Source organism: Lichenostomus cassidix, chromosome 5, assembly GCF_008360975.1.
Source record: "Lichenostomus cassidix isolate B80296 chromosome 5, HeHo_3.0, whole genome shotgun sequence".
NCBI lineage: Eukaryota > Metazoa > Chordata > Aves > Passeriformes > Meliphagidae > Lichenostomus > Lichenostomus cassidix.
In genome coordinates this window covers 22,903,736-22,974,606 of record NC_139486.1, presented here as the reverse complement: position 1 = coordinate 22,974,606, position 70,871 = coordinate 22,903,736, and the positions used below count along the sequence as shown (strand labels likewise).

Here is a 70,871-nt window from a genome sequence, read left to right as displayed (position 1 = left end):
TACTGAGTGTAAATCATGGGAAATCCCAGACACTCCTGTTTTCCTCAGAAATGTTCTTCTCATCTTTGTAACACCACTGTTGTGAGACACACGTGGAAACAATAAGTCAGGATAGCTGCCTCCCCTGTGTACAATGTATTTAGAATGTCATCTAAGAACCGTATTATATGAATGACGAAGTTCGATTTTGGAAACACAACAGTTCAGGTCAGAGCTGGTGAAGACTTTACTAAGAGACTCTGCAGAACATTTTATCATCACTCTGAACCACTACTAGTAGCCTTTTGATGCAAGAGCTTTATGCATGCAGCTCAGGAACATCTGACTTGACAGCTTATCTTGCTGAATGGCTCTGTGCCAGAAAAACAGTAGATGAAGACTCAGCAGCTTTATGTTCTGCTCCCAAATCTAGTCAAGGTAGACAGTCTCTTTCCAGGTCTCAAGTTCCAATGTAAAATAGGGACGGAGATGCATCAGCAGATTTCCTGCTTTCATAGGCTATGAATCTATTTACAGAATCACAGAATTTTTCAGGTTGAAGAAGACATCTAAGATCATCGATTCTAACCTTTGACTGATCCCTACCTTGTCAAATAGACCATGGCACCAAGTGCCACATCCAGTAATTTCTTGAACACTTCCAAGGACTCCACAACCTCGCTTTCCAATGTTTAACAACTTCTTCCATGAAGAAATTGTTCACGATGTTCAATCTGAACTTTCTTTGGTGCGGCTTGATTTAATTTACCCTAGACATTTCTCAGGGCTTGATTTACTCTGTGGTGAGTTCTTTAAAAATTTATCAGTTGAAGTTGCCTAAACTACTTAAGAAACTGGTCAGATCTTGCTGCCTGCAGAGAAGGGATACAGCACTCCACATAATAACACAGGACCTAGTTTGATTTTTTTTTTCCTTTTTCCCATCTCAAGCTGCCTGCTGGCATCTGCCTTCAAACAGAGGGACTAACCATTTTTAGCATGGTTGCCCTAGCACACTTCGGTTTGGATTTCTTTAGGCACTGAGCAGAAGAAAAAGGATGGAGGAAGCACTCGGCTTAAGTAAAATGACTCATACACTCACCGACTCCAGCAGAGAGTGACGGCTGACCTTCAGTGTGACCTTTGAATGAGGTCTTTTCATATGCACCTGACGCAGCTCTCGCTGAAAGAAGTTCACTTTGTCTTGGAAGGTTTCGGAGCCTCCTGAGAAGAGTGATAATTTGGGTGAGGCCTGAGCTGTCAACACCTCAAACACCTAAAGAGCATTCCTAAGATTAACTGCACAGGTCAGCTTCACAGCCCAAAAGTGCATTTATTACAACAAGGTTTGGAGACAGAACTCTCAAGGTAGTTTTGCAAGTAGTCTTGCTAGTATTGATACTCACAGGTGCACTTTCAAAGAGCCTGACAGAGAAGCCAAGCTGAAAAGGAACAGCTGCTGTGATGAAGTACATTCACTGGAAGCATCAACAGGAATAGAGCATGAGACTCCAGGAACCAGAGTTCTCATCAGAAGTCATTCAGTGATGGCAATCTTTATTCCCCAGGGAAACTAGCAGAATCAAGTGCTAACTTCCTGACTACTGTACCCACCTCACTGTCCCTTTACCTATATTTTTATGCAGAGAGCGAATGAAAGTGGCTGCCAAGATGTTCCTCTCCTTGCAGCTGAGCTCCACAGGGGGTTGGATCCCATCATCCACCACCAGTGTCAGTAATTTGTGCACAGGATCAGGACCAAGGTATGAAAACTAGCAGCAAAAAGATGCAAGAAAAGGTAAAGCCATCATGCAGAAGGCACAGTATGTTCAGTAGACAGAGCAACACCACCTGTGCTCTTAAGACTTTCTCTGCTTACCCATGTGTATGCAGTTAACAGGAAAACTATTTCAAGCAACCAGACTCCAGTTAGGAGGCTGCTTTAAACTTCACACACAAGTCTAAGGGCTTCAATGGGCACAATCACAGCATTTTAGCAAGGTTATGAGGAAAATAAACAAGAAAAATGCACAGGAATCAAGATTTTTGCCTAGCATTGGGACAAAAGACAAGAAAGAGTGATAAGACTAGCTCTTAGTCACAAATATTAGCAAAACTTAGGCATTGAGAGGGAATTCCAGAGTTGATATTTATGCCACACAATGTTGTTCTGTGGGTGGAAGCCCTTCTCTCCAAAAGGAAAAAACAGACTGTGATTCACAAGGACGACAAGCTAACAACGTGGAGGTGTAGTGACAGGTACGTGGGAAGAGGCTCACCTTTGTGCCAGGACACACTCTAAAGGTGAAAAGGCGCCATGGAATGATCTTCAGGTAAAATTCTTTCACTGAGAATTGCTGAGTAACCACAAGGAAAAGAAAATGTTAAATGTCACAGATCTGTTTAGGGTTGTCCCTGCAACACATGAGGCAGAGGACAGATACATAAGGCTAGACCTTCCTTCAATCCCAGGAACAGGTTTCTGCAGTATTTGGCACAATACATGAGAACCTTTAAAGCTCCACAGAACTGTAAGCAACTTGTCAGTAAGACTTCACTGTGTGCATTTATGACGCATGTGGGATGCCAGCATGACACAGATTTTACAGGAGTAAGCTATTGTGTTCAGTAGAACATCACCAGTCTAATTGGAAAGTAATCTTAAGTACACTTGAGAAGCTGAACTCAGGGCAAGATTGTAATGCACTGACAATAAGGTTTTGGTAAAAGTCACACCAACAGACTGCTGTGATTACTCCCTAATTTTCACATCCATTTCAAATATCTTTTATAAAGCACTTGCAACTGCTAAATCCATGTGATTTGCAGAAATTTATTCTCACTGTATTTCTGCCAGAACCAATAACTAACTGTGCAACTGCTCTGGAGAGCAAGTTAAGACAAAATTTTAACACCTTTAGACAAAAGAAAACCATTTCCTGCACAAACCTTTTCTAGCTGCAATGACTGGAAAAACTGACAAGCAGCATTTGTCTAGAAACAAGCCAAATACAAACAGCAGCTCCTTAAAAGAAATAGCAGCACAGTAACAGTTTTCTACTGTTTCTATTTCTATAAATAGAGGCATCCAGGGATACAATTATGCAAGCATAAGTATCACACTAACAACTTCGGCACCTAAAGAGAGCTTCTAACAGTACCCACTTCTGGTGATCTGATTGCATTTACCAGGTAATGCAATAGAAAAGAGTATGGAAGTCCAAAATGATACACCAAGGATGAAAGGATGCTGAGCTCCTGAGGACACAGCACTCACAGTCAGTTCTTAAAAGCTACATGCAGCACAGATTTAGAAATCTCTAGCAGCTCCCTCCATCCTGTAACTGTTTCACAGCCCTCTTTCTCCCTTTGGCAGGCAAGCAATTCCTGGATTAGTCTTCCACTTTGATATTTATCACTGCATTTTTCAGAATGCATTTGAATAGACAGATAAACAAAATTAATTGAAATTCATGAGTAGATTTAGAGGAATTTTATTTCTAGTTGCTGAATGCTTTTAGGCAATAATAACGGGAAACAGTTACTGTTAACATATTCTTATTGTAAGAGAATTCTCAGTTTCTCCTGTTTCTTCTACTTACAAATTTACCCTTTGTTCTCTGATCATTTTTATCCTTTTCTTTTCAGCAAAACATTCCAGACACAGGACAAAGAAAAAATCTGAGAAAAGTGAGATTCTCTTAAGTTCAAATTTACAGGTATCAGAAACTGAGAATAGGAACTGCAGGTCTGACCTGACCAGAGCAAAGGAAAGGCAAACACAGTATCTACTAAACAGTCAGCAAAAAAATTTCCAGTAGACTTTGGATCAGACCTAGAAAGACACAATCCTAAAACTTCAAGTTCTGAAACACAGTCCTAAAACTTTCAAGGCTCATTTTAACGTTATTCTAGGTCATGAGCTCCACGTTTGCTATAAGCAAACCTTTTTTTAACCAAATCTGAGGCACCTGAATCTGGGGCTAAGATATAAAGCACAAGGAAGCTCTTCAGTTTCAGCATACTTTAAACGTGCACTCAAAGTGTGGTAACTTTATGATATCTACCTTAGGTGACACATAACAGTACACTTTTTTAGGCTTCTTCACTTTCTCGGGGGTCTGGCTGTCAGAAGGAGAATCTTCATCTTCATCCTCAATTGCAGTAGAAGGACGGCGCTGGGAGGAGCTCAGGTGCATTGGTGGGAGTTGCCACTGAGTGTTGGTATAACTAGGAGCATCGTAAAGGTAAGCTTCAAAATAAATACTGACACCTGAGGTGGACACATTGCGCTCTACAATGTTCTTTTCATTCTCTGAGGGAAACAGATATAAAAGAGTTGAGTAAATCCTAATGGAGACAAGAATGAAAAAGAATGCATGGGCCACCACCAAATCAGTGACTACGATTTTAAAGAAAAGGTTATCCATCCAAAGGAAAACCTGGTCAAGTGAAACTTTGATAAAGAGAACCCAGGAATGGCATGAAAAGATTTCAAGATGGCAGTTTGTCTGTTAGTGACTGGTTGAAAAAAAAAAAAGCATACAGAATCTCTCTCTCAGAGCACCAGTCTAAAGGCATGGCCACTTGACAGCCACACTGAAGTCTGGGAAGCTCCTGAAGAAACCAGGAATTGCAGCATTGTAAAAAGAAAAACCCACACAGATTACATGCAGTGTTCTTCATCCATATAACTTAACATACAATACACGACTGGTTCAGATGCCAACTACTAGCAAGCAATAAAAATTGCCTGATTTCAGAGGTAAACGTCCTGAAACAGGGGAAAAACACTTGTTTCTATCTGCTGATGGATCAGAGAGTATCAGCCCTCAGAGTTCTCCCTTGTCAGAAGCAAATTCATTTACCTTGCATTTTGAAATGAATAGGCTTTCATTTAGCAATTAAGCATGGCCAGCCTGCAGGGAAGCCACAAATAGCTCTGCCACCTGAGTGTGCAAAGCACATTGTAAGAGGACACTTGGAGAATGAATACTGAGTAGGTCTTGACTCACCACTTAGAACAATGATGTCAAAATCACCATTGCTTATGGGCTGGTTCTGGTAGGAGATGCAGGCATGGAAACACCCCCTAGAGTGCAAGGTGAGTCGGAAGAACACCTCACAAGTCTGCCGATTGGACACCACAGACTTCTCAAACACCACATCAGAGCTCTCCTCTTCTTGAGGACCCAGCTAAACAGAAAACAAATTAATAAAAGGAGCTCTCCAGCTCACCTTAAGTCAAGCAGCAGGCATAAGGTTGCACTCACCTCATGGATGGAGAGGCTGTAATTGTGCTCATCTATAAGGGACACAGAATTGCTGGTAGGATTGTCATACTCATCTCTGGGAGCTATCTGCAAAGTGTGCTGCTGCCCACAGGTCAGCACCAGAGTGGAGAAATGGCAGACGATTTTTGTTTTGGAGGGAACTACCATTCCTGAAGCAGACAACAGTAATTTAGTGTCAAACAAATTTCAAGGTGTAGCTACAAAAAGCAAAAGAAAAACAACTAGGGGCACAATACCTTGTAAATGGATCAAATCTAAACACATTTTATGCCTCTACATTAAAAAAGCAAAGCAAAGTATGCCTTGGATCAGAGACTTAATATTAATAAAGCAAACCCAGTTACTAGTCCTCTAAAGAATGCTTTTTCGCCATTCTAACTTTCCGCTCAGGAACTTGCTCCCACTGTACATACAAAATATAAGCTAGATGACACCTGAGAAAATCTGCAAATGCAGTTTACCAAACAAACTTTATTTGGGTTAAATCTGAGCTGCTTCTTTCCGAAAGGATATTTTAACAAGCTTTGTATCTATCTATTCACAATGCAATGAATAGGGGTCCTTTCAGTGACAGGTGAAACATAAAAGACGCCAATTGGGGTCAAAAAAACAAAAGTAGAAGAAAACAAATTTTAGATGGATAAAAAGGAAATGTTTTTACAGAATTGTGTAATCAAAGGTATCAACCACTCCAGGAGCTTAAGACAGAGTAGGGTATTCAGAAGAAGAGGCAAATTATGACAGCATTTCCAATTCAGATACAAATAAGTCAATACTGTCACAAAAGGCACTCTCTGACTACAGGATGGATTATGAAGAAGTTACTACAAGATGGAGAACATGACGCAAGCAGACAGGGATCTTAAGCAGCACAGTTGACTTAATCTGTAAAGCAGTTTCTGTTTTGTTATGTACTGGTAGTCACAAGTACGTTTCATTCATGGGTCTGCTGCTGGGATCTACACATGGCAGGAGGAAAACGGTGAAGGGTAACCCCTTCCCTGTCACCTAATTGTTTTATATATAATTATAATTACCTAAGGGCCACCAAATCTACTTTGAATCATTACAGGACCACTTAGACCTTACCTGGCTGGAACACCTTGTAGTAGGGGCTGTAGGCCACATTCAAGCCACCAAGTTTTACAGTGATCTCATATCTCCCAGCCCTGCGCACAGTGAAAGCCACTTTCACCACATTGGAATTGGGCTCTTGAAGAACTTCCTGGGTTACAGGAATATCAATTGCTAACTCCACATGGCAGATGTGAACTCGCAGCCCCACAGGCCGGTGAGCAGGGAAGGGCTGCCCATTTTTATAGAATAACTGCATGGGAAACAGAGAAATCCAGGTCAGCAAAAACATACAGCGCACAGAGGAAGAGAAAACAAGTTGCCTTAGGGCAGTGCAAGTACCTCAGCTCAGCAGAGGAAAAATAATCAAAAGACAGCTCTATCACACAGGCTGTGTTCCCCAAAACGAACAGGGCACAAGTAGATATTGAACAGCCCCATTCTCTATTGTGCTAGGGGTCAAATGCATGTCCTGAAAAGAACATGCCTCTAGGCATTTCCCATCTGCACTTATAGTGCAATATCAGAGATCATGAGAACCCACTACCAAAAGGAAAAAAATAAAGCCATATCCTTTTAGAGAAATAAGCAGATCTTGATCGTTTGTACAGCTAAGCTCTAAAAAGACTCTTACCAATTTGTTACAGAAAACTGTGATGAAGATGCCGACCTAAGGAGCTGATCCAGTCTTTGCTGCTAAGCATCATCCATATGAAAAAACCACGCTAGATAAAATCACAGGCAGATCAATCACAGAAGTGATCTCCCGGACAATTTCAGAAGGTAACACACCTCGACCACTACTTTCTTACAAGGAAAGAATTACACATTGAAACTCTATATGCATGGCTCTTCAAGAGCCAGCAGCTTGTTGGCCAAAGCCTGTCTGCCATCTGCAATCAGCCTGCAGTCAGAAAAATGTTGCTATTATTCCCTCTTTCTAAGTAAGGGAGGGTGGGGGGCCTGAAGTAGTTTGCATCTTGACTGACATCAAGAGAAACTAGTGTATGCAAAGCTACTGTTGATGAATAAAGGACTAAGCAAATGGGACACAAGCATGAAGTGGAAGGGCACATTGCTGGAGCTGTGTGAGTGTCAGTACGGTGAAGGAAATAAATTTAAATAGTAGGAATAGAACAAGTCCCTTCCCTTCAGCTTTTTTCACTGCCTGCCCTGCAGTTAGAATTCCTCACTCACCATCAGGCCAAAGGGTTTTCCTCACCTTCCCAAGAGGGATGGGTATGGCAACCTAGCTGAACCTTTCTTCTTATTTTGATACCCTCCTGGATGAGAAGGTGGGATAGAAAGATGGGCACATAAGCCCAGCAAAACCTGTTAAAACTTTCTCCGCATAGCTCCCAACTCTCTGTGCTCATCCATCTTATTTGTATTTTTGTCCCTTTTCCCTTGACTTGGCCTTTTGGGATTAGAGGGGAACAAGAGTCCTTGGCAGGCTTTTCCAGGTCTGACAGAATAACAATCTGTTCTGGAGTAACAGGGAGTGGCCATGAAGCTTTATAGCTCTTGGGTGAGAAAAATGCCCATTCCCACATCTTCAACTTCAGCTGCACAACCAAAAGATAGCACCAAGTTTGTTGAAGGCACGGCTCAGACCACTCACTTCCCAGTAAAAGGAGCAGTAGCCAGAACAAGCCAAATCTCCCCTGGCTCTTCAGAGGATTCTAAAAGAGGGAGATTAGATTTTAAGAAGTGCAAACCTCAAATATGCACTTACAGAGCTCTGCAACACAGTAACAGAGCAGAAGGCATAAACAGATAGCTTTCCTGCGCCTCAGTTATATCTGGCTTAGCTCCAACAAAAAAATATTTGAAGAGCCTGTCCCTAACTCAGACCTCTGTTCCTGCCCACAAAGCTGCATGGAAACAGAAATATTGCCTTACATGCACTCGGAAGGCCATGCTATGGCCCACCTCATAGGGGTCCTTCCAATCCCAGGAGATTTTGCAGGACCGGGGATCCAGGTAGTTGCCTCGCACGTAGTCATAAATAGTTCGCTCCCCTCGGCGTTCCCGGTCCTCATGCTGAAGGAAGCTGACTATACGTGCGGCAAGCTCAAAAAGGAACTTAATGGTGAAGAAGAAAGCTACAACAGATACTGTGATCCCACCTGCAGCAAGGAGAGAACAAAGGGTGGTTGCAGCAGCCAAGGTGGCTGAGTCAGGCTCTAAAATCCCCTCTGTATCAGCCCAAGATGCCTTTTTGTTAATGATACTCTACTCAAACGCAAATTAAGTATTTAAGGCAGATGCTATTGTGTGAACATTTATGGTTTGTGTTATGATACAAGTAATGTTAGAGAACATCAAGTCTCTTAAAACTCCGCAAATGACTGCAAACAAAGGAAATAGTTAAAGGTGGTACAGGGTCTCAGGTAAGGCTTGCGGACATCTCAACAGAAACATGGGATTCCCTTCAAGTTGCAAATTAGAACTACAGAGATTTCTTCAAGGGAAACAAATCACACAACTCCTGCACATCACATTAAGGCTGGATTAAGAAGCATCACAGAGGAAACAACCCTCCACTAGTTCTCAAAAGAAAAAGTAAGGAAACGGCTTAGGAATTAGGTCAATTAAAGGACTTTAGGAACAAGAAGAATAGTGGAGAGGTAGGTCTGCCAGGTGGAGGGCACAGTCTGACAGTACCTTCATGTTTGTTAGGTAAACTCTGAACTAAAATTAAATCTAAATATTTGGATTAACCTTTCTAAAGCTTATGGAGCGGTCAACAAATACAGTGGCAGCCTTTCCTTCACTTACCAATAATGTAAAACATCAGGTCCCTTCGGTGAGACACACAGCCGAGGATCACAGCTGCATCTAGAACACAAAATAGGCCAAGTCCAGTCCAGTGACTCTTCCTCACACACACTGGCCTAAATTTAATCTATGATTCCTCCGAAAAAATGCCTATAGATCATTTTTCTTCCTCTCCAAGGACATCCCTAATGCATTAATCTGTAAGATTGAAATATGTGAAGAGCACAACATGCTACAATTAACAGTTCTCCCTCCGTCACAGATTCCCATTCAGATTCAGGGATCTATAAGAAGGACAACATAGCATCCCTCTGAAAACAGTAAGAGCAGGCTCTGAGTACTGCAGGAAGGAGCTACTTTTTGCAGGATCACCAGCTTCAACAGCAGTGGCCAAAAGCAACTCATCCAAACTCTCATACCCACTTGCAAGTCATAAAGCTAACTTCTACTCTGATATGAAAGCACATCAGAGAGCCACCACCAAAATGGACAGAAACTGATCCTTTAACCAGCAACCTTAGAAGAAAAAGCTATGGAATAAAAGAATTGCAGACAAGACCATCCCCATTTGTTCAGAACAAACAAAATCCTTCTAGAGCAGAGGTGAATCTATTTTTGCCCTGTAAGTCTACTACAGAATATATGAATGCAACTGGAAAACAGTCCATTTGTATTTTCCTACTCATTTCTGCAAAGTGGACCCTCTCTGCTGAAATTCTCACCGATCAACACAAAAACTAAAACCTTCTGTTTGTACACCACTAAGTTTACGGCGATTTCTAGAGTGACCAATCTACACTCAAGTTTTCACTGAGGGGACTGCTAAACAAACATATAGTAAAAATACCACACCCAGAACAAGAACATGCTGTTTGGTAGATAAGACATAGCTGACAGATGGAACAAGAGCAGCAGCAAGGAACGTTTGTGACAATTAGACAAAGGATTTGGCATACAGTAATGCATAAAATATAGCTCACCATGTCACCATTCAGTTAGTGAGAAGCTACATTGTGCATTCAAGCTGCTTTTTTTTCTTTTTAAACAAACACAAAAGGGGAGTTATTCATCAGTCATCTCAGCAGCAGCAACAATGCACATCAGCATGCAGAAAGCTTCAATGAGGTATTTCCCCCCAACAATTGCCATGACTTTCTAGCCCAGCAAATACCCTTTCCTGGCCTCTGCACATAGTCCATCCCTCCAACCAAAGAACAATCACACACCTTTACACAAGTGCCCATGCTCTAAAAGCCAAAAAGAGGGTACCCATTCTTCAGCATCCTTCCGCTTTGTGCCCAAATCTGGGACAAACATCAGCAAGAAGAGGCCATAGAGAAGATTATCACAGAAAGAGTAACTCTTGGAACTTGCATCACAAAATCACTGCTGAAAGATAAGGACTTCAGCACATCAGTTTCTTCCTCCTTGTGGAAAAAGGGTTGTCCTGCAGTGCTGCTTCCTTTAGCCTGTTGTTTGCTAGCTTTCCTGCAAAAGTGAAAAAAGAAAAGAGACAAGTTAGATCTCTCCATTGTGGGTAAGTCTAGCAAGCAGAAACGCATGAGAGGCACATGATACAAGAGCATCACTAGACATCAAATCCATGAGAGGTGCTACAAAGGCATCACTGTTGATGAGGTGCAAGGCTTCACCATATCCTCAGCCTCTATCTGTCACAATCTCATTTCATTTTATGACCCCCTGAAACTAGCACATTCAAGATGGAACAAAACACATCCTTGCCTCCATAGGTTCCATGGAGCAGCTAAGAACCTGCATGCTGTTCATAAAGGAGCAATAAGGATGGAAGCAAGGACAGATAGCCTAGGAGGAATACAGAGAGATTGTCTCAGCAGCCAGGGATCAGGTTAGAAAAGCTAAAGCCCTGATAGAACTAAACCTGGCAAGGGATATCCAGGGCATCATGAAAACCTTCTATAGGTACATTGGTGATAAAGAAAGACTAGGGAAAACATGTGCCTTCTCCAGAAGGAAAGAGGAGACCTGGTTACCTGGGACAATGAAAAGGCTGAGGTACTCAACAACTTTTTCCCCTCAGTCTTCACCAGAAACTGCTCCAGCCACACCAACCAAGTCACAGAAGACAAAGGCAGGGACTGAGAGAATGAACTGCCCACTGTGCTAGATGATCAGGTCAAAGGCAGGGACTGAGAGAATGAAGAACTGTCCACTGTACTAGAAGATCAGGTTCAATAATATCTAAAGAACCTGAAGGTGCATAACTCCACAGGACCTGATGAGATTCAGCTGCAAATCCAGAGGGAACAGGTGGATGAAGTTGCTAAGCCACTACCCATCATATTTGAGAAGTCATGGCAGATTGGCAAATACTGACTGAAAAAGGAGAAATATAACCCCTCCAAACAGGGAAAAAGAAAGACCCTGGGGACTACAGGCTGATCATTCTCACCTCGGTACCTGGTAAGATCACGGAACCTGGAAACTATGCTAACTATATGGAATATAAGGAGGTGACTGGTGACAGCCAACACAGCAGCACTAAAGCTAAATCACACCTGACAAATTTGGTGGCCTTCTGTGACAGGGAAACAGTGATGGTGGACGAGAGAAGAGCAACTGACATCACCTACATGGTCTTGCATTTGACACTATCCTGCACAAAATCCTTGTCTCTAAACTGGAGAGATGTGGATGTGATAGGTGGACCACTCAGTGCATAAGGAATTGGATGGATTGTTGCACTCAAAGAGTTGCGGTCAATGGCTCCAGGTCCAAGTGGAGACCAGTGATAGATCGCTTTTCTCAGATGTTGGTATTGGGACCAGGACTGTCTAACATCTTTGTCAGAAACATAGACAGTGGCATTGAGTGCACCCTCAACAAGTCTGTTGATGACATCAAGGTGTGTGATGCAGTGAACACACTGAAGGAAAGAGATGCCATCCAGACGAACCTTTACAGGCTTTATAGGTGGGCCTGTGCGAACCTCAGGAAGTTCAGCAGGGCCAAGTGTAAGATCCTGTACATGGGTCTGGGCAATCCCGAACACAAATACAGCTTGGGCAGAGAATGGATTGAGAGCAGACAAGAGGAAAGAACTTGGGGGTTTTGGCTGATGAGAAGCTCAGTGTGACCTAGCACTGGGTGATCACCAGCCACAGGAAGTTTAAGAAAGATTCTGCACCTGGGACACAGCAGCCCTGAATGTACGTACCGACTGAAGAACGAGACACTGGAGAGCAACGCTGTGGAAGGGTAGCTGTGGGTCCTGGTAATGGCAAGTTGAATCAGGGTTGGCAGCCAGGAGGGCCAGCCCTGCCTGGGGGTGTATCAGGCACAGCATCGCCAGCCAGGCAAGGGAGGGGATTGTCCTGCTCTGCTCTGCACTGGGGTGGCCTCACCTCAAGTCCTGTGTACAGCTTTGGGCACCACAATATAAGATATAAAGCTATTAGAGAGTGTACAAAGGAGGGCAATGAAGATGATGAAGGGCCTGGAGGAGAAGCCATACAAGGAGTGGCTGAGGTTGCTTGGTCTGTTCTGGCTGGAGAAGAGGAGACTGAGGGAAGACCTCATTACAGTCTACAACTTCCTTGTGAGGGGCAGAGGAGGGACAGGCACTGATCTCTTCTCCCTGGTGAGCAGTGGCAGGATCTGAGGCAATGGCATGAAGCTGAGCCAGTGGAGGTTTCGGTTAAATATTAGAAAAAGGTTTCTCATCCAGAGGGTGGTTGGGCACTGGAACAGGCTTCCCAGGGAAGTGGTCACAGCACCAAGCCAGACAAAGTTCAAGAAGGGTTTGGACAATGCTGTCATGTACATGATGTGATTCTTGGGGCTGTCCTATGCAGGGCAGCCTGCTGGGGTTGGACTTCGATGATCCTTGCAGGTCCCTTCTTACTCAGGATATTCTATGATTCTATGACCTGACAGTGTGCTTGCTGCCTGAAAAGTCAACCATGTCCTGGGCTGCATCAAAAGAATTATGACCAGCAGGTTGAGGGAGGTGATTCTACTCTCTACTCTGCTCTCATAAGACCTCACCTGGAGTATTACGCCCAGCTCTGGTGTTCTCAGTACAAGGAAGACATGGACCCGTTGTAGCAGGTCCAGAGGAAGGCCATGAAGGTGATCAGAGGGCTGAAGCACCTCTCCTGTGAAGACAAGCTGAGAGAGTTGAGATTGTCAGTCTGGAGAAGAGAAGACCCGAGGGAGAGCTTATAGCACCTTCCAGTACCTAAATGCAGCCTACAAGAGAGCTGGAGAGGGACTTTTTACAAGGGCATGTAGTGATATGACAAAGGGGAAGAACTTCAAACTGAAAGAGGGTAGGTTTAGATTAGACATAAGGAAGAAATTCTTCACTATGACTGGTGAGGAACTAGATCAGGTTGCCCAGAGAAGTTGTGGCTGCCCCATCCTTGGAATTGTTAACAACTTAATTGCATGGGGCTTTGAACAACCTAGTCTAGTGAAAGGCACCCCTGCCCATGTCAGGGGAGTTGGAATTAGATGATCTTTAAGGTTGCTTCCAAGCCAAACCTGATCATTCTATGATCAGGTAGCCCTTCAAGTCTTCACACCCTGCAAAATGCTATATACTATTTTCAAACTGATTTTGCCCAGATTTAAAGGGCTATTTATAATCAAGATTAAAAAAAAAAAAAGGAGTTTTTCAAAGTTCTTGGACCACACAAAGCAAACTAGATTTTGGTTTTGGTGCTGTTGTTTTAGGTATTCAGGAAACTGATTTCCTCATAAGGGATTTCAGTTTCAGCAGCACTATCCACTAAATTACAGTTTACTGTCAGGATTGAGATAAAAAAAAATTTAAATTTAACAGCAAGGATTGACGCAGCCCACAAAAACCAGGACACATGCCAGAAGAAACGCCACAGAGCCTACAGAACCAGTATCTACTCATTCAGAGCACAGATTACATAAAGGAGTGAGAATGAAAAGAACAGACCCAGGCTCACCAAGGCAGCTGTCTGTTAAAATAGTCACCTCCTCTAGGATGTGATGTGCTCCTCCCGCCTGCCATGCCACCACCTCAGCTGTCACTTCTTCCTTAAACCACCCTCATCTGCCTTCGTCTTCAGATGGGTCTTATTTCCCTCCCTGCCAATAATCATACAGATCTGGCTGCCTTCACACACTTCTACTAATCTTCCTAATGCATATGAAAATCAACCAGTAAGTCTGTGCAGTGCTTTTTGGTTGCACTGCAGAAACAGCCAGACTTTCACTGTCTTTTCCTCACCCACATCTCAAGGAAAGTCCCACCCACTCATCTATTTTCCTCTTTCCTCTACTTTTCCTCACTGCAAAGTATTGCAGTCCCCAGGGCATAAGTTCTCATTCTCCTCCTAGGTAAAATGTCAGGCTTCTAAACTCATAAATCTCTATGTGTTAAGGACCACAGACCTAGCAATTTCCTTGGTATTTTAGTTATTCCACAGTACATATCCAAGATGTACTAAAAATAACTAGCTGAAATTTTGCTCCAGCTTAGCCTGGCTGTGAAGGGTTGTGGCTACTCCCCACACAGCTGGGGAATTTCACAGAAACTTATCAATATTTAGGAATCTACAAGATATCCCTCCACCATCTTCCAGAACCAGTCTCTTCATGTCACAAAAAAACCCCATGAACACAAAGCTGTCCCTGTGGGTTCATCTATTCAAGCTATTTCTGATTCACTGCACAACTCTCTCCCTTCTGTGAGGCACACCACAGGTCACACAGCCTCTCTCTCAAGCATAAAAAGAGAAAGACCCATCATTTAAACCACAAGGATTTTTAAGTCAATTGGAACCTGAATCTCTTGATCTGCTTTGCAGAATTTCTGAACTCGCTGGACACAGGGAATCAGTTATCTCAGTTAATCAGCACAGCAACTGCTCATTTTATTATCCCTACATAATGTGGTAAACAAGACACCAACTCGGGTGGCCACCAGCGATGAAGTGGCTGTTATACAATCAACTTCCTTCTAGCTTACACACTGCCAGCAGCTTTTAAGGGTGCTCTTGCAGCTGGAACACATTGAGATGAAGAACCTAGTTACAGGCAGGTGGTATCCAAGATACGCTGCTACTCACTTAACAGAATGCAGATGTGAACTAAAACAGTACCTGTGCAAAGAACTGCTGGGTAATAATCTAGGAAACAAATTCTGAAAAGCGGTAATATAAGGTGCCATCATAGCTAGGCTGGAAAAAAAAAGCTAGGCTGGATTGTCCAACAGGTCTTAGTAATCTTGGTCCAAGGGCAGAGGAAGCAATGGTCTCCTGCCACCTGCAGGGAAAACTAGGATTTGGAGCGCTTCACCTGGCATAATCAGGGTAGACAGCATGGAATCATAAAATAAACTGTATTGGTGCCATTTCTGCCCTCAAGTCAGCAAGGAAAGGAAGTTCAGTAATGGGAATACATTTAGTTTGTGTTACTGCTGCTGTTGAAGCCAGAGGAACACAGTGCAGAGCTCCAGAAGGAAGCACAAGTGTAACCACATACGCAAAAGGAACTGTAACACAGTAACAGCACATTCATTTGGCTACAGCTACAAAACCAGCTGGGGGCATGCTACACAGAACGGATGTACTGAGCTGCTAGGAAATCTGCTGTGCCACTTAATTTTATTTGGTGCACTGATAAATTGTCATTCTCTCAACAACAAACCTTTAATTTTGTTTTAAAGCATTTTTTTCAGATTGATACTACCTCATCCAATCAAGATATGAGAACCATTTATCTCTGTGCAGAATCTCTCTCAATCCATGTGCACAAATGTCTACCACCAATGGCACATCTGTCTCATGCCACGAACAGACATCTATTCACTAGTGAAAGAGGCAGTATGTTCTCACACTAAGTAAAGCACGCATAAACCAACAAACAGGAATGCCCATGAGAACCTAACTTTAAAATACACCCACAGAAAACTGAAGAGTCAGCGCAAAAGGCACTAAGCAGGATCCAGTATCAGCTATCAAGGACAAAAGCCACATCAATTGTCAGTGTCTACACAAAACAGTCATTCTCTCATTAGAGATGGAATTTGTCATATGCATTTACATACAAGACATATTAAACAGTGGCAACAGGAAAACAACAAAAAAAATATTTCTGTCAGCTGGTTAAATCTAAGGACTTTTCATTGCAAATGAACCACCACCAGCACTGTCAGCTCCTTCTGTCCTCCTCAAACACAGCAAACCGGCTAGATGGCAACTTTCAGGCCAGTCTCATCTTGACACTAGATCTGCTTCCTGAGCCACGACAAAATTCAGCCCCTTGCCCTGCTGCACATCACTGGGGAAAGCAGATCACTCCCTTCTTCCTCAATTATTTCCTTTCCCAAATCACTGAAGGTCACTTAAGCAGCATCCTGCAAACTCCAGCAACTGCATTTCCTCAACCAACAATTAAGCTAGGTATGATCACTCAGGCAGAAAGCTCAGCTGTGGTTTCCCTAACAAACATAGTTTCTCTTTCAGTCTAATTTCTTTCCTCATTGTCAAAGTATCAGTCACAATTCTACTGAGGTCACCACTTCAGGAAAAAACGCCTGAGTGGTTCCTCATTGGCTGCTTTATCTGACCCGCACACCGACTGTATTTGGAAGATACCAACAGCTACAAGTTCTCAATAATCCCAGAAGCTTTCATGAGTAAGGCCTTTCTCTCTCCCTTCCCTGCACAGGACACGAGAAACCAGTCCTAGAATTTAGGGAACGTTTCCTTTCATGTGCAGAAAAGACATTTTGGGTCAGACTACACCAGTAGAATTTCAGTACAGCTGAAATTCTGCTCATTCGCTAAGATTTCTGGTCACAAATATAGGTAAGATCTAAAGATAATGAAAACCCACTGTTTTTCATTAAGAAGTTCATGAGCTAGAGCGTGGGAAAACCAGCACTACATTGACTCAAAAAAAAAAAAACAAACAGTCCAGCAAGCTCAAGTGAGTGGGCTGAAGACCTCCGTAACATCCCGGCTCTGCTAAACTGAGAAGAGAGGGGAAAGAGGGCAGGGGGGCGATCGGTGTGCTGCGGTTCCCCTTCCAGCCCGCACCAGCGGTGGGCTCGGCGGGGAAACCAAACCCCACGGCCTTTCCCAGGCGCCAGCTCGCCCCCACCTACCCGACGTGCCCCCGATGCCCCCGCAGCGCCGCGCAGACGGCGAGGCTAAGCCGGGGGCCGCCGCCGGGCAGGCAGAGCCGGCTCTTCCCGGTCGCCGGGAGCCCCGGCCCCGCCGCCCCCGCCGCGGCCCCCCCGGAGCGAGCCCCGCCGCCGGCAGCGCGGGGACCCCGCCGCGCTTGTACCAGGCCACCGCGGGAGCTCCGGACCGGCAGCGGGGCCGTCACCCCGGGGGAGGCCCGTCACGACGGGGCGGCCGGGCTGGGGCTGCAGCTCCCTTGCCCCGGGAGCCCGTTCCCCGCGCCAGGGCCCGAGGCGACGAGGAGGGAAACGCAGCTACCGCTGTTACCGTGGTCTCCGACGGCGGCCGCAACCTCCCTCCTGCTGCCCCGCGTTGCCGCTGCCCGGCGCTGGCAGCCGGAGGTGACGCGCTCCCGGGGCGGGGCCCAGTGACGCACCAGGGACACCGGCAGTGGCGGCGGCTGGAGCGGTAGGATCGGCAGGATCAGCATGGTGAGCCGGGAGCGGGCCGGGGGGCTGGCTGGGATCGGGTCTCTCCTCAGCTCATCGCGGCCATGTGTCCGTGTCCTTGCAGGGGAAGCAGAAGAAGGCGCGGAAGTACGCGGTCATGAAGCGCATGATCAGCCTCCGGGATGAGCGCCTGTGAGTGTGGCTGCGGCTGGGCCCGGCCCGGTGCCACGCGGAGCCGTGGAGCGTACTCGTGTCCCGCTTGGGAGAGGCGGGAGGAGGTCCCGGCCGCTGGCAGCCCATCCTTGTCGCTGTACCTCAGTAATGCCTGTGTTTCTTTGCAGTAAAGAGAAGGACCGGGCAAAAGCCCCCGTGAAGAAGAAAGAGGACCCAAGTGCCATCAAAGAGCGGGAGGTGTAAGTGTTGCCGACGCACTGGGGAGGGAGAGAAGAAAGCAGGGAGGGAGGGCCAGCCACGCTGCTGGCTGGAACCGAGGGTGTTTCTGAGCAATCCTGTCAGAGTAAGAATTTGTGCCCCAAACCAAAGGATTGTGCCGGGGAGGCAGCAGGAGGCCTGATGGGTCTTTCTGCTCATTATCCCTTTTTCATTCTGTGCAAGTTGTAGGATTGGACGTGATGTTAAATGCAATTAACTGATTTGAATTCTTTTTCTTCCTGGCAGACCCCAGCATCCTTCTTGCTTGTTCTTCCAGTATAATACACAGCTGGGCCCCCCTTACCATATCCTGGTTGACACTAACTTCATCAACTTCTCCATCAAGGCCAAACTGGACCTAGTGCAGTCGATGATGGACTGTCTCTATGCCAAGTGTGAGTGTCTGCACCACTCAGAGCTTCTTCTGACCACACAGTGCCACAGTGGGCTTGTAATGTGCTTTGTCAGCCTCATGCCACTGGCTGAGAGTAACAGAAATCTTGAAAAAACAATATGTGCTATAATCACGGAGCTACGGTAACCCTGGCAATGTCTCTTGTTTCAGTCAAGTAATGGTTTTAAATGCTAATCTCAACAAAGGTAGAGTACTAGTAATTTAAAAATCTAAAATTACTATGGCATGGTTAAACTCAGTGGCTCTACATTTCATCACCTTGCAACATTATCAGTTGTCACTGTAAGTAATATGTTAGAGAGTTCCATGATGTTTCCAGGGCATATGGCCAGTATGTAGGGGTCTGGGAATGAATACTGCTTTGTTTTAATACAGGCTTTGGGGTTTTTTTTTGGGTTTTTTTTTTTTTTTTTTGCATTTAGGTATTCCATGCATCACAGATTGTGTAATGGGTGAAATTGAGAAGTTGGGACAGAAGTACCGTGTGGCATTAAGGTAGGCATGGGGTGTTCTTCTCTGTTTCTAGAACTCAATGCTTTAATATAAATAAATGAAAAAAACTTGCTATGTCTGGTGTTCTTGCACTAGAGGGTGGTTAGGCTGTTGCAGAGTCCTGAACTTGGTTTTATTTTTCTGGCTCTCTGAGATCAGTACAATGGCTCAAGTTTTAGAAACTAAATGCTAGGCATGAGTTCACAATATTGATTTGTAAATCTTGAACATTTAAGACTTTCAAAGTAATGCTTTTTTCTTTTTCTCAAAACCAAAAATTAATTATAGAACTTCTAAAAATTAATATAGAAGTGACCGAGGTCTTAGAGAACTTTTCACTCATACTTCATGTTATTCCTGTATGAGTAGGTACCAAATACTGATAATCTAGAGTCAGATTATTGTGTGATCTGTACAAAACTAGTCCAGTGTAGTTCATGCTCCCCACTCAGATGTATTGTTCTTTTTATTTTGGCCTGCTGCGCTGTAAAGTATACAAGTGCATACCCTAAACAGCTTTGATGTTGCCCTTCAGAGAAGAGGTGAAGTGTCCCTTTATGCATGGTACAAATGATCACACACCAGAAGTTCCAGTTTTTCCCACAGATAACTTATTTCAAATTACTGTGTTTGGCAATGGCCTAACATTGTACAGATTTTGAATCAAACAAACCAATACTAAGAAGTACTTAACCTATAATAACTAGACAAATTGCGTTCTTTTTTTGCAAGTCATTTCAGCTGACCTTTGTCTATCATTTACTTCATCCCTTCAGGCCTTGTTTATTGGTCAGCATATCACAGAAAGGGGTTTTCTTGTTCCTCCATACTGTGTTACTGTACTCTCTGGTCTGATTGCTGTGATGCTGCTTTTTATGTCCCCATAGAATTGCCAAGGACCCTCGGTTTGAACGCTTGCCATGTATGCACAAAGGAACCTACGCTGATGACTGCTTGGTGCAGAGGGTCACTCAGGTATTTACCTTTCTGACATTTTCTATACTGTGCAAACATACTAAAAATTCCTGAACCCCTCCTAATTACTGATTGACTTAAATTTCCCACAAAGTAAATATAGAATCTCACTAAGGGACAGTTTCACTCCCTAGTACAACTTTATTTGATACAACGTATTGTCTTCCCTGAGCATTCCTGTTGTACAGGACAGCATGAAGAAGCCCTTAGGATGGGAAAGCTGTCAGCTTGAAAGGCTGGACAGACTTTCAGAGATTTCTTGAGACTATTCTGATGAGCAGAAGGATGTTACTAGTCTGCTGTGGAATTCTGTACAAGTCCTGGTAATGCCTTGCTAAGGACTCTTAGCCTTCTTGTGTTCAGTGACCTCACTGAACAGGAACGTTTGGTCAGCCGTGACTCCTTTCTATGAGTTCGCTGGTGTTGAACCTGACTTGCCTTCTTTTTTTGCAGCACAAATGTTACATTGTGGCCACAGTGGATAAAGAGCTCAAGCGAAGAATACGAAAAATCCCTGGAGTGCCTATAATGTATATTTCCAGGCACAGGTAAGGGCCCCTTGACAGGAAGGAACCCAGTCCAGTGCAGTCCTTGTCTGACAGGGACTCTTTCTCTCCTTCATTGTCTGTAGCGCAGGCTGCAGTAAAGGGCTTGGTGTTTGCACAAAAGTTGAAGTACAGCTACTGCTGAGAAAAGACTGGTCACAGACCCACTTTTATTGCAGTATACATGTTCCCTTGTCTTTACCTGGAGAAGTAGTTTGCTTAAGGCCAGTGTTTCCGTAGATCAGTTTTGCTTGGCAGCAACAGCAGGACTACCAGGCTAATGCATTCCACAGGTTCTTGAGGGAAAGCATTCTTGTTCCATGTTCTATTTGGTAGCTTTGTGGACCCTCAGCTAAGAGATTGAATTTGCTTCTTAGCTAAAAACCAAACCAGCTCAGAAGGATACCAGTGTAGCATGTTGGAAATGAGAAGCTTGACTGCTATAAATATGTAAAGTTTTAACTGATCTATAATTAGAATGTGGCTCAAAAGATTTTTCTCTCAAAACACCTTTGCCCCTTATTCACTGTGGCCATGAACTTTGGGAATGAGCTGCCAAGGGTGGTGATGGAGTCCTATTCCTGGGGCTTTTCAAGAAACAACTGCAGATGGCACAAGGAGGTATTCAGTCAAAGACTGGAGTCAGTGATTCTGGAGGTCTTTTCCAACCTAAATAATTCTGCAAATTGTGAGTTGAATGTCTAAAGTTTTATTCTCTGTGGTGATCTGCTCTTAAATCCTAAGTCAGATCTTACAAAACCACAGTTTTTTTTCCTTCTCTGGAGATGGTGAGATTTGAGATGCCCAATTGCTGAGTTTAAGGTGAAGAATAACAGCAACCTTATGAAGACTTTTTACTTTAGAAGCAATATTTTCCTTACTGGGGATCTGAGCTGCAGATAGAAATGTAACAAAGCTTCTTGCTGTTCAGTTTGCCTGTAAGCCTGTTGCTGCATGGGTATCATGAATGAGTGCTTTAGTCCACTTAAAGAATCACTGGCAAAGGCACACTGTCAAAAGCAGGTTTTAATATAAGGTTCATTCTATTACTACATGGATGAAACACACAAAGGAAAATTGACTTAGAATCACTTTAGAGTGATTTGCACAGAGACCAGGAAAGGTGCAAAGGAAGACCCTCCCATTGAGTCACAAGGTTCAGAAAGGATCTCCTTGCTTTCCAAACTCCTGATGGAGTCCAGGTGCAGCTGCATCCAATCTTAGTCCCAGACTTGATCAAGAGTCTCTATCTTAATTAGATTTTAGAAGCACGTAATCATTGACTGATTTAACATTTATAAAGTGATTCAACGGGGTTTGCTCAATTATAAGAGTTACTTACTTATAGTTTCAAGAAGCAATATTCATACTATACTCAGTAAAGAGTATTTCAGCCAATTCACATGCATGCACACTAACACAGAGACATCTGTATCTAAATGTATAAAGGTACGAGTCAAAAATTCCCCTCAGGTTCAGTGAAATACATCAAATGCCTCTGCATTTCTCAGCAAGGAAGGGTTGAGTGGTGGTCCTTCAGGTATCTCAGACTTGAGACCGACAGGCGTTCTGCTCAGAGAGATGTGCTGGTGCAGTCCACAGCAGTCCAGGAGAACTCTAAAGGCCTCACTTAAGACCACTGCTAATAGCGTGACAAGATGATTGCTTTTTGTCATGCATACATTTTACATCTTGCCCATAATCCAGATTGGTAACTACTAGAGTTTCCAAAACTCTGGTAACAATGGTACTGTTCCACTAAGGCCACAACTTAGATAGGATTATCAGGTGGATGACTGACAATCTCATCCTTCACTGTAGCCAGGCAACAAGAGTTCCCAGTACAGTCAGTGCTGTTCTCACCTTAGTCATGCAAGGCTTCCTGGTACAGTTAAGGCACACTTCACCACCCAACTCATTACGCAAAGGCCAAGGCCTAGCAGGAATCCCTGAGATGATAGAGCAGCCCTGAGGAGAAGGAGGGGGTATTCACACCACCACAGTAGGGAGGGGAGCAATGTGGAATAGGTTGTCTTCATAAGTTCTCCTTTTTTCTCAGATACAATATTGAAAGGATGCCAGATGATTACGGAGCTCCTCGATTTTAATCTCTCCAGTCAAGTCATCAATGCCAGGACTGTGAGCCAGGATAAGGGTCCTTCTGATTCCAAACCTTCTGCTTTCTTCTTTTGTTGGAACTCTGTGCATAGGACTGTGGATAACACCAGACTGACTTCTTAACCTCGATTTTCTAAGAAAAAGCTATTTTGAAGAATCTGCTTTTATTCATCCTTCTTCTGCCTTGGTCTGATTACCTACAGCTGGGAGAAGCATATGGGAAAAAGAGGACAGCAGTACCCAGAATGTGCCTAGCTCTGCATTGGGATCTTTGGAAAAAGTGGTTTCAGCATTCCAAATTAAATATTGATGATGCAATTCTGGCTGAGAGCAAAACCACAAGAGATTTTAAAATTTCTTGCTGCTGCTCCTGCAGTAGGACAGGTATTCCTCTGAGAAGCTCCCTCACACCTGTTCCCTCAAACAAATCAGAATCCACATTCTGAAGAAAAGACACCAGTTGGTGGCCATCTCTGGAACAGCAGTCCAGATTTTAATTTGGAATTTATGGGCTTTTATTCAACTGCACAATGAATGAAGTTTGGTTAAATGTCTTGCTCAGACTGCTCTTTCTGTACTGAGTTAGCTGGCAGCCCAGTCTTTTTGCTTACATTTAGAGTGGTGGAGAGCAGGGCAGGGTTGGGTCGGGACAGGTCTCTCCCTCCTGTTTGTTTGGGTCCTATGCACCTCAAAGCATTATCACTTTTGTTACGTATCAGGGACGAGAAGCAAAGTGTCTAACAGGCAAAGGTATTAATGTGGGCTGGAAGGACAGTCTTTGTGGGGAAATAAGAGCAATGGTTGCAGATAAAGAGTCTTCCAGAGACCTGCAGAATTTGCTGCAGGGAAGAAAGTGGTCAGAGGAGGGAGGGAAAAGAAATAGTAAAGCCACATGGAGAAAGGTATTTCAAAGCCATAACTCTGCATTCTCATATCTTCTCCATTATTCCTTCACTTTTAGCAATGTAATTTGCTCTTATGATCTCTGCTGTGTGGTGAGGGGAGGGTCACCAGGAGCCAACATGCCAAAGCACACTTCCTGGCCAAAATGGTGTAGTACAGGAGAACACTGAAAATTTGTATTCTTGGTATAATTAAGAACATTTCCAAACCTTAATAGAACTTTATTTTGTAGTCTCTTACAATTGTTTGGCTGCAGAGGGACCACAAAAGCCAACAGCATCCTTGCCTGTATCAGAAAAAGTGTAGCCAGCAGGACTAGGGAAGTGATCCACCCCCTGTACTCAGCCTGGTGAGGTTGCACCTTGAGTCCTGTGTTCAGTTCTGGGCCCCTCATTACAAGAAAAGACATTAAGGTCCTGGAGCATGTCCATAGAAGGACAGGGGAGCTGTGGAAGGGTCTGGATCACAAGTCTGATGAGGAGCAGTTGAGGGAGCTGGGGTTGTTTAGTCTGGAGAAAAGAAGGCTCAGGGGCAACCTTATCATTCTCTACAAGTACCTGAAAAAAGGTTGTAGCCAGGTGGGCGTCAGTCTCTTCTCCCAGATAACAGGATGAGGGGAATTGGCCTCAAGTTGTATCAGGGCAAGATTGGTTACTGGGAAAAAATTCTTTACTGAAAGGGTGATCAAGCATTGGAGCAGGCTGCCCAGGGAAGCAGTGGAGTCACTGTCCCTGGAAGTGTTAAAAAAATCTGTGGATGTGGTGCTTAGAGACATGGTTTAGTGGTGGATTAGGCAGTGCTGTGTTAATGGTTGGACTCAATGACCTTAGAGGTCTTTTCCAACCTTAATGATTCTATAATAGCTGAACTTGGCTGTCTGTATGCTGGGCAGCATTCAGTGAAGATAATTTCCTGTCCTTGGGAAATGCTCTGACATCCTAGTAACTTCCTTGATAGCACCATACCTCTACAAATACTGCAGAAAACTTCGGGAACACATCAGACCTACCTCTCATGCTATCTCTTCGCTTGTTGCAAGTTCACCAATTAAACATCCCTGAAATAACAGCATACTGACACTTTGAAAACTTAGCTCCTTCCAGGCTATCACAATTGAAGTTTATTTTTCCACCTCCAGGCAGGAATAGCCAACAATGCAGAAGTTTTACAGTTAGCGTATAATATGTATGTTTCAAAAATAATATCCTTAGTTTTTTTCTCTAAATCCAATCCACATTTCCTTAAGGTAAATGACCAAGTATTGTCATGAACACTTGAAGCCCATGTTTAGTCAAGTGAGGACTGAGAAACAGTTGTAGGATTAGATCTCTGTAACTTGCTTTTCATAATCTAGTTTTGAAAGACTTCTTTGAGTCGATAGTTAACTAGAATTGTTCCGGTGCAAATAACTTCACTTGAATTAAGCTAAATGGAAGGAGACTGGAGAAGAAAGGAATGGACACTTATGGTAACATTTGATAAAAGTCTTTCTGGCACCAGAGAAGAGGTCAAAGGCACAGCAGCCTGATGAATCTGGGGAACATACACCTGCCAGCAGAATACCTTTTGCAGGGACTTCATGAAAATACATGTATGTAGCATGAAGCGTGGGTAGGAATCAAAGTAAATGTGCGAATTTACTGAAATCTTTTATTCCTTTTACTCTGCCTTGTTTTAGTAAAAGGAGGAATCTGGAATAGGTATAAGGTGGTTGCTAAGGATGTGTTAGGGGTTTGGAGGATGAGCAGCAGAAAGTATCGGTGGTGAGCAAACCCATAAAGTAATTTTCATTAATTGAGTATAATTGGTAAGAAAAAAGACGTGGCTATTAACTTGAAGAGCCTGGTCAGAAGATAAATAGGACAGGAGAGAATTATCTGAATGATCAGCTGCTTCTGCAGTGCTAGGGAACCTGTGTACTAAACACTTGGTTCACAGGAAAATATTCACTCCATGCACACAATGGCATCCCAGCGTCTGATCCAATTTACGGTATGTCAGAGGAGGAAAGATCATTGTCAGAGGAAAGAGTTTCGTAAGCTAGAACATTTTAATGTTCCACAAACAAAATTCTGTCAGTCCAAACCAGAAGAGAAATTCCTTCCTGACTCAACTCTAGCAGTTGGTTTAAACCTGCACGGGAGTTAGATATCAAAAAGATGCTTGCAGTGTTTCTTAGTAACTAGAGAATTCAGCCTCCCTACTAACATCCCATCTCTTGCTGTTGCCAGTTTCCATAGCTTCAGAAGAAAGAGAACATTCAGGAAAGCCACATAAAGAAAGTCTGAATATATGCAAAGAATGGTAGAAAATAATTTCTTCTCCTTTTTAGAGCCACCAGAAGGTTTTAGATTACTACAGCCTTACCAGATGAAGACATTTAAGGTGGTGATCCAAGATGAACACTGGTTAATTACAGGATAACTGAAATGTGATATAATAGTGTTTAGAAGCAGGAAGAATATGAACTATTTTTAAAAAATGAGCCAAAGCCAACATGATAGCACTCTTTAACATTACAGACTGAATAGAATAAAAGAAAAAAAAAAGTATATTGAATAAAAGAATAAGAGGGCATAATGTGAACTTAACAGGGTTGTTTTAGGACAGGGTAACATTGGGTAAAGCCAGTATATCTTGTCTGGTGGGAGTCAACTGTACTCCAACCCAAACCAGATTGGAATATTGGAAAAGCAACTGTCAAGTTATTTGGAAGTTACATTTTTGCTTCCACAATGTAGGCTGGAATACAATTGCCCCTGAAAGTGTTTAAGTACCTGTATTCCTTCATAAGGGAAGTAACAAGTCTCTTGACAATATTGAGTAACCACAACAAACAGCAAGAATTGTGGGAGAGACCTGCCTGCAGGAAATAACAGTGAGTAAATTGATTGCAAGAGAACTCACTTGGAGTGAATTGATCAGAAGGATAATTTAAAGGATGTCTGCAACAGAAGTTCCCTATCTGGGACGGACAGACTTTCAAAAGCTTAGTGAGCAAACTGGCCCATATTACTCAGGTATATAAATGCTAAGTGCCAGTACAGTGAGCCAGGGATAGGATGTAAAAATACAAATACTGTCTGAAGATCATATTCACTGCAAGAGAGATCTAAACAGACAGACCACCCTAACCACAAAAGGATCAATAACCATGTATAGATGAAAAGAAAGATACTAAAGAATAGAAAAGACAGTTCCATAAGTATTGCATTAAGACAGTTTTCTTAAAGATTTGCATCTCATTTGAATTCACAGTCAAATATTTCTTGTAGATTCATAGTGTATCTCCTCTGTGGATTTCCTGAAATTTAACAAGAAATGAACATTAAGTCCAGCTTTTCCACTAGAGAGGACAAAGCTTTTTCTCTGCCTAACAATGTGGTTTTCTTGATATTTCTCCTGACTGAAAAGTCTCAGGACCTCTCCACAGCTGCCTTTCTCCACTGGCCAAGGATTCTTGATTCAACAGGCATGAGCTGGAGATTGAACATGACAAAAATTGCTCAGGTTTTCTGTGATGGAGAGCAAGCAGTGACACACCACAGTACTGGTGCCCTGCTGACCCGTAGCCACCAGGCTTCACTGCCCACCTACTGGAATTCACATACACGGATGCCTCTTCCCTACCATGGGAGTTCAGCACTTGGCATAAATCATTGCTAACTGGCTAAAGAACATATTTGTATGTTTAACTCATGCTTCAGTGTGGGAAGAGAGAAGCAAGAAAAAAAAATCTTTCCTTCCCCTCGATGCAATTGCTTCTGAAAAGGATGAAGCAATTTCATATGCCCACTGCTTAATTTTCATTTTTGTATCTCAGGTTTATCACCGGCATATTCCCTGGAAACACGATCGTTCATGGCATTCTGGGGATGGATCACCTCGCAGGACTGCCGTCCCCACGCAGAGGCTGCAGAACCGTTTTGCCTTTGTGCGCCTTTCCCGGAGCCAGGTGCCCCGGGACCTGTGGCCGCGCTTATGTCACCTTTCAGCCGCTACAACTGATCGGCTCTGCCATCGCTCCTCCGGTCACCGGCACCGGGTTTGCCGCGGCCGCGCGGAGCTGCAGAGGCACGGCGACACCGCCTTTGGGTCACAGCCGCTGTCGGGCGCGGCGGGCAGGGACGGGAACACGGCCGCCGCGGGGTGACCGAGGGCACCGGCGCCGCCGCCACAGGGACAGCACGGCCCGGGGGCCGCCGGGCCCGCTATACACAGCCTAGCTTGCGGGGCGCCTGGCGACACCCCTACACACAACGGAGGCCCTTTCGCCGGACTCGCGGTGGCTCCCCTCTGTCCCCGTCCCGTCCTGTCCCGTCCCTCGCCCCGGCACGGCGGGCGGGATGTGCCGCTCCGGGCTCGCCTCCGCCCGGCGGTCCGCGCTGGAGGCAACTGCCCACTAGGCGGCGCTGCCGGCACCGACACCCTCCCAGCAGCGCGCGGGGCGCTCTGGCGCGACGCTCGCGCTCGACTGCCCCGCGGGCCCGGGCCTCGCCGCGCAGGCGCCGTGCGCCGCCCGCCGCCGCCGCCGCGGCCTGTGTCCGCTCCGCGCTCCGCCATGTACCCGGCCTGGGGCTTGTACGGGGCGGCCGGGCACTACCCGCCGCCCCCTACCTCCATCCCGCCCCCGCCGCTGCCCATCCCGCCCCCCAGCGTGCCGCCTCCCGCCGTGCCGCCGATGCCGCTGCCCAGCTACCCGCCGCCGGGGCCCGCGCCCCCCGCCGCCGCGCCGCCGCCCGCCGGTTCCTCGGGATTCCTGAGCCTGCAGGAGCAGCACCTGGCCCAGCTGCAGCAGCTCCAGCAGATGCACCAGAAGCAGCTGCAGTCCGTACTCCTGGGCCCGCCGCCGCCGCCGGGGCCGCCCCCGCCGGGGCTGCCGCCGCCGCCGCTGCCCGGCTCCTTCACCGACTGGCAGCAGCAGCCGCCGGTGCCGCCGGTGCCGCCGCCGGTCCGCAGCTACCAGAAGCAGTACGGCCACCGCGAGCCGCCGCCTCGCAAGCCGCCTCCCGCGGCCCGGGACCGTGACGGGCAGGAGCCGCCGGGCGGGCACGGTGACTGGGGCGAGCCGGTGCCCACTGAGTCGATGCCCATGGACATGGAGCTGTCCTCGCCGCCGCAGTCCCCGCAGCCCGCCGCCCAGCCCTACCTGCCCCCCGCCCAGCCCTACCTGCCGCCCCCCCAGGCCGAGCCCTACCTGCCCCCCGCCCAGCCGCCCCCGGCACAGTCCCCACCGCTCCAGCCCTACCTGCCCCGGGCGCAGGCCTCCCAGCCGCCCCCCTCCTTTTCCGAGCCCCCGCCCTCTTACCTGGAGCCGCCGCCGGCCACCGCCTCCCAGCCCTACCTGCCGCCTCCTGCCCAGGGCTACATGGCACACCCCCAGCCCTACCTGCTCTCCTCCCAGGCCTCTCCTTCCCAGTCCGCGCAGCCCGCCTTGGCCCCCTCCATCCCTCCCCCGGCAAAGCCGTCGCAGGCTCATTTCCCCCCGCCCCAGCCGTCCTTGCCCCCGCCTGCCTCTGCCCAGCCGGAGGCCGCTCAAGGTGCCGCCAAGGAGGGCGGTGGCACGGAGCAGCCGGACCCCTCCACCATGACTCCCCAGGTAAGGCGGCCCGGCTGGCAGCGGGGAGTCGCCAGGACAGCGGTGCCGATGAGCCGCTGGCGGGTACGGGTTGTTGGAAAGGTCCCCGAGTAAGGGCAGTTAGTAAACACACCGTATTTGCATAATGTTTAAAGGATTTGGACACAACCCTTGGAGGTCTAGTAATGGCACAGGTCAGGGAAAGCTCCATAAAAGCTGCTTTATCCAGTGGTGGTGGTTGGGATATAACAAATTGTTGCTTCTTGAGAGTAGTTGAATTGTTTAGGAAAAAGTGTAAATCCTGGCTGACTTTGATTTTCTTGAGCATGTGTTGGTCTCTGGAGAATGTATTCCAAAGTACAGCGTGTGGTGACCTGCACCTAACCCCTGTTGGCTCAGTCTGACTTGTTGTGAGATGCAGCAGTCTCTTGTTGCACATTGTGGGATGCGTGTCACTTGTCTTCAGTGATTTCTTTATTTACTTTTCTTAAGGGGTTGAGTTTCAGTTGTCTGCCTGATCAGTGTAGAATTGTGACTATTTTAATCTTAGCACACATAGTTAAAGATGCAAAAATGTTTCTGTTACAGTACATACTTGCCCTCTACCTGTACATTCTGTGGATATATCTTCCAGTATAAAATTGCATAGGGCATTGGAAGGAAATGTTCTGAAATGCGTTGAGGTGAAAAATGTTAATGCTGTGTGCTTTTTATGTGTACACTAGGGCCAAAATACCTGCAAAATGTTTTCATGCTTCACTTCCTAAATGAGACTGGTTCCAGTGAACTTGATGGGACCGTTCATCTGCATTGTCAGGGACAATCCAGTGGCTTAAGGTTAAGCATGCACAGCGAGGCGCGTGTGTTGAGGCCCTCAGCTATGTACATGGGTCAGGCAGATTCACTGAGGCTTCTGCATGGGTTTAGGGTTGTCTTATAGAGATCCACCTGCAAGAACAAAATTGAAATGCATACTTTAAAATTTCTTTATTCAAATCTCTTTTTTTACCAAATGATGTTAGGATTCTGATTTGAGGCTAAGCTTGCAAAAAATCCTATTGTGTCGTATTGAAGTCACTGACGCTTTAAATTTGTTAATTGCTGTGACACCTTTTTAATTATATCTATGTAAATGCCACTTTTTACATTTGTACCGTATAACTAATTACTGCCTGGCAAAATAGTGCTTTCAGTTCATTTCACTTAATTTTATGAAGGTTTTGGACCATACTAATTAATCTTTTACAGTGATAGCAACAGGACTTAATTTTTTAACGACAAAACCAAACCCACAAAAAAATCACATGTAGAAAGTGATAATTTGGTATTGAGGCAGCTTGCTGACTTCTTAAATTATTGAGCTGAATAATAGAACACTAAACACTCTCCAGAAGAGTTGCAAGTAATGCATTATTGTGGTGCACACATGGAAGCAGCAGAATACTGCTGAAGTTTACATTGTCTGTTTTATGAGTGTTTATATACACATCTTCTATCCTGAATAGTTTGCTTGCTCTCATTCACAATTCAATGTTAATTCAAAAGGAATATGACACTTTTCAGGTCATAAATTTGTTATAACAGATTGGTACGATTTTGGGTATCTTAGGCTGTAAAATGAGACAGGATTTGGAGTAACAAGTTCTTACATGATAGGAATAGGAGAAGCTAAGTGTAGTGATGCTTTCTTGTTAATAATCTGAAAAACCAAGTAAAGAAACAGTGTGATTTGTCACTTGTAGTATCCTATTAAGCTGTTGTTTAAACTGGCAATTGAAAGCAATTCTTTCTGTTCTCATCCCACAGTAACAGTGGCTGCAGATAAATAGATCAGTGTTTTTCTCTTAACTTAGAAAATGCTATGCAATTTGCCATGGGTTGGTGTTTTATTATTTTTCTTTCCTGTCTAATGTAGTGTTCTTTGCCTTGACAGTATCATGAGTTTAGTGTCGTTTCTACCATGGGTGTATAGTTGGATTAAATTGCTGGATTCTTGTCAAGTCCAGTTAAAATAACTGTGGTATTTCCTTCAGGTTCCATCTGATACTTAGGTAATGTATGCTGCTACTCCTTTACAGTGTCACAGAATGAGTAAGGTTGGAAGGGAGCACAGTGGGTCACCTGATTCAACCTCCCTGCTCAAGCAGAGTCATCCCAGAGCACATGGCACAGGATTGTGTCCAAACAGTTCTTGAATATCTTCAGTGAGGGAGACTCCTCAACCTCTCTGGGCAGACTGTTCCAGTCAGTGCTCGGTCACCTGCGCAGTAAAGAAGTTCTTCCTCATATTCAGGTGGAACTTCCTGTGCATCAGTTTCTGCCTATTGCCCCTTTTCCTGTTCTTGGTACCACTGAGAAGAGCCTGGATCCTTCATCTTGACATCTTCCCTTCAGACACTTGTGTACACTGACGAGGTCCCCTCTCAGCTGTCTCTTCTCAAGGCTGAACAGGCCTGGCTTCCTCAGCCTGTCCTTATTAGAGATGCTCTGGTCCCTTAGTCATCTTTGTTGCCCTCCAATGGACCTGTTCCAGGAGCTCCAAGTCTCTCTTGTACTGAGGAGCCCAGAACTGGACACAGCACTCCAGATGTGCCTCACCAGGGCTAAGTAGAGGAGCAGGATCACCTCCCTCAACCTGCTGGCAATGCTCTTCCTACTGCAAGTATGTGTGGGTACATCTGTACCCATAAATATGCATTTATCTACATCTGTTAAGGCTACCTTAGCTTTACCACCTCACCATTTATCAGACTACTGCGCTCTTTAAACAGCCCCTTTGTTTTATAAAGGGTGATAAACCATTCTTTTTCAATCTTTACCAGGAAAGGACCTTGTGTCCCCCAAAATAGGTGTTATGTTATGGCCTAGGGTTACCTAAATTAACATTGGAGTAGTCTTTTGGTGTGGGCTTTGCATTAACATATTTGGTGGTATGTCCTGTGGTCAGGAGCTGATCGTGCTGGTTTCAGTGTTCCTGTAAAATGTCCCTGGCCTAGGCTCTTGGTCAGCCAAAGATGGGAAAAGGCCTGTGTTGATGCTGTTGTTTTCCTTGGGCTTAAGGATTATAACTGGATTTGAAGAATGACAAGTCCAGTTGAATGACAAGTCATTGTGAGGAGGTAAGCACTCAACTGAACTCTCCATCATCAAAATTTTTCTACACTAGCACTTCCGTTTTGCTCCAAATAAGCTTTAAAAATCTGCCTTTCTACTTTTCTCATGCTTCTCAGACAGCATTTGTAATAGATGTGTCACTGACTCATCTGCTGAAAAAATAGGTAACAATGTTATGATAGCTCTGGGAAGCCTTGGTCATATTGTGAGTTCTAGCCCTTTGTCCAGTTGGTGGAATCAGGAGGAAGCAAAATTATTTTGTGGTGACAACAATTTTGTGGCAGTAGAACATGTGCTCACCCATCATAGCATCTAACACCATGATGGCAAATCACCTTATAGTGCCTTTTGAGATTGATAATTGAATCAGGTTTTATATAGCTGGGAAAGTATGCTCCGCCCTACAGTTGCACTTATTTCAGCATCTTGTTGAAGGTTTCTGACAGAGTCCATGCTGCAGTGTGAATGCGCATCTTCCACCCAAAACCATGGCATCTCTTCTGAGACATATTCTTGTTAAAAAGATTAATGGCAGGAATAATTGCATGATCAATTTGAAGTCTGTGAAGCATAGTCTCTCCTTTCATTGACCTCATTTCCAAGTTACAGAAGTATTAAAAAATACAGCTTCATGTTTGTGTTTGCTACCAATAGAAAACATTCCTGATATGAGCATGAGGTAGGTTTCTAGGGTAAAGTTACACTTCTTTTAAACTTGTTTTAAGATGGGCAGAGTGATTCACTTTTGAGAAATGTCATCAGACAGCACTTACTGCTTTGATGTTGTCACACTTTTATTTTAAAATGCCTGCATCTTTTGGTTTCTTTTCTGTTTCTGAGTGGACTTTACATAGGTGTTTTTTCTTAACTGTGCGTGCTTGGATGGAAAGGAAGAACAGAAGGTATAAAATATAGAGATCAGTCATAGATTCTCAGAGGTGATGGAGTTGAGAGCGCAAGAGTGGTAGCACTAGGTTAGACCAAAAGTACAGTATTTTATCATTCTGTTTTTGACAGTGACTAAAAGCAAATGCTAAGAGAACAACGTAAATATCAAGCATATAGCCATACTTCCCTAAGATACAGGAGCTGACTTAGCTGTAAATGGTGCATTTATTTTTAAAATATGTAGATTTTTCTTCTATGAGCGTATGGAGCTATGTCTTGAATCCACAAAATTTTAGCCCTTGGCAAGGTCTCTAGCAGTGACTCTGGTGGCGCAAGACCACATCAGGTGAAGAGCAGCCTCCCACATCTGTCATTCTATTAATTTGATGCCTGATATTGCTCATATTGGAAGAGATACAGAACTGTTGGTTCTTATTCAGGTCTCTTTAAGACACTACTACTTAAGTGTTGAGATACTTACCTTTAGTCCTTTGTTCTTTATTTTAGTGGCAGCTTACTTACTTTTTGAAGCTATTGTCATCTGCCTGGAGTACTCTTAATTCTACCCTGAAATATTTAAAGCTGAAAGTTTATTATTTCTTAAATGGATAATTTTTGGGGGGTGCAACCATATCTACTTCCCTCTTCAGCTTTTGAATGAATCAGGATTAATGAGAATTCAGATGATATGTGATCCTCACTATATACTGCCTCTGATTGGTTTTGGCACTTTTCATGGCTTTATTCAAACATCTTCACCACTATTTCTCAGCTGTCATTTTCAGTCTACTTGCTGTGTTCTCTGTTCATCCTCTTCATCTCTTCTGTACATTTCCTCCTTTATCTCTTAGCTGCTCACTTACTCCTGTCCACCACCTTCCCTTCATTTTATCTGTCATTCTCATAATAATTACCTGTAGTTCTTAGATATAAAAAGCTCTAAAAACAATAAATATGGTACTTATAACATGTCTGTAGTAATTTTGCTTGTTATTCTCTCTGGTCCAGATCTTTGTTAGCATATAGTTACAGAATAGTAAGCTTGTTGAGGTAAAAAGTAAATTCTGTTGTGGGTTCTGTGCATCACATAATGGTTTCTGAATTTTTATTTGATCTTCTGACATCCATTGCAATACTGTTGCTGAAGAAGTGATTTTTTCCTCAAAACAGTTTTAAAAACTTTTCTACAGTATGAGTCTAATGACTATCATTCATTATTTCCCACTGTTCTTCTTGTGAAAACTCTATTAGAAAATTTACGTCTTATTACAGGAACAGCAGCAATACTGGTACCAGCAACACCTGCTTAGCCTGCAGCAAAGGGCGAAAGCCCATGCTCAGGGACAGCAGCAAATAAAGAGTCCAGTACTGAAGGATGAGCAGAGAGCAAAGTCTGAAGAAGGGAAAATGAGTGCTTCACCTCAGCAGTCTGAACCTCCTCCTCTTAATGAATCCCTGCCTCCAGCGTCCAAAGAAGACGAGTCTTCTCTTACATCCACTGAAACTCAGGTAGGCTTTGTAAAGTGATGCCACTCCATTTGTGTCCTAGGTGAGACGAAACCCCAGGAACATTAATGCCATCAAATTCTCATGCATACTTTAGTAATAATTACTAAATGTTGTGAAGCAGTCATAAAATTTGCTAAAGCTGTACCAATTAGAAAATAGGGTTCTTGTATATAGAATTATATATTCACCCATGCATGCACCAAGCGCATCTGGGCTGACTTGCCTGCACCTTCCACTATGTTGTCATCTTTGTCTGTGAGAACGCCTCATGGTACCAAAGTGCAAAATCAGGTACTTGGTAGTTGAGGAATGCTGTGTTTAAGACATTATTTCTTTATTTCTCTCTGGCAGTTGAGTTCTGGCTCCCCTTCTCTCTGTGTGTTAGAGTTGGTCTGAAAGCCAAGAATTTTGCACAGAGGTTTTTTTGTCAGCATGCTTAATAACAGTTACTGTATAATAGATGGAGGTCATGGTTGATGTTTGAACATATTACAGTAGGGTAGTACATTACCCTGCAGTACGTGCTCCGCTTTAACTTGCAGCATGCAGGTTTCTACAAAGTGGCAGAAATAATGCACTTTGGAGTTACTTTGCCTCATCATGAAAAACTACTGTTTCTCATTTCATTTGCTATGAGCGACAGATAACGGATTTTCATTAATCTCCTTCCTGTAGGTAGTTTCTTTATTTATGAATAACCTAGTTATCATCAGCCTAACCTTTAGATTAGATTGTTCACATTAAGAAAAGATGAGATAAAAATCCGCCTTCCAGAAGCTGTGGGTGGCCGGAAGTCTGAAATAGTGGTAAAGTAAGGAACAGTGAAAAAGTTCCTGTAAAATGTGTAGTGACCGAGTGTATTTTTTTTCCTGACAGAAGCAACTTTATTTATAGTATTTGCCTTTTTCTCTAGCTCAATATTGAGCCTCCTGATGACCCTGAGGAGGATTTGAGATTGCAGCAATTGCAGGCGGCAGCAGCTCAATGGCAGCAGCACCCCCATCACCGGGTTGGATTTCAATATCAGAGAATAATGCAGAAGCATGCTCAGCTGCAGCAGATAGTGCAGCAGTATCAACAGATCATGCAACAGCCTCCACACTTAGAGGTGAGACACTAAGGAGGTGGTGTCTGATGTACGTCCTGGGTGACCCAGCACTCATAGACTGCTGAAAAATATGTAGCTGAATAATTCGTGATGGTTGGCTCATTTGTCTAGCTACTTCTTCTGCTTGGATAGAAGTTTATATCCACTTTCCCTACTGTCACTCAACTTCAGAATGACAGAAGAATTGACAGATGGTAATGAACCTCTGGTAGGATGAGAAATACAAGACCTTACACTTCTCATAAGGTTTTTCAGATGTGCCTGGGTGATACAGGAGCAAAGCTGAGCACAATATTGAATTTACTCAGCTTTGAGTGTTTTGCCACAGGAGAAACAATTCAGAAAGGTCAGGTAAATAGATGATTGCACAGAGTAATTTGGAAGCTGCTCTTTCTTACCAAAGACGTATGAGGCTATTATACCATACATGTGTAATGATAGGTACATCTATATGTAGATGCCAAAAATAGAAAGTCACCATCTCACATTATTTTTATCTCAAATAATCAGTTGCAACCAGTGTTGCAACCTTTAAGCTTTTAAGTAGAAGTTGGTTACTGTATTAGAGAGTTGAGTCAGCTTTTACTGGGTTAATAGAGTTCATACATTAAGCATTTCTTTGTAGCTTGGGTTGTCTGCATTTCTTTAAAAAAAAAAAGTCTTTTTGTGTAAACCTTAAATATCTCACGCAAGATCAAGCCATGAACTCCTTGAAAGAAGCTTCATTGTGCAAGTAAGAAGATCTGGCAAAGGCTTAGAGAAAAATAATTGCAGGTAGCTGAGGCAATTCTGCGCAGGTTAATAGCAAAAACTGAAACCTTGAGAAATAGCCACATAGTATGTACATGTGAAGATTGATTTGGGCTTTAGCCATTGTTAGGATCCAGCTGTCCTGTTGAAGTCTCCTATACATAGATATAGTATATAGTCATAAAATGTGTAAATTTTAGATGTCACAGTTGATGTTTGCTTTTGTTTCAGTGTAGTTCTTCCTCAAACTTCCAGCCAAGTCAGAAACTGTGATGTTATAAGTGATACTGAAATATGTGGCTCTGAGATTAACTTGGCTAAGGTATTTTGAACTTATTCTTATCATCTTATTGCAGACAATGTCAGTAGACATGCAGCTGCGGCATTATGAGGCACAGCAAAAACAGTTCCAGCAGCTTTATAAAGATTGGGAGCGATCAATGAACCAGCAGTGGCAGCATCAGCTTCAAACCTACCCTCACAAAGACCAGCTTCAAGAGTATGAAAAGCAGTGGAAAGCATGGGATGAACAGATGAAGGTTACTCAGTCCCATCTGCAGGAAAAAGTGACCTCACTCCAAAATCTGAAGAATCAATATCCTGCAAATGTTTCACTGCCACCTCCATTTGTTCCATATTCCCAAACTGGTCAAGGTGGCATTCCTATTATGCCTCCAACTTTACCTTCAACTACACCTCCACTGGTCCCCCCGCCTCTCTCTTCTGTTTCTCAGTTATCCAATTCATCTGTCCCTTCAGGATCCAGTTCTCAAAGCAATCAATCTAGTGAGACACCAAGGCCAGCTCTCCTTCCCACCCCTGGTACCTATGCATCAAAAATAGCTAGTTCAACTAGCTATTCACCTTATCATTCTCAAGTAGGATCATCCTTTAGCTCATCAGACCATGGAAAGTCTCATCTTAGTAAACAAACTGTATCTGTTTCATCTGAACAACAGTGTGGGGAACTGAAAGGCACTTCTGCAGTGGCTTCAACACACACGCCTACTGTGCAGGATAAACCAGTGAGGTCAGGTGGATTGCTTCCAGATCCTCCCAGATCAGCACGTTTTGAAGGCCCCAGAGGCCCTAGGTAAGAATGTTTTTGTTGATTTAAATGTATTGCAGGCTACAAGATTTTCAATGATTTATTAAGAAATGAAACATGTATCTTATTCTCAAATATTTCTGAGGTTGTGTGAAGTGTGTACTTGTTGAGTGGAGGTTTTGTTTTTAAAATATGTACGCCATGCACTCTGTATTTATATTAATAAAGGAAGGATATATAGATGTCTTTCAACTGAGCATTATCTAGAGTAGATGGCACTTTTTTGGGGTGGGGGTGCTGTACCTTTTTCATTCCCAGAGACACAATACTCCTTCTTTGAAAATAGGAAAGCTGTTGTAAATATTCGGTATATCTTTGCTGATTTTGTACCTGCTATATGATTTAATCCAAGATCTTGTTTTTTGAATGTTTTTCTTTAATACATTTTATCAGGTTGCAAAAATGACATCTGTTCTGTCTGGTCATTAATTTGAGACGGGTTGGTGTGATAGCTGAATTGAAGGACAGTGGTGTTCTGTTCAATTGTTTCTATCCTTGCATACTCTGCCAGACTTTACAATAATGTCTTCGTGGTTATTTCTCTTCTCTTTGCTTCCAAAGTGATCGATCATGAATAATAATTCGTGAATTGCTAGCAATGTACATGAACTTTATATAAGGGACTAATTTTCTACCTCCTGGTGGTTTTTAAAAAGTGCTGTTTCTGTTCCTGGGGATTTGTTGGATCTACAGTTCTGAACAGACTGTTTCCGTGACGTGCTAGTGCATGTCTTTTATGTGTGTTGGTTTAGAGCTCAGTGATATGCAATGATAGGCACAGGATGCGGTTGTGTTTCTGGGCTGTGAGCCCACATTTTTGTTCACATCCAGCTTTTCATCCACCAGCACCCCCAAGTCCTTCTTGGCAGGGCTGCTCTTGATCCATTTATCACCCAGCCTGTATTGAAACGAGGGGCTGCCCTGACCCAGGTGCAGGACCTTGTATTTGGCCACATGAGGTTCCCATGGGCCTACTTCTCAAACTTTTCCAAGTACCTCTAGATGGCATCCCATCCATCAGACATGTCACCCACACCGCTCAGCTTGCTGCCATCTGCAAACTTGCTGAAGGTGCACTTAATGTTATTGTCTGTCATCGATGAAGATATAAAACAGTGTTCATTCCAGTGCAGATATCTGAGGGACACCACTTATCACTGATCTCCATCTGGACATTGAGCTATTGTACACTACCTTCTAGATGTGACCGTACAGCCAATTCCTCATCTATCAGCTAGTCCCATCCATGAAATCCATATCTCTCCAATTTAGAGAGAAGGATGTTGTGGGGGTCCATGTGAAAAGCCTTAAAGAAATCCAGATAGATGACATCCATAGCTCTTCCTTTACCCACTAGTCACTCCATCATAGAAGGCCATTGGGTTGGTCAGGCAGGACTTGCCCTTGGTGAAGCCATGCTGGCTGTCTCCAGTGACCTCCCTGTTCTCCATGTGCCTTAGCGTAGCTTCTAGGATGATCTTCCCAGGCAAAGAGGTGAGATTCATGGGTCAGTAGTTTCCCAGTCAGTAGGCACTTCATCTGACTCTCATGATTTTCCAGATATCATGGAGAGTGTCTTGGCAAGTACAGTAGCAAATTCCCTGAGTGTTCTGGGATGTATCTCATCAGGTCTCATAGACTTATATATATTCAGGTTCTTCAGGTCATCTAATCTTCTCTTGTCGTGGGAGTGACTTTGCACCCCTAGTCCCTGTCTTGCAGTCCTTCTGCTCAAGAGGCATAGGGTTGTCAGTGAAGACTGAGGCAAAAAAGTTGTTGAGTATCTGAGCCTTTTCCTCATGCATTGTTACCAGTTTGCCAGTTGTGTTTGTCTGAGCCATACACTTTCTTTGATCTTTCTTTTCTGGCTGACATACCTATAGAAGCCCTTCTTTGAACTCTTTGCATCCCTTGCAAAGGTCAGCTTCAGCCATGCTTTGGCCTTCCTGACCCATCCAGTGATGTACAGCTGTGAATCCCAAACATCCAAGCAACTTGACTTCAGACATGAGTTCTCTATTTTGCCTAGAATTGATCTATAGGATTTTAATAGGACATAGTCATTTGAATAAAATTTCTGTTGTGTCATCTATAGATTTGATGGACCTCGAGGAAGAGGATATGACAAATTTGAAGGCTCAAGACCGAGAGGACCTCGTTTTGACTCCCAGCGCTCAGAAGGATACAGGTCACGTTTTGACCGACAGAACACAGATGGACAGTCTTCAAGTAGATGGGGATCTATCCCACGAGGACCAGCGGGACAATTTTATACAACAAATGCATCACATGGACACGGTTCCCGACCTAGTGGTCCACGATGGATGGGGCCAAGGCCTCATTTGGGACAGCAGCAGCAGCAGGCACAGACAGACTCACAGTCAGAAAGCAAAGAACCTTTTACAGACACAGCTGACAATCAGCAGTCTGTAAGCAGAACAGAGTCTACTCCTGACACACAGAACGCAGGCACCATTGAGCCAAATGAGGAGCTGTCAGACTCTCAACAGGAACCATCCAAACCTGAAGTCAAAGAACCTACTTCAGACCCTCCTAAAAAGTGGACGTGGAGTTCACATGATCCTAACCAGCAAGTAGAAGAGTCCAAGGCACCCACCCCACCTATTCAGAACCAGAATGCAGTAACCCCTGCAACAGGAAATCAGGATTTGGAGTCGCCAGATGGCCAGTTGACTGCTTCAGAAAGCACCCAGGGCCTACCTGGACCAGAAGGCAGAGGGAAAGGGCCATTTATACATGAAGATAGAGGAAAGGGACCAGGAAGCAGAGGAAGGGGCCGTGGCAGAGGGCAGGGGGATGGCCGTGGCTGGGGAATGGGCCGTGGCAGGGGGATGGGAAGGATGGACGGTGGTTGGGGAATGGGCAGAATGGATGATGGCCATGGCCGGGGAATGGGCAGGATGGATGATGGCCGTGGTAGAGGATATGTATACAGAGGCAGAGGGCAGGCTAGGCAGGCATCCATCCGTGGCAGGGGAATGTTCAGGAGAGCAGACAGCAGGGAGAGGATGCCAGATAGACGGTCAGGAAGCAGGGAGAGGATGCCAGATGGACAGTCAGGCAGCCGAGAGAGGGGAATGGTTGGGCGGTCAGATAGCCACGAGAGGGCATTCTCTAACCGAGACAGAGAGCTACCTGGACGGACAGGCAGCTGGGATAGAGGACGGGCAGGAAGCCGGGAGAGAGGCCCGGTCAGGCGGGCCTGTAGCCGGGAAAGAGAGCCCATGCGAGGGACGGGTAGCCGAGAGAGGGAGCCCATGCGGCGGGCCGGCAGCCGGGAGAGAGTTCCTGTCAGGCGGGCAGGCAGCCGGGAGAGGGTCCCCATCAGGCGGGCAGGAAGCCGTGAGAGGGACTTGGGCAGGCGAGCGGGTAGCCGGGAGAGGTGTCCCATCAGGAGGGGAGACAGCCACGAGAGGGAAGCAGGAAGATCTGAAACAGGTAATATGGGTAAACCCATTCACCTAGGAGATGACCCTGACAAATTGCCTCCATACCATCGAGATGAAGCATTCAGGGGTTCTTGGGGTCATGAAGATGATACAATGCAGGAGGAATTTCCTTTAGATAGTCAGGATGACCCATCTTTGGAGCATGAGCAATTGGATGACTGGGAAAGAGAGCAGTACTGGAGAGACCAGAACTCTGATTATCAGGATGATTCTGTAGATGCATATGACCGAGATGATAGGTTGCAGTCCCACCATTCAATGCCTCCTTTATCTCCTCTGCCACCACTACCTCCTTTATCATCTGATCATGACAGACGAGATTCGTGGTGGGATGACTGGAAAAGGCCAAGAGAAAGGGAACTAGAGAGAGATCTAGATAGAACTGGAAGATCCTCAGATATTTATGATCAAGATTTAGACAGAGAGTGGGATAGAGACTGGGACATGAGACCTATGGATGACAGAGAAATGGGGAATCGTGACCTGGATATCCCCCCTCTACCACCATTACCACCTCTTCCACCTCTGGACAGATACCGTGAAGATAGATGGAGGGACGATAGGAATAGAGATCATTATGACAGAGATCTCCGAGACAGGGGGGAGCTTAGGATTCGAGAGTATCCAGAGCGATACGACACATGGCGGGACAAGCAAGACTACCTTCCTGAAAGGACTGACTGGGAGAGGGAACGGTTGTCGGATAGGTGGTATCCAGATGATGGAGAGAGACTGCGGTCTTTGGATGACCACCCTGATCCATCCCTTCCCCCACCTTCACATTCCTCTGATATGCTGGGAGCAGATTCAAATCTGGACTCTGACCAGTCCTTGGGAGGAGTGATGGTCCTAAGCCAAAGACAGCATGAGATAATTCTGAAGGCTGCCCAGGAGCTCAAAATGCTTCGGTGAGTTGCCTGGTTCTGTGACTTTGAATAGGAATCCCATTCTGTGTGATCCATTTGAATCGACACAGTAATGGTTTCATTTCTTTCACCCACAGCATGATAGTAGGAGCTCATGTGCAACGAATTATTTGGAGTACCTTTATCATAGCTTTTGTAGATGGACTTGTCAGTCCAATAGTATTGTCCAATAGTATTGTCAGTGAACAATTTTGTCAAATTTGGTTGATCTTAAGTTCTGAGAATCAGCATAAAAGGAGTGATATAACAATTAGGAGGATATGAATGCCAGAATTCATCAAGACCACATTTTTAGAAAGCAGCTACTAGATTTCCTAAGGCTTTAATAGATGTTTATTATGAAATTAGTAATAGAAGAGACTGGGGCGTATGAGGTTTTGAACAACCTAATCTAGTGAAGGGGGGATTGGAACTAGATGATTTTTGAGGTCAACGCTTCCAACCCAAACAATCTCATGATAGGGATGTTTTGCACTTTTCTTCAGGCTATTTTGTTTTCAGACTTGTAAGATTGCTAAGCATCCGTCCCTTATCCATCTGAATAATTTAATCATTCACAGCAATTAGATTAATTCAATAATGTTAGTAACTGTGAAATCTGTGTTATAAAGCAATATTTGCTAAGTGTTTGGAGTAACGGATTATTTTCAGCTTCCTGACTTTCCCATTGCCTCAGTTGCCAGATACATGTTTTGCTGTTTAATGTGACTAGCTGCAAGCCAGTGGACTTAGGCTAAGGACCATAGTTTGGGAATCACTACAAGAGTGGATCATTTATTAGGGCTGAAATATTTTAAATATAGGCACTAAAATGTTTTATGTAAAAGGTAGTTACATACACATCTTTCTAACCCAGTAGAAAGGGGAAGTACAAGCATGATACTGATTTTTAATCAAATGTGAGGGTAATCTTAAAATTGGTTACACTAGTACTTCTCATTAGGTTCTTAAAGGCAGGTGATCTAAGTCTGAACAGTAGAAACAACTTTATGAAGACTACATATTAATTTTATGGGGGTTTTTTTTGAGCCAAGAGTTACACCAGTAGTGTAGTACATAACTGCTTTCATCTCCAGAAGTAAAGCCTTCATCTGGGTTGGCTTTTATTGGGTGTAGAACAACATACTCTCAGTTGCAGACTGTTCTTTATTTGTGATCTAGTGTAGTGCTCAGTTTACTCTTTGTACTTACAAAACACTGAGGATTCTTTCCTTTGAGCCAAGTTCCCCTTCTGCTGAACACTGAACAGATGCATTACTAGTTAGGGTGGTTCCTGTTGTGTCTTGTACAGAGGGATCCCATTCTTAGTTGTTACTTAGGAACTACTTCAATGCACAGAGTAATTAGCAATTAAAAAACCTAGGTTAAGAAATGTTATCAAAAACTGAAAAGAAAGGAAATAATTTTCACTAGAACTTCATAATCCAGTGATTGTAGTACTCAGAGCTGAACCTGATCTCTGCTCTGTAGATTATGTATTGGTTGTATATTAAATAGCATTTTGATATATAAAGCAAAGAAGAAGAAGTTAGACTCACCATTTGGTTTTTATATATTGGAATCTCTAATGCTTTCTGGCCTAAATCCTGTTACCATGTGAATCCGAGCAAGTAACTGAGAGCACTTACGTATGCATTTCCAGGGGGTTTCTTGCTTGCAGAAGGTGTTGACAGAAGCTAAAAATCCAGGTTTGCTCTTTGCTGTCCAAATGGAGTGGTTCTGGTGAAGCACAAAAGCATAACTGTATGTCTTAGGAAACTTGTGATCAAAAAACATGCAGCTAATATATACACTAGATGCCTCCATGGTTAGGTGAATGTGAAACAGGGATTTCTGAATCACAGCATTGCCCATGTAAAGCCTACTATATTCTTTTCTTCTTTTGATTTGGCCTCTAATGCTAGTGTAAGACATGTTTTCACCATGAGCATTGATTTATTTAATTTTTCATGTAAGCTATAGACTTATAACACTTTCTTATAATGCATGTGCAGAGAACAGAAAGAGCAGCTACAGAAGTTGAAGGAGTTCAAACCTGACATTTCCACCCAGGACTCTCCAAGAGCACAGAACACAAGCATAAGGCCAGGTGCCTTTCAGGTAAATTTGTCTTACATTAATAGCATGTTGGTAGAAATTACTGTTTGTGTATATGTTGAACCAGTTCTACACACTGATGGTCAAATTTCTCTGTGGAATGCTTCCCCAGCAATCCTTACAACCTCAGCAATCTTCTGTTGAGGCAAAACAACTTTTTAGTTTCTTTCAATTTTCCAAAGCCTTTTCTACTCAGTCAGTCCTCCATGTCTTCAAAGTATGACACATCAGGGATGGTAGCACATGAAGTTCAACAGTTTAGATTGCTGCAGGATAATGTGCAATAAGAGGTGAGCTCTTCCAAAACATAAGGTTCACAAGAAGACCCTGCTCTTCCTTGCTTAAGTTCTGTCAATTTGCACTGCTTTTAGTGCTTTAGGGGCTATCTCCTCTTTGAAGTTGGAAAAATTTGAGGATACATCCATCAGAATCTGAGATATTTCAATGCAGCATGGGCATTAGCCTTCCATTTGCTGTTTTTATTGGGAATTCTTGTTAGCTTCTAGAATATCATAAAGTGCATGGAAGCTCACGTTTGTGTACCTCCATCCCATTGTGATGCAGCTACTCCTCTCCTGCCTAATTTCCTGTGTAGTTCTGGGAACTCTTCTCAGATGCTTGTATTTGGGTGTTTTGATAATTCAGAAATCAACTGGACTTGTGTAGTCATGTTAACTCAAGTTTATAAATCCTTCCTCAAATGAGTAAACAGTTTTGTTAAATGTGTATTGGAGAAGATATCTGAGTTGATGCACAGTCTTTGATCTTCATCACATCTTAACCCCAAAGTTACTTGTACCAAAAAATTTAGCCATAAGGTCTTTGGGTCTGACATTTCGCCTGACCAGGCTTTGTCCCTCCTTCCAGAGAAGTGTTATGTAGTGAATGAGGCCCTGCAAGTTTTTTTTTGCCTAGGTGACCTCTTCCATGTTAACAGTGTCTGTAAAGTAAAATAATGGAACTGATTTGCTACCAAGAACTGCAGGTATGTTGATGCCTTCAGGAAGTTACTTCAGTCAATTTTGTTATTTTGTATATCAAGACTACTTCACTCATCTGTCTAGAAGTTTTGAAACAACTCTTGTCTTTCTTGGATTTCCTGCCTCCAGGTATTTCTGCTGTGACTTTGAGCTGTTAGTACAGAGCTCAGCTTTGTATCTACAACCATTCTGCAATTTTTGTTGCATGTTGCTAATAAGGCTGCCTGTAACTTGGCATCTACTGTGTTGCTGAAAAGACTTGTAATAAATGGGGTTTCTTGTGGATCGTTGGTTCACAGGGGATTTGTTTTGGTTTGGTTTGTTTTTCCACTGGGCAAGATCTTCAGTTTCTTATGTTCTTCTGATACTGATTTCATTAAGGGTTTTCCAGGTATTTCTGCTCTCTGTGAATTTTTCCAGTGGTTTCCACAAAGAAACTGGCCTTATCAATCCTTTTGCATCTCACCAAGCTGCCCTACTTTCAGACTTTCAGCCTTCACACAGACAGCAGGAATCTTTGCAGACAGCAGGAGACTTTGGGAATAAAACAGTAGACACTTTTGAACTGAGATAGGCCTACTGGAGCTAAAATTGGTGAGGTTATTTTGAAGAAGAAAATAAGTAGTGTTTAAGCCTTCACATAGTGAGCAAACACAAAATTAAATCAGGTCACCAGTTTTTGAAAATCATCCTCCTACCTGTAGCACCTTGATGGAGGTACTAGAAAATGTGTATGACTTGATTACTGACTGCCATTGCACTTACTGACTTACAGAGGATGAGAGAAGGTTAGTTTACAGATCTACATTAAAAGTGCTTTCTGCATCTAGGTCTCTTCTCAGCTATCTTCAGAGGCACCAGTAGAAGCCCAAGCTATTAAACCTTCTCCTGCTGTTATTATAAAGCCTCCCGTGTTGTTCAGACAGCCCACCCCTGTGACAAGACCAAGTGCCCCACTGGCAAGGCCTACTACTCCTATGACAAGGCCACATGCTCCAGTTCCTACTCCAACTACAACCCCAAGTCATGGTCAATCTTTAAAACCATCACCTTCTGCTGTGGAACAGGAACGCTGGGATGAGGACTCTTTCCATGGACTGTGGGACACAAATGAGGATAAAGGTGCAAATATGGAGTACGAGTTGTGTAAACAGGAGCCAATGATGCCTCCACCTGTCTCCTCGCCTGTGAAAGTACCTGCTGTCCACACCTCCATGCCACCAGCTGTACCAGTGTCCCTTTCTCCAGTTATTCCACAACTTCCTAAAGCACCTGTCATTCAGCAAACGGTGGATTATGGCCACGGGCGAGGTGGGTATTACAGTGTGTTTGATCTGTATCAAAGAGCTAATTAGTCCTCCTGACTTTTTTTTTGGAAGGAGCGTGCCATGCAAAGTAGTATGCATGTTTTGTGGTTGACGTGTAGACTTGTGTACTTTAACAATGTAATTCTGAGCAGTGCAGTTTTAAGGAGTCTCTAACCTCCTGCCCTGAATTTAGTGTTTTCCTTAATGCTTTTAGAAGGAACTATTTTGATGTGAGCTGAATGGTGTATAGCCATGGCTGCTTCAAATAAACACAAAATGATGTGTTATATTTAGATTGATATTGATATTTTCCCTTAATCCCTTTGTAGGTGAGTGTGGAAATAACTGGGCTAGAAGATACTTTGGATGGTTGCAGTTCTTAGGTGGGACTTAGTGATTTAAGGCAGAATGTGGCTGGTGTTTGCATTATTTATATACTACATATTGGGTGTGAGGTATCCTCTAGCCAGAGAGGGAGACAGTCTAGTTCTGAAGGGCATGTGCTCTTAAGAAGTAAGTAGTGGAGGGCTCTGCTTTTTGGTATTGAGCTTATCAAAGTTAAAATTCAATGCTAGTTTTTAAATAGAATTAATCTCCCTCATAGTAAGTTTTAATAGGAGTGAAATCGTGTCATAAAGAAGTTCTTAAATTGTGTGTTGCCATTTGAAGAGTGTTCTTTCTCTCTCTAAGGTACCATAAGAGAACTAACGGAAGCCATACCTGTTCCTAAAACAAGTGAATGTTTTACTAAAAGCTGTTAGAAAAAAATGTCATTATAGTGAGACTTTCAGTTACTATTCTTGACATTACAGTAGTTTTGTGAGATATTGAAACTTTCAGACCATTTAAATGTTTAGAATTTTCTGACACTGCATGCTACCTGAACCCACCTGAAAAGGCGAAAGTCCCATTTTTAAGATGGAGTAGTTTACATACACACACAGAAACCCACTTCACCCTTTAAAAACCATGGTGCTATTTATTTATGTAAAACTCTTTTTGCATTATCCATTAAAAGAAATTACGGTAGGTTATTCCAGTCACTTTTAATGCCATTGACTGATTACCCTTCATGAAGAGAAAAGAAAATGGAAGACACGTGTTTTAAAATTTTAATTATTTTTTTGTTTATTTTCAACCAGATATAACCACCAGTAAAGTGGAACAGATTCCTTATGGGGAGAGGGTAACCCTTCGTCCAGAACCTCTACCAGACAGGCAGACATTTCAAAAAGGTAGGGTGTGCTTGACTAGCTCTCAGTTAGTTAGCTCTTAAGAAAAGTTGTAAGGCATTAAGAGGTTGTTCAAGCTAAGTAATTCATGTTTCAGCTAGAACCATTTCCTTCAGAGGAATAACAGTTATATTGTGAAGAGGAGTACTGCACTCAATAGCCTAGCCACTTTAAAAATTTAGGTTTGTAGCTTTAAGTAGGATTGCACAGTATGGTTGTATGTTACAGTTTGGAAAAGTGATAGTGTCTGATTAAGTCCATCCTAGCTCACATATTTTGTGTTTCTATGTACTTTGGTTGCACTCTTGCCTGTTTTTTCCAAAATAGTACTTTGGATTTCCATGGGTTTCTCCCTTCAGAGCATCCAGGTCGCTACAACAGAGAAAGAGATCGTGAGCCTTATTTTGAGCGTCAGGGTAATTCCAACACAGATCATCGGGATTTCAAGAGAGAGCGGGAAATGCACAGAGACCGTGGTGCTGTGGACTATGAACGAGAGAGATTTGAAAAAGAGCGGCATCCCCGAGATGATAGGTACGTGATTTTGGAGCACTGTTGAAATCAATACATGGAGGCTGTATTTTGTGTCCGGCTGACCATTTTGCCTGTGAGGTACATGCTCCTTTCACTCTGAAATCCATAGTGGAAATTCTGGAAGTACACAAACTACTCTTTTGGCAGGGTTCTTCCTACTACACCTTCAAGAACTCAGTCTTACCGTGACAAGAAAGACCATCCGTCCTCCAGGCGAGGTGGTTTTGAAAGACCACCATATGAACGAAAGACAGATCGCCCAGCTTATGATGGGCCTTCCCATCATGGGCCTGCCATGTTTGGAGGTACAGTTTCTCAATTTTGAAGTCATACTAGAATATTATGAAAAATAATGGGCTTGCGCAGGTCAAGATTAATTGGTAGAAGACTGATTTGCAGTATTTGTTTGTTCAGAATATATAATTCAGGAAAATTTCTTCAGGTGGTGTCATTTAGTTTTGCTTCTCAGTGGTGATGAGATCATACAGAAAACCTTTGCAATAGGTTTAAGATAGAAATTTTAATTATTTTGAGGACATATCTCTGAATTTAACTGAAAATAATGAAGGTCTGCTTAAATCAGCTCAGCTGGGTATGAACATCTTAATTTTTTTATTTTACTGTACTAAGAAAATTCTTCTGTCCAAACACTGGAATTTGAAGGTGATCGTAGAAATTACCCTGAGGAAAGGATTCCTATTTCTGCTCCATCAATGCCTCGTCAGCCACCACCTGCTCCACGAGTGGAAAGGAAGCCAGAATCTAAAAATGTAGATGACATTTTAAAGCCACCAGGACGGGATAGCAGGCCAGAGAGGGTGAGTATACATTCTGAAATCAACAATCGGTTTCTACAAGGTCTGTATTCAGATAAAATGCTGGTGGATGTAATACGTTGGGAACAAGTATACATTTGAGGAAGCTCTGGAAATTAGCTTGGCTCCTTTGCAAATGCCTAGAATGTTGTAGTGTAGCTCTTAGGAGTCCACAGGAGAGGTAGACTTCCTGGGAATGCAGGAATGCAGGAATTCCTAAAAGCAAAGTAGTGTGTAATATTAAGGTATTTTGGCCTCTTCTGAGGTCTTCACTTGGGTTTTTGATGTATCAATGGAAAGATTTCGCTTTACACAGAGTCAGAGATTTGGAAATGCACCATATTATATAAGAAAGGACATAATTTAGGCTATAAAACATTTAGATAAGTTTCCTTCAGTTGAATTAATGAAATGAGTGAAACTGTTCCAGATCTATAATATATTATGCAGCCTAAACTGCTTAGATTATCAACATCAAAAATTCTGAATTATGTGGAACTACTATCATTTCTCACAGCCTGATTTCTAAAATAGATAGCGAGTGCTTGATGATATGCAAAAGTGTGAGCCCACAGCACATAATTCTCTAGAAGAAAATCTTTGCAAAAGAGATTCTCTTAAATGTAGTACAGGGTCCTATCTTTTCACATGATCTTTGTTTCAGATTGTGATCATCATGAGAGGGTTACCTGGCAGTGGAAAGACACATGTAGCAAAACTCATCAGGGTATGTAAAGAGGCTCTCAGTGTGTAGTGCTGCTTGTCTTCTACATGTGCTTCCTCTGCTGTTTGCTTTGTGTTGGCCTGGAATTCAAGTCTGTTATTATTTCATGTTCCATGTTTCGTGTTCCATGTCTTCATGTGTGAATCTCCACCACTATTAGTAAGCAGGAGAGGTACTGATCTCTTCTTGTTTTGAGTATTGAGCAGAGAACTGCTGTTGGCCAAAAGTATTTTGAAGATCCTGTGTAGCAGAATGGAATTTTTACAGCAAAAGTATATACTTTCTTTTTGCTTTCTTCCCAGGATAAGGAAGTAGAATGTGGAGGACCTGCACCAAGAGTGCTCAGCCTGGATGACTACTTTATCACTGAAGTGGAGAAAGAAGAGAGAGACCCAGATACAGGGAAGAAAGTTAAAAAGAAGGTACTCTTAATTCAGTTGCTTTTCCTGACAAAGAAACAAGGCATTCTGGAAAAACAACAGTGGCAATCAGAATTCCAGTCTGTGGACTGGGAAGAGTGCAGAACTCTCTGGGTTGTTTTTCAAAACAAGCCGATATAACTCAGGGTGGTATGAGCAAATTCTTAAAAACTGACTTGAAAGGTGTTTTTCTCATACCTGTGTACATTGTGATCATGACATTCAGGTGTTGAATATCAGCTATTTTATAAATGTCCTATTTCTTAAATGCTTTTGTCCTTGTTAAAGGTGATGGAATACGAATATGAAGCTGATATGGAAGAGACCTATCGCACCAGCATGTTTAAAACTTTCAAAAAGACATTGGACGACGGCTTCTTTCCCTTCATTATCCTTGATGCTATCAATGATAGAGTCCGACACTTTGAACAGTTTTGGAGTGCTGCAAAAACAAAGGGGTTTGAGGTAATGGAGCCTTAAATAGCATTTGGACTTGCTAACAGCCATATGCTGATGTTTCTAAACTTAAGAATGAAAGGTGTCTCCCACATTGAGGAAAAATTCTGTGGTGTCCAGTTGCAAGTTTACCTTTCTTAAAGTGTACAACCACAGAGTATATCATGAGGTAGAAAAAGAGCTCTAAAAATTGATTTATAATATTTAATGTTGTCTTTTTCTTTCTAGGTCTACTTAGCTGAAATGAGTGCAGATAACCAGACATGTTCCAAGAGGAATATTCATGGACGCAAGCTAAAGGACATCAGCAGGGTAACTGTATACATCTGGAGTCATGTTGTGCTTTTGGGCCTGCTCCTGTTTGAAAACTGTAAACTACATGAAGCTTACACTTTTCCTCTAAGAAGTACTGGTAGTTATTTCATGTGATTGATTAAAGTTACTGATGTACAGATACATCTTGTTAGCGATCGGAAACCAAATTTTCCAATTAATCTGTTGGATTTTTGGAGGTGCTTCATTTTCGTTTGTGTTTTGTTAGATGTCTGATCACTGGGAGGCAGCACCACGCCACATGATGCGCCTGGACATTCGTTCGCTGTTGCAGGATGCTGCTATCGAAGAGGTGAGAATCTCTGTGCTTTTTAAAACTACAAATCAGGTCAATGTGACTGTATTGAAAGTACAAAGCAAATAAAGAAATGATCACAGGAAGGCAGTTTTAGTTGGCACTGTAGAAAGCCAGAATCACTGTGTCAGGAAAGTGTACTCCATTATTCTTATCAATTACCCCAAACATGAAGGTACAGTATTACCTTTCATCACCTTTTTGAAGCTCAGAATTACGCATCTTTGAGCAAGAGTTGAAGTCACTTTGCTCTTAGCAACTGTTGATTACCAATTAAAGAGATTAAAGAGAATCTTTGCACTCTTAGATGAAACTCAGCACTTTTTCCAGATTACTGAATTATTTAGATCATATTTTGAGAAAGTAGTTGGAGAAAGTAAAATAAGGAAATAAACTAATTTGATGTCAATCCTTGTTTTGAGAAATACAAATGTGTAGCAGAGAATGAAGAAATAAGTAACATGAAGCAGAAGGTTACAATTGCTGAAGAAGTATGCTGCCTTGTTAATCTATTTGCAGGTTACCATGACATGCAGCTTCGGTGTGTCAGCGTACTGTATTGTTGCATTCTTCTTTGGCAGTTGTGTCAGGAGTTCTGGGAATAAATTAGTGTGTTAATTGTATGGTCTTTGTGAATGAGCCATAGGTGCTTGTTGCTGTCAGAGCAGGTCTTGACATGGCCATAGAATCTGGTGAACTGCTGAAGTAGACAGAGGGTCTTTGCAGTTTGTCATAATGTTAGCAGGTTATTATTAAATCTCCAAATTCTTTGTACTGGAAAATAGTAATCTTTAAGAGGACAGCAAAAGTGTTGACTCTAAAGTAGGATCAGAGACCAGCGGATTGGGGTTTACGAGGTTTTGAAAATTATGTAAGGAACTGTACATACTTGGAGAGTTTTATATATTCCATAGTATAGGCATGAGTCCCCATTAGAGCTGTGGAGCCCAGAAAGTATTGCATTAGATGGGCAGTGTTAGATGTGTGGCTTCAACATTCTTGTATTTTGTTACTCTGATCTCTGTGGTTACTATTATTCTTTACTGTGATTTTAAAATATATAGAAGACAAAGGCTCAGTAGAGATGTTCTATGCAGAGAGCACCATTCCAGTGATATGTAAATGGCAAGTTTAAGAAGCTTTTCTGAGATTTCAAGTTTTGAAATGTGATTGTGTGGGAAGCAAGAGAAGTATCTTGCTGTTACAGATCCTGGTAACATAAGGAACGCATGTCAAGGAAGGGAATGAGCAATTTCTGCTTTTCCCCAGAAAATCTTTGAAACTATTATTCTTTGTCACACTGTTGCTATAAGGGAACCTGATTCTGAAAGCCAGAATGGACACAGTATTTGTATATATTGCATCATCATACCTTCAACAATGAATTCTTTCTTTTCTATTGAATTTGGAGTCTTCTACTTACTCTGTAAAAAGGAAATACTTAAAAGCCAGGCAGCGCCTTGTAAGTCTGTGTATATGCTTTGAAACAGGTGGAGATGGAGGACTTTGATGCCAATATTGAAGACCAGAAAGAGGAAGTCAAGAAGGACACAGCAGAGGAGGAAGAAAGTGAACTGGTAGGAGACACATCAGCCATCTCTAACAAATTGTTCATTAATGTGTCTGAGGGAGAATCTCAGTCTTACAAGTGCCAACCCATTGCCGTTCTTAGTACTGCGATCTTAACACACATGTTTCTAGCAGTTTTTTATTTAAACATTTCTAGGAGAACTTTAATGATAAATCATAGTATTTCTTCCTAATTTATTTCTAAGAATATATGAGTATGTGCCACAAACAGTATTGTCAGTGGAGCATGGTAACATGCCTTTTAGAGACATTTTAAATTGCAGTACGCTGTAGTGCTGTCTTCCAGATAATCTAAGAATTACACTAAGTAGAGGGATGGGAACAGTGGGCAAAGATTAATTTAGCTTATTTCCTTTCACGTGTCTAAAGAGCTCTCCTCAACTGTCACAGTATATGACAACAGTTACGAAGACTGCTGTTTCTGCCATGGTTGACTGACTTTGTTTGTCAGGTGGTTTTTTCAAGATGAGGCATTAAATAATAAATAAAGGTTACAGAATTGCCCTGAGGGCTGGCTTTTTTGAGTATGTATTTAAAAGGCTACAAAAGGCTTCCTGCTGTAACTTCTTGGTATGTGTTGGAGCTGCAACTAGTCAGTGCACGATGAGTTGAACGTCTCAAATCTTGGTTCCCACAACCAAGCAGTTAAAGTCCAATAAACAGGAAGTAACCAAAAATGTCCGAGGTGAGCAAAGTGCTTTTCTTTGATGGAAATTTACTATTCTTCAGGAGTGGCAGTTTAGAAAGCAGTTGAAATACAGAATTTAAAAAAGCTTAGGAGAAGTGGATTCTAATAAACGTCTGGTTTTTGCAACATGACTCATTTATTCTCTTTACTAAAGTATTCTTTGGCGCAGAGTATGAGACTGCATGAAGTGTGGTTAGAACATTTCAATGACGCATCCATCTTTACAAGGATATGGCTGCTAGTCTCATTTCCATGAACTATAGCTAAAAGAGAAAGTTGTCTTTAGCTTTTAAAACTTTATCTGTGCATAAAATACCTGTGTGTATGTGTGTGTTTATGGGTTCGTGGGAGTGTCCTGATGTACAGCACATTTAACAATAGGCCTTTTCTTTATGAGGCAAAGAGAAAGCTTGGTGGTGAAAACTATGCAAATTATTAAATAACTAAAAGTAATCTGCATATAAGAATGTGTTCTATTCAGATTCACAAGATAGGAAGAATAGCAAAGCATTATCTGCTGTATGTAATCTCTGGAATTCATTCAGATGGCTAATCTCAGAGAATTATGTCAGACAGAAAGGCGGAGCAGGACAGTCTATTTGGTATCTCTTGCCTTTTTGAGAGCATTTGGTTAGGGTTCTGCAATTCATTTTGCCGCATTTAATCCTGTGGGAAAAGGGAGATATGAAGCTCCTGCCATCTGGCAGATATCCTTGGAATATCCAACTGTCTTGTACCAAAGGATAAAGTCTGAATCTTTGGTTATCCTATTTGAAGACCGGGATATTGTGTAGATTCAGCACACAATAGGCCATTTTCACACCATCAAAGTCACTCTTCTTGCTATTATCAACTCCCATAAGATTGTTTGTAGCATTCAGACAATTCTGCTTTTTTGTGCTTGATGGTATGAATTACTGATACATTTAACTTAGTATTCTCAGCAGTGTATCACATATCACTTTGTTTAATGCTTTTAGCTGTGGTGTAAACTTTCTGAGCAAACTTTAGGGTGCAACTTGGTTTAAAAATATTAATATATGTATATACATGAAGTTTATTTATTTGTTACAAGGAAATATTGCAGCACAAACTGTCTTGGTTTGCATTAATTACAGATTTAATTAAAAACAAGAAAATCCAGAGATCTGATTACTTTAAATCACTGGTATATGCTTAATAGAAAAAAGGTCATTCAAGGATTTTGGAAGAGCAGTGCTGAACATAATCAAATGCAGTGTGGCTCTCTGGAATTTACTGGAATACCCTAATTTAGTAACACATAGTATTAACAAATACACATATCTTTTTACCACAGTGGAAGCAACCTATAAATAAAGCAGGAAAGAAATTAGTGGTAATAAAACTGGTTTGTGGATTGTTTGTTTTCTTCTTGAAATCTTCTAGAGTAGTTCTTTTCCCTCTCTATTAAAAAACATTCTAAAAATAATGAAATTCTCACAGAGCTTCCATTCACCACAGTGAGCTTTTTATGTGGTTGCAGAGGAACATAAGTACTTTTATACCAAATCTGAACAGCTGAAATGAGGGTTGCTTAGGAACAATTTACTTGTTAAAGAATATAAAAAGAAAAGAAAACAAGAAGCTAACTAAAATAAATACCTTTTTTGCCAAATTTATTATCATTATGTTCATTTACAAAGAATAAACTGGCTAAAGATCATTGCACATGGTGGCATTAGTTGTAGGGAAAAACTGTTTTAAAAGAATCGTTGGGCTAAGAGTACTATATTAAAATGAAAAGTAATACTTAAATCCTAGTGACTCAGCAGATTCTCTCATTTAAACAAAAAAATAAAATGTTTAGTTGTACACATGAATTTAGTATGTCCCTTCAAAAGGAGTAATTGAAGCTTGTGTGCAGTAAATCTGGGAATGTGTTCTTAAAAGGTTACGGTGACTTTTTCATTTGTGTTTGTAAAACTTTGAATATTCTTTATGCCTGAAAGTTGTGTTGCAATAACTTTGCCACCTGGGATAATACAATACAGTAACTATGCACACAGTGCCTTTGCTGTCTGTTAGATTCGTTCTGGAGTTCTGTGTTTGCAGAAGGCAGCACTCTTGTAATGATTTGCAAGGGCTGCTAAAATCACTGAATGGGAAGTGGATGCAGAAGTTCTGAAATACCAAGTAATTGGTCTCCTTCATCTGATAATGAGAATTGTGCCTTACAAAACAAAATACCTTAAACTCCCATTATAATGCTGTTTCCAGTTCAAAAGTGATATGCATGTGTGTCTCTCTCTAATCCTCCGAGCTTCTTTCTGTGTATGATTTAGGGTTACATTCCGAAAAGCAAATGGGAGATGGACACTTCTGAGGCAAAGCTAGGTGGGTATTTATTTTTTCCTGTTTCTTATAGTTGGTATCTAATGATGTTTGCAAGACCTGAATTTTTGTTTTTACTGTGCCTCCTTGCAAAGACAAATAAATGTGTTGATTTCATACATGTGTCTGAAACTGCAAAAGCGTCTATACAGAAAAGGAGTTTATCTTCTGCCAGAGGCAAGAGACTTTGCTACTTTCTAATCATCACTGTTTTATATACTCATTAATTGTTCCATCTGTTCAAGGAAAGTACTTTGTCTTAAAATTTTAAAACAGCAGTATTTATATTCTTCATCTTTTCCGTGTTTATTGTTTTTATAGAAGCAAAGAGTCAACTTACATTGCACTGTACCTTTTTTCATATTGCATATCTTTTTTCAAGCCTAAGTGTCATCAATAACTTCTTACATTCTCAGAGGCATGTCTCATAGCTGAACTGTGTTGAAAATGTGTATCAGTTTCCAAAATTGGCATCTGTGAGGACAAACTAGTGGCATGCTTTGAAGTTGATTCTGAATAATTAGGTGTCAGTGTATCTTTTCAACATCTTAGTAATTGAAAAGGTAAAGCTCATTATACTTTGCAGTTCCAGGAGAGCGTTGGAATTCTTCTTAGTAGTATGCAAAATGGACTTTCCATGAGCACAAGGGCATGATTTTTGCTGCACTTTTTGTTCTGATTAGTGCTGATACTAGGATTCTGTCCAAATCAAAAGCAACTTCCAGGCAGAAATGCATGCACCATGGCTGTGGTGAAAGGAGTATTCATGGAAAGGGGTTTCTGGTCATTATGATCAGTTTTATTGTGGGTTTTTTTTTTTTTTAACCGAACAGTAAAGGTTCTAAGTGAAGATTTTATCTAAACAGTCTGCTCAGAACTGCTATTTTTATATCATGTCTGTGAGAAGTAACAAATACCTGAATGGGACACAACATGTCTTAACATTTTGAGGTTTGCTTCTGCATCATTACTTTCCAATAATCAAAATCACAACGGCACCGTAGAAATAGCATTAGAAGGTCTGGCTTACATAGAGCAGCCTTTCATCTTTTGCTGTTAAGGGCTCAGCTACACCATCTCATCTGCTGCTGTGCTCAAAAAAGTCATGTTGTGGATTTTACTGATGATGTGGCACCTGCAGTACAAGCAGAGGCACCTTGTATTCAATGATTTTGGCATATCAAACAGGCAGACAGTTAAGTCAGGGTTGCTCTATGTTTTTGTTATAAGGAATTATTTCTTTAATAATGTATAATTATTTATTAAGTTTATAGTAAGAAGTGTGTTGCATTTCCTTCCATAATGAATATTCCATAATGTAAAACACAGGATTTTTATATGGTCTCCACTTAAATGTAAAATGAGGAGCAAGCAGCAGAGTCACTTCTATGCTGACGTAAGTTACTTGCAAGGCTGTTGCAATAATCCTTTCACAGTCAAACTTCATGTCAATAACAGTCAAACCGGATGTGAGCATGCTGCAAGCCACAGATACAGATGCTGAGAAGGGCTTTCTTTTAAATCTGTATTCACAATTTTATTCTTATAACTGCTCTCTAGATTCAGTTTTATATATATGTGGGACTATAGATTAAAAGTAAATTCTGACAGAACTAAGGTTTAAAAAAAGCCAGGCATTCCTGTGTAAGGAATGCAGTTTCTTTGGAAAATTGCTCTGCCAGGACAGACAACTTTTAGCTCAAGCTATACTTTGTGAGTAAGAATTACTATATTTAGTTCACAGTAAGACTTTATTGTAGATGAACAATCATAATTATTCCTGGAAAGGCATATAAACTGTGGTATGCATTTGTTACTCCAAAATTGAGTTATTTCCTGGGAACTGACCTGCCCATTAGGTTTACTGCGTTAGTCCCAGAGGACACACGTTTGCAGAATGATATAAGTGCAGACTTCAAAAACAATGCTCTGAGTCTCATTTTGCTTTTTTGTTTTCTTTCTGAGTAGATGTTGTTACAGGAAAGCACAGTAAGATCTTGCTGATTGTAATAAACCTCAGAAAATGTCTGAAAAGTTTGAGTTCTTTAGCTACAAACACTGACTTGTGACAATCACCAAACATATGCCCCAGAGCTCTCAGCACAGATTTACTTTACTCTTACATTCCTCTTCAGTATGTGTGTGATTTATCATTTCCTTATGTGCTGTGCAAAGCCACACTTTTATTCTAAAAGTCTATTCATGGGTCTTCTCAGTGCATAGTGCACACAGGTTCTTATATTGACATTTAAGGTAATGGACTCTCATTTTTTAAATTTGAGTATAGTGTCTAGTGCAATGCTGTGTTTCAAGGTGCATCTTAGTGGCAAGTTTTACAAACTTTCAGGAATGGAAAAATAAGTTCTGGTGTAGCTAAAACTTTGATATCATTGCAAAATTTGTTCTAGAATACAAGCAGGATTCTACATAAAACTTTGTGGGTTTTGTATAAGAAGGGCAAAATTTAACTGATTGATTTATTTAGTTTTTGTAGGAGCTAATTAAATTAGTTACTTTCAGATGTTACTTTTAAAATTCTAAAGGTGAGTTTTTAAGTTTTGTGGGTTTTCAGAAAATGCTGCTGCTTTGTTTTTTTTAAATTTGAAATTATAAAATTATGTGCAATAGTTTACCACTAAATAATCATCTGCCACAAATAATCACAAGCACCAGTGTTGCAAAATGACACCTTGTCTCATTTTCAGAAAAGAATATTCTGAAGTTACCTTTGTGGCAGGTTTTAGACATTTGTGTAGTGTCTACTGCATGACACATGTACCTTGAACCACAATAGTATGGATGGAAGCAGACCCCTCTGGAAAAGCAATCCAGCTTCAAACATGGAAGGACATAACATTTTAAAATAAATTCTGTGTAGCAGTAATAAAAAGGGACAGAGGGGAACTGCATATTCAGAACAGCTTCTGAGCTCCTCTACTGATGCTTGAGCATTACACATTTCTTGGCAATGTTTTCAGTTGTTCTGTGTGCAGCAGGGAGTGGGAGACTGAATTTAACTTTCACATTGGTAATGAGGTGAGCTTGCATCATAGCATGTTGTCTTCCAACAGGAATATGTCTGTCTACAGATATTTGCCAACAGAGAGCTCCTCAATTTTCACTTCATGTTCCTAAATGCTCCTCAATAAGTTTGTTGATCTCCTTTTCAGTGTTATTTTTTTCTGGAAACACTTAATGCCACAAATTATCTACACTGAGTAAAAGTAATGCTGAGAAACAGTGCAAGTACATTATGTCCTGGAGTAACAGAGGAATATTGTATAAATCAATTTTGTCTTCTAGAGGGAGTGTCGCCTTTCTGTGGAGATTGAGCATCAAATTTGGCAGATTTAACTTAGAGCAAAAGAAGAATGTTAATTAAATCATGTAATAGATTTAAATATTCTGAACATTTTTCTTAAATGTTGGCTATTTTAAGAAGCAGGGTGATTATAATGTTTTATTAGAAGAAATTCTGTATCTCTTCCAGGGAAATGGGGCAAAAGTGGAGTCTTTAAAAAGTTTTGAGCTGTATGAGGGAGAAATAACTTCATTAGTTTATGACATTTAAATTACACTAGCATGTCTACAGTACCATTGCCTCACATTATCTCCATTGTTACTCTTCTCTCTCCCATATTAAGTAAAAAATCTCATCTCTGAACTGAGCTTCTTTAAGTACATACCTTTGAATATCATCTTCTGCTATCCAGAAAATAATGCTGCCTTGTATTTGGTCCATTTCTGAGGCCTTTTGTGGGTGAATTTAATTACAACAGTGACTTCTGAAACAATATTTCTAACAGCACCGGGAACAGTTTACTGAATGTAATTGCCAATCTTAGTGTTCCTTCTATACATACTTGAATTGTTTGCTTATAAATTAGTAGTTTACATTGACAGAAGCAATGGAATTTCCTTTGACTTGTAAAGCTGGTTTTCCTTTTAATGCTTTGTTGTTCATAATCTTACAATGAATGTTTCATCTCCTTTCCAAAGACAGTTTGCCATATAATTTCAAGAAGGTGTTGTTTTCTTGACTGAGAATAAGTGTCTAAAAAGGAACAAAATTTTAGAACCTAGGAACGGAAATGTTACTCCTCATGCTGTATCAGTTCAATAAGAAAAAGAAGAAAATGAGGACTGTTGGACAAACGTACTGCTCAAATATTCATGACTGACCTCTTACACCATGAAAGAAAATATTCTGAGATATATTTCTCCCAGTCCTGGAAGACTTTTTAAGTGGTTTGCCTTATGGGCAGAGAAAAAGAAAGGGGAGGATCAGGCTTTCCAAGGAGGTTTTTGTTTAGCAGAAACAGTATCTCAAAAACTTGTCTTTGATGCATTAAATAATATTATCGCCACTGATACTGCATGTATGTCATGTTTAACACAGTATTGATCCCCAAATTTGGGAAAAGTGCTACAGCTTTAATATTGTGTTCAAATACAGAAGGATGGATCTGTGGTTCCTAGCTATTGTTGGCTATATTGTACTTGTAAGGACAGACTCCATGTAGGTTCAGAAGAGCAAACATTTTCTCGCTCATATAGATAACAACACTGAGTGTTACTGACACACAGTTAACATGAAAGATCAATAAAACTTGAAAACTGTGTTGAGTCTTCTCTAGTTTATTTCAACTCTCATCATTCCACCTCTCAAGACAAGCTGGATGTGCAAGTTCTGCTGCTCATTCTTTTGAAAAGTTTTCCACTTTCGTCTTGTTTTTGTGAATAATAGAAATAATAATCTCCCTTAACGCTGAGGCTCTGTGTTTGTTCTTAGACAAGCTGGATGGTTTGAGGACTGGCACTAAAAGAAAACGTGACTGGGAAGCAATTGCCAGCAGAATGGAAGATTATCTGCAGCTTCCAGATGACTATGATACACGTGCTTCTGAACCTGGAAAGAAAAGGGTAATAAATTTTCAAATGACTTACTGTCTATACATAACCCTTTAATGGTCCCTGTGAAAAAGAATTTATATCAAGTCATTCAATATCTGTGAATGTGGGAATTTCACTGACTCACTTTTCATTTTGCTGTTCAATTAGATTCTGTAAGAGATTATTCTAACAAGTAGGGTCTTCCAGAGGTAAACATATTAATTATGACAAAGCTGGGAATTGTAGATAATACAGATGAACTATGCATGACATGGCTTATAGATTGAGAATGGAATCATGTCCCATTTCTTGCTAGAGGAGATAATGCACTATGTCAGAGCAGTTAGAGTCCTTTTCTTACGCTGTATGTTTTGTGGTGAGATAGTGTGATATACAACAGAGATTGCGAGACTAGGTGATGATTTCATTCATATATTTCTGTTAAGTTTTTGTAAAAAGTAGACAGAAACAGTAAACTGTTCTCAGATTCAATAAGATTTGTCTTAGGAAAGTATCAGTTATTTAGGTTTTACGTCAATTATGTCTTGTAGATGTTATTTGCAAAAAGCTTGGGAGATGGTATATAACGTTCTATGTAGTTCTGTTCTGAACATGAAATGCTACATGTTTAAATTCTGTTGTGAAAAAAGTGGGGAAGTCATGGAGATGAAAGGTAATAGAAAGAGGTAATACTTTTTTTCTCTCCAAAATAGACCAGCTTTTGCCACTAGAAGTAATTTGAATTAACTGTTGGTGTTCAGGTATTGTTTTGCTCTGTAATGTCAAATAGAAAACGAGTAGTACTGGACAGCGTGCCAGAGAGAAATGGAGATACTTAAGGCATTGGCAGAGGAGATGATGGTGGAAGAAAGCTGACATTGCATATCAGTAAGAATGTCAGGGGAAATCCAGGTAGGCTGTGGATAGGGAGGTGCAGGCAGAGAATTGATAGGGCTAAATCCCTCAGTAACACATTGGCCTGAGTGAGATTAATCAGTATGTCAAGGAAGAGCTCCTGTGTTTCAGCTGAGTTTCTGGGCTGTAGCCTTTCGTCATTGTATTTGTCACTCCCTCCTCACTGTTGCTCTCTGTCCCATCAGTGTCTCATTTTGTGGGTGTCACTGTGTATGTGTGAACAGGATATGGAGATGTAAAGCTGGGGAAATGAGATATGTATGAAGAAGTTACTTAATGTAAAGATGTAGTGGAAAGATTTAAATAGAAATGTCTCACAGAAGATAGAGAAGAAAAGTGTCCCTCATTCATTTACACATTGCTGAGTTGGTTTTTAACACTGTCTTTCTGTAGTTTCATAGTCATCTTCTAGATGTTTCCATTGAAGGACAGATTTCACAGAAAATTAAGATGGTAAATGAGTCTTGGATAATTCTTCCTGCAGAAAGCATTGCTTTGAACAGAGAAATAGTTGTAGCAGTTACACTTCAGCTCTCAGAACTATAGCACTGAAATGGAAAAGGCTTATCATCTATACCTTTTTTCTGCTCCACAGAACACCTGGTATATTCAATTAAAAATAATGTAACATATAGTTTCCCTCTCTACCTATCAGAAAAAAAATACTTAACCTGTTTGAGGGAAAATTAGTAGAAATTAGTATTCTTGTACTCTTACTTTAAGTGGAAAGCCTAGACTTATATCAGGATTTCTTGAAAGATTATTGTACTGATAGGATGTTCTCCTTAGGTGCGATGGGCAGATCTAGAAGAAAAAAAAGATGCAGACAGGAAAAGGGCCATCGGTTTTGTTGTTGGACAAACAGACTGGGAGAAGATAACAGATGAAAGTGGTCACCTTGCCGAGAGAGCCCTCAACCGCACCAAGTATATATGAAAAAGTGGTTAAGTGGATTTTTGTGCCTTTAAGGTAAGTATTCAGTCTACCTGTGTGTTTATAGCTTTGATGTTTTTCAAGAGTTGAGGTTGCAGTTCACACCATTGTTAGAGTTCTCCCAGACAAGGCTATTTCATATGGAACCTTGTGTAATAGGTGTCGGCTGTGCCTATGTTAATATGCACCCTTCTGTACAGCACCTGACAATAAAGGGAGAAGGATTGTCAGCTATCAGATCTCCCAACCTTATTAAAAGGAAGTTTATGGTTTCATTATGAGTACTTTAGGTGCGTGCCTAGTCCTGTTGAGTTCAGATTGTGCTTAATGTATCTTAATTCTAACCATGTAAATTACTGGTTTACTTGATGTAACAAACTTTTCCTTTCTTTACAGGCCATTTGCTCTGAGGAGAGGTGAACCAAGGTGTCATGAGCATCTTGCATGGGTCATGTCACTCCCACCTTCACAGTTTTTCTTTGTTACTTTAGTTTCAGCAATTTTCTTGAGATACTGGCAGATAACCAGTGCCCTCAAAAAACTCATTGAATCCCACTGCTCCTAAGTGAGAGAGACAGTTTACTTTTTAATATTTTTGGAGGGGAGGGAGGGGGAGGGTCGGTAGTTTTAGCTGCTCTTTGTGGGATAAAGTGGAAGGATTAGACAGATGTTACCTCCACTGTACCATCACAGAATGTTTATCACCTTTGCTCTGTGGACGTTCTCGTTTTATACTGTATGTACCTTGTAGCTTATTGTATTAGGAAGCAGAACAATAAATTTCACTATAAACTCAGTGTTCTTGGTGGACCATATAGTATGGTTTTTGTTTGATGTTTTAAATGTGGTCTGTGTTCACATGTTAGTGCTCAGAACCTTCCTTACCTGGAAGATGTACTGTGCTCATATTCTGGAATGTGTCCTGTCTTCTAGGTTTTCCACCTCTCTTTTTCTCATAGAAAGGTCTATTAAGACCCCAGGTCTTGCTGGCCTTTAGGAGTTCATGTTCCTGGAAAGCAGGAATATCATTATTTTTTGGATCCTAGTTTCTCAGTTATGTCAAATTTTCATTACTACGTGAGTATGAATTCTGTTGGGTGGCTCCGTAATGTTCAATGTAGCAGTGGATGAAAAACCTGTCTTTAATGCTCAGCATGAACACAGATACTACAGAGTTCTCTGAAGGGAAGCCTAGAAAATTTGTTTTGGTCTTATTATGTCTTTTAGTCAACACTGATCCCTATCAGGGTATTTCATTCCATTCCTTAAGTCTACTGTCTCATAGAGATACATCATTAAAATAAGTGACAAAGATCAGAAGTGATACCCTTCTATTCCTTTAATGTATTAAGCTTTCTAAAAAAAGATAAATGAATAACAGTCCACACTATTAAAAGTGGTACAGATTATTCATAGATGCTGGGATATCGCTTTTGCAGAGCATCAGGTTTGCTGATGAAAACTTTTATTTTGTCCTCCCAGGTTTCAAAGCAAATGCTTTGCATTAACAATGTTGTAACCAGGCAAGAGTTTTAAATCTGAAAATAATGGCTGTTTTAATAATTAATTGAATTTTTTCTCCTGATCTTTCTGAAGCAAGAAAATGAAGTCCTGAATTTTCCTTCTCTGTTGAGTGATTATATTGTGGTTTGCATCTAAGTTGATAAATCAGCTAGTTCTGGTGTGGTGGTTGTTCAGGCTGTTAAGGGAGAGCATGGTTGTAACAGATGGGTTTGTTTGCCATTCTAATGTTTTGGTTTATTGGCTGCTTCTCAGCCTTGTTTGTGGTGCATGATTAAAAAGTTCTGTAGTAAACAAGGGGAATAGTTGAACTTATGCCCTGAATATGTTTAATACAAGAAAACTGAGCTCCCTGCGTGCAGCATTTTTAAAACAGAAGGTATTAAATATGCATTTTCTGTGTACAGGTACTTTACATAGCAAATATACTTCTCAAAGCATTGCTAATTAAGTACTCTGAATTGTGACAAAGAATTGTTGTCAAAGGGAAGCTAATAGTTAACAAGAAATCAGTACTGTGCATTGCTGTGGAAATCAGGTGAGCTTCGCTTTGGAGAAGTTACTCTCAGGTATGTGTAAAACGGATTTCAGTCTATACTCAGTTTTCCATAACAAAATGGGGGTTCTTGTGGCATACCATCATTATGCATTGATGCTGTTTCTTGACTCTTAAGAACTGGTAGTGATTTTGTCTGTATTTTTGCTAATACAACTGTACCAGATCCTTTTCTAACATTTTTCTTTCCAGACTAAAGAGTTTTTCTGGAGTGTTTAAATGGATAGTGTGTGATGGAAGTTATAATATTGTTTATAGTTTTTATCAATTTTGAAATTATTTTAGCAGATAATACTGAGAGGTTATGTCACGCTGTTTATTCTGTGGTGCATGTAGAACTAACAAGAAATGAGCAGAGAATATACTTAAAGTTATACTTTACTCTGATGAGAGCAGACAGAAAATACATCAATCTTGACGTTTAAGGCAAGATGAAATTGTGAAAACATACCATTGTAGACTCTTGTCAGACTGATCAGAAAAGGCTTAAGGGCTTTGGTTTTGTTGTTTTCCTGAAGTTCAGTACTTTTCCCCTTTCTTTAGTAAAGAAATATCTATATATCCATAATCTTTACCATTTGTTTCAGTTGGTTTGAATGTTTAGCAGATCAATCTTCAACTTCTTGATGGGAAGTGGCTCTAAAAGAAAATATGCCAGAACTACAACTTACAGCTGATTCTACATATTCTAGACCTTCAGTGACTGAAGAAATCAAGCATAAAGGAAAAACTCATTGCTGCTGCTGGTAGAATTGAGAGTAGCTAGCTGGTCCCTTGCTTGGCTCGTAACCAGAGGTTGGTGATTAGTGATTTTTGCTTTTGTCTGGCAAGTCCTTCAGTACAGAATACATTGTCTTGATCCTGCTTTAGTTCTTACTCATTAACTCACTGATATAGTCAGTAGAACCTTTCACAGCTCTGAGCAGAAAGAATACCAATTTTCATTGATGACTAAATAGGAAGATGTGCATCTAGCACTCTCATGTAATGATCCATCTTTGATCATGCATGCAGTTGTGCTAACTCTGTGTTAAACTCTTTCTGTGCAGTGCATCACATAGAAAAATTCATCTCTGAAAAAAATCATCAGCTGCTGCAGAATGGAGTTGCTACCTTTTCAGCAAAGTTGACTATTAAAACAGTATTCTATGAATTACAGTTTCTTATGACACTTCAGTTTTTCTCAAGTCCATTTGCTTTTTTAATATTGAAGCTTCCTGTCTCATGATAGAAATAAGTGTGATTTTCGCAAGGAAATGTGCAGCATGCTAAGCTATGTGAATAGCTGTTATCTTTAGTCACCTTGTGTTTTACTGTAGGATTGCTCATTAAGTGTGATGGTCTGACTATGGTAAGAAAGTGAAATAATAGCTGAGAGTATTACATCATTTCTAGAAATTTAGTTTTCTGTTTGCTTAAATGTTTACATCAACATAGATAAATAATATACCTTGCATTATTAGTTCCCAGACTTTAAGGGAAGAATGGGTATTGGTGCAGGTTAGTTTTACTTTTCACACATCAGGTTGGGTTTGGCATTTTTTGGACTTGCTTCAGTCATGTTTGATAACCTTGTCCATTAGTTTTTCCTTGCTTGTCCATCATTACATAAAACAAATTACTGCTCTTGTCTCTTTGTAAGGCATTGTTTTAACTGTTTTCTGAAGTCTTTTAATCTCTGAGTAACCACAGAGATAGTGAGTAGGATTTCAATAGTGGCTTTTCTGAAAAGATTGAATTGGAAAAGTAGAGTTGTGACATTACGCTGAAACAGATATATTAGCCTATCACCAAAAAGCCCACATCTAATCTAGTTGAATAGTTAAAAATTGTCATAGAATTGTAAGTTGCAAGTCACATTAGGAAGTATGATTCCTGCAGAAGAATAGCCTGCAGGTAGTGTGCTTTTAAATGAGAGCGAACTTGAGCTCACCAGCCAAAATCAGTTTTTCCCAATTTGAGATTTCAACATCATCAGAGCACTCTGAGAATCCTTTCCAAAGGAGTAAAGTAATTCTGCCTGTGGGACAGCTTGTTGCCACTGAAACAAATTTGCCGTTACCAGAAGAAAAAGTAAACTTTTGTTCATTTATAAAACTTTGTTCATTTATATAATGTGGCTGTCATAGTGAATCATTTCATGCCCTTAGGACACAATTTCCCTTAGCAGGTTGTGCCATCTTTATTATACATGTTGCTGCCACAAAATTTTGGAAACCCCCACAATACTGGACAGACCTTGGGATTTGAAGAAAACATGGTTGGGCTGGGTTTGGAAGTAAGTTGTGCTTTTTTGCTATGAAGTTCCTACTGTCTCTGGCAGCATGCAACTAGCTAACTGAGCTGACTGAACTGAAACCCAGGAACTCTCCTGTGAGTATTGTAATTTGGCACATGTGAACTGGAAAGGAGAAGCAGTATTGAGTTTTCTTTGCTTGTGGAATGTTCACATGGCATGAATCCTTAGGAAGGCAAATAATGATGGATACATGGTTCTTGCTGTTGTGTCTCTCTACCCTATTTAATTTTTCCCCGATTACTTCTGGAAAATGAGTTCTAAATTCTGAACTTGTGATCCACTGACAATATGGGCTCAAACTGCAGCAGGACAACTTGCATACTATGAGATAAAATATTTGAGGAGTGGAGGTGGCCATCTCAGTTGAGATCTGTACACTTGCAGCATCAACTATTCTTAAATTGTGGTTATACTTCGTTTTCTTGTCATAGTAGAAATGAGAAGAGAAACAACAGAAGTTTCACAGAATTTAAAATATGAATGGCACATTTCTGTTTTGAGTCTCTAGGGCAATCATCTTTATTCTCTCGTAAAACTTGAATCAAAATTGTTTTCTCTTCTGCTTATCCGTTTCTACATGCATGAGTCAGAATTCTTCAGCCAACTAAGGGATTGTTTACTCCAAGGAACTCTTCTAATTTCTGCTCAGGATTAATGACTTTCTTCTTCATGGTGAAACTGTTTTGTTTTATTCTTACCTCTGGAGTGTTCCAACAATTGTGATGTCTCTTCCAAATTTGCATGGTATCAGATCTGCAGCCTGGAGCCTTGAGTCTTCCTCATGCATGTAGATTGGAAGAGCAGTTATGACAGTATTCCATTCAGGTGAATTATCACCTTCTAGCTGATGAATACTGTTTGGTAGCAGAATGTACTCTTATTCAGGATTTTGCTTAAAATCAGGTAAGCTCAAGTGCTGTTACCAAACAAAGGCACAGCAAGTTACTGCAAATGGAGAGGCAAAAGTGTTTTGAAGTTGCTTGTATTTTCTATTTTGTGTTAGGTTTCTAGTCAGTAGGCTCTGGTCCCTTTGGATTGTAGGATTTAGTATTTCAATATGCAAAACCAAAGGCATAAAACTGTCTTGGTGGAAACGGCACAGTTTCATTTTTTCCTGATATTTTTCAGCCTTGTGGAACTCTCAGATTGAATCTTTTTGGGAGGGGAGGCCTCTCCCTACAGCTTGTGCTCTGGAGTGGCAGTCATTCAAGTGTTTCTCCATACTGTTTCCCTTGTATGTGTGTACAGGGAAATTTTCATTTCCATAACTGGTCAAGATACATGTGTATGAATGGAAGTTCAGCTTTACACAAGAAATTCCCAATGCTTTTTATTAGGATGGCATCTGAATTGTCTGCTGTGACCAGTATATTCCTATATGAAGTTATTGTGTTTGTACAGTTAGTACTCTCAGGAATACATGAAGGCTGCAAGGTTGTCATCACTTTACCAGTTCCTGTGATGTTGCTGTCTTTGGAGCAAAATTATAACTGCAGTGGTCTTTGGGGAAAAAAAAAAAAAAAACAAAACCCCAAACCCAAATAAAGCAAAAGAAACAGAAAAAAGGGAGCTCAGTTAGTTTTACTCTAATTATCAGAGCTGGAGTCTGGCTTTTGTGGGTAGAATGTAGTAGCAGCTCCACTGTCTGAGATGTCTGATTTAGCTGCTGGCTGCATATATGTTCATGAAGGAGAATCTTAAATTAATCCCTGCCATTTTTGCCTGCAGGGCAAAAGTGTAGTTGAGCAAACTGAGTTACAAAGCGGTTTGTCTTGAAGAAGCCTTTAAGGGTTACATGTAAACTGAAACATTACCAAAAAAAAAAAAAAAAAGGTCTTTCAAATCTAATTATTTTTCTGTTTAAATCTTGTAGGATGTTAGTTCTCTGGGATTAGCTCAGAAAGGGAACAGAGCTGCAAGTCTTCCTGGCTTCAGGGTGTAAATCGCCTTTAACTGCAAAAACCCTAAATATTTGTATTGAAAATTACTTTAGCGGTGACATGCACTGTATGCAGAAGACAAGGTATCTTAGGCAGCAGTTAATTTTTTTTTCCTGTTTTGGTAAATCTGATGCAAATAGTAATAAAAGTTTGACTGCTGTTGCTGACCCAGGTACAAGCCTTCGCACATATGAGGCTTCTGGTTTTTTGAGAAGACTATTACTGTTTGAAGGACAGAAAACATAACCTTGGTGACAAACACCTACTTTGTTTCAATTTATTCATCTGTGGATGCTCAAAACTCTTGTGCAAGTGATGAGGCTTTACTGCTATTCTTTGAAGTGTTTGTTTTTCCATTTCCGTTGAACTACAGTTGCCAAATTATTTTCTTTGAAGAAGGCATGGAGAGATCAACTACTCTGGTAGCAGATCTTATTTTACTCTTCAGTTAGTTGCACAGAAAACAAGATTTTTCAGGTAATGACAACCAGATGGCACTAAAGCATTGAATTCATGTTAGGATTAAATTGGAGAAAAAAAGCCTGATATTGATTCCACAATAATTTGATTTTTGTGGTTTCATATTGCCTGATACACTTACAAACCAATAACTTCTACTTCATGAAGGAAAGTGACCGCTTTTCTATGAAAAAAAAATTCAGTGGATTAACATTGTACTGTTGTGTGGAGTATCACTTGCAGTCCACAGTCGAGATTTTGTGCTCCATTGAACTTACAGACTGTATAAACATGGAACAAGATCTTTCTTCTGCTCTATGGAGAGGCGTCAAAATTAAATGGTTGTATATATCCTCCTAAAAAGCTTGACAACTGCTGACTTTTAATGGAAAATGGGATTTAACTTGCTAATAGATCCTTTTGGAGTGTAAAGTCTTTAAATATAAAGTAGTAAAAGAAATAATGCTTCTGAAGTCTTCCAGGGTTTCTTACTGCATCTTTTGTGGGTTGGTTTGGTGGTTTTTTTTCTTCTTGGGGTGAAGAAAAATAAGGATAAATATCCAAGCCAAAACGCTAAGGATACTTCTTGTAGAAGAACCTGTTAACTTTACTCTGGCTAAGAAGTCTCAGAACTTCACCTTGAACAGAGGCATTACTGAGATCTGTCACAATGAAACAAACTTGCACCTCTAATGTGAACTGTTCAAATGGGTTTCCACATTGTACAATATGGTTGCTGCACAGTTTGCAGGGGGTACTTCATAGTTAGGGAGGAATGTGAATACTCTTTTCCAAGAAGTTTACAATCTAGATGTTCCTTTGTTAAGAATATACCTGTATCTCCTTTCCCCTCTCGCAGTAAGCAGGGAAAGTCTGCTGTAAGGCTGAAGGGATGGCCCTGAAGTTAACTTGAGTACAAACTTCCTCATTCATACTTCAAAGCCTGTCTGTTATAGTCTCATTGCAGTGTTTATGGTTCAGATGTAGCTTGAGAAGAGTATTCAGGTGCCCTGTAAGAAATTCTTCTAGTAGTCTTTTAGAAGAGACGCTAAATTGGTGAGTATGCTGCATTGCTAGCAGTGTGCTAATAGTGCATGTCTGTTACATTCTACTTGAAGACAAACTTGAAGCAAAATAAAAATCTAACTCAAAAGCTAGATTTACCTCAGTAAAACTCAGAAATACTGTTTGACGTTGGTTCAGTTTTGGGGAGCTGTTGAGACCTCTGGCCTTCAGTGATAAATATTTCTTCATCACCTTCCTTATCAGCTGTATCCAGTGCTGGCTTGTAGAAGGTTGTCTGAGTCCTACAGACTTCGATCCTTCTGTTTTTCCTCAGCTAGACTTAGCAATGGGCTATGTTGAAGGAAAGGACTTTATAGAAATTAAAACTGGCACGATTTATGTTTTGCTTATGCAAAGATGCTGACCCTATCAAGTCATTTTGCACTCTGCTTTGATAGTTTTTGGATTGTACA

At 41.6% G+C, this 70,871-nt stretch overlaps 3 protein-coding genes across 12 annotated transcripts in view; 2 read left to right on the top strand and 1 right to left on the bottom strand.

Moving 5' to 3' along the window:
• AREL1 (apoptosis resistant E3 ubiquitin protein ligase 1) overlaps window positions 1-17,719 on the bottom strand; it is a 25,669-nt gene extending 7,950 nt beyond the window's left edge. Inside the window, exons 1-12 of one of the 4 annotated variants that reach the window (XM_085061770.1) lie at window positions 17,603-17,683; window positions 13,155-13,277; window positions 10,355-10,616; window positions 9,129-9,188; window positions 8,250-8,476; window positions 6,363-6,600; window positions 5,253-5,422; window positions 4,995-5,175; window positions 4,047-4,294; window positions 2,259-2,336; window positions 1,610-1,751; window positions 1,082-1,203 (exon numbers count right to left, since the gene is read on the bottom strand). In XM_085061770.1, the coding sequence (XP_084917896.1) occupies window positions 1,082-1,203; window positions 1,610-1,751; window positions 2,259-2,336; window positions 4,047-4,294; window positions 4,995-5,175; window positions 5,253-5,422; window positions 6,363-6,600; window positions 8,250-8,476; window positions 9,129-9,188; window positions 10,355-10,445 (1,557 nt within the window). In that variant the 5' untranslated portion in view covers window positions 10,446-10,616; window positions 13,155-13,277; window positions 17,603-17,683. Of the gene's footprint in view, window positions 1-1,081; window positions 1,204-1,609; window positions 1,752-2,258; window positions 2,337-4,046; window positions 4,295-4,994; window positions 5,176-5,252; window positions 5,423-6,362; window positions 6,601-8,249; window positions 8,477-9,128; window positions 9,189-10,354; window positions 10,617-13,154; window positions 13,278-17,602 lie in introns of all 4 variants that reach the window. The other 3 variants (XM_085061773.1, XM_085061772.1, XM_085061774.1) reach the window with 3 other exon arrangements.
• FCF1 (FCF1 rRNA-processing protein) lies at window positions 17,644-23,255 on the top strand. Its single transcript, XM_085061781.1, has 8 exons — window positions 17,644-17,766; window positions 17,849-17,916; window positions 18,066-18,137; window positions 18,403-18,551; window positions 18,994-19,066; window positions 19,951-20,038; window positions 20,492-20,586; window positions 22,643-23,255. The coding sequence occupies exons 1-8, from the start codon at window positions 17,764-17,766 to the stop codon at window positions 22,689-22,691; spliced, it is 597 nt and encodes a 198-aa protein (XP_084917907.1). The 5' UTR covers window positions 17,644-17,763; the 3' UTR covers window positions 22,692-23,255.
• A 4,856-nt stretch (window positions 23,256-28,111) lies between these two features.
• YLPM1 (YLP motif containing 1) lies at window positions 28,112-63,414 on the top strand. 7 transcript variants are annotated; one of them, XM_085061768.1, is made up of 21 exons: window positions 28,113-29,203; window positions 34,457-34,693; window positions 35,607-35,801; window positions 36,908-37,644; window positions 39,755-42,037; window positions 44,050-44,155; window positions 46,200-46,443; window positions 47,582-47,674; window positions 48,031-48,205; window positions 48,350-48,510; window positions 48,836-49,023; window positions 49,685-49,747; window positions 50,047-50,166; window positions 50,452-50,628; window positions 50,848-50,931; window positions 51,161-51,244; window positions 52,738-52,824; window positions 55,829-55,880; window positions 60,670-60,800; window positions 62,475-62,654; window positions 63,015-63,414. In XM_085061768.1, exons 1-20 carry the CDS (start codon window positions 28,166-28,168, stop codon window positions 62,619-62,621), a joined length of 6,402 nt encoding a protein of 2,133 aa, XP_084917894.1. In that variant the 5' UTR covers window positions 28,113-28,165; the 3' UTR covers window positions 62,622-62,654; window positions 63,015-63,414. The 7 variants fall into 7 exon arrangements, 6 of the variants coding, with proteins under 6 accessions (XP_084917895.1, XP_084917894.1, XP_084917892.1 ...); XM_085061766.1 differs by having other exon boundaries at window positions 45,963-46,443; window positions 48,353-48,510; XM_085061767.1 differs by having other exon boundaries at window positions 45,963-46,443; window positions 48,869-49,023.
• The last annotated feature ends 7,457 nt before the right edge of the window (window positions 63,415-70,871 follow it).

Bases quoted from the DNA above. Each gene is read 5' to 3' on its own strand.
- FCF1 (XM_085061781.1), top strand. The intron at 17,917-18,065 runs GTGAGTGTGGCT...GTTTCTTTGCAG, and splicing joins AGCCTCCGGGATGAGCGCCT to TAAAGAGAAGGACCGGGCAA. The intron at 18,552-18,993 runs GTGAGTGTCTGC...TTTTGCATTTAG, and splicing joins GGACTGTCTCTATGCCAAGT to GTATTCCATGCATCACAGAT.
- YLPM1 (XM_085061764.1), top strand. From the start codon at position 28,166: ATGTACCCGGCCTGGGGCTTGTACGGGGCGGCCGGGCACTACCCGCCG. The intron at 29,204-34,456 runs GTAAGGCGGCCC...GTCTTATTACAG, and splicing joins CCTCCACCATGACTCCCCAG to GAACAGCAGCAATACTGGTA. The intron at 50,167-50,451 runs GTACTCTTAATT...TCCTTGTTAAAG, and splicing joins GGAAGAAAGTTAAAAAGAAG to GTGATGGAATACGAATATGA.